Consider the following 72089-nt stretch of genomic DNA (forward strand, 5'->3'; position numbering starts at 1 on the left):
ACGGGGACAAGGAGGAGGGAGCTCGTGCTCCTGCAGTGGAACACGGGGAAAAAGAGAGAGGTTAGAGCAGAGGAAGAAGAAGAACGGGAGGAATGAGAGGAGGACGACGAGCAGTTCCTGCTGGGCTCCGGCGAGGATGGCTCGTGGTCGTCGGCGCTGCACAAAGATGGGGGAGCTCGGTCTCGCTCGAGAGCTCGGGGCTGCTGGTGGCCTCGATCCCCTCCAGGCTCGAGCAGGGAAGTGGCTGGAATCGAGGAGAGGTGGGGATGCACTGGTTGGTTGTAGATGGCGAGCGATGGTTGGGGAGGGATGGATCCCGATGGAGATTTTGTGGAGTGGCGGCGCGGCTGGGAGGATGGGACAGGTCCCTAGATTTTAGGGTTGTCCAAACTTATATTGCAATAAGACTAGGGTAGGGGCTAATCTGGTACGTCCGATCGTAATCGGGCGGTCGAGAAAATATAGGTTAGGAAGTCCAATTAAGAAAACGGGATATTTTGTAGATGTTTGGGGATGATCCGGACACAGCGGTAACGACAACCCGAGTCGGGTCCGGGACAGCTTTCGAGCGCGCGCGAGGAGGGTCGCGGGCTGACGAGAGAGGTTAGGTAGGGCCTGGCGGTGAGTAGTGGGTTGTGTAGACGGTCTCGAGCTGAGATAAGAGAAGAGAGGGAGGCCCGGCGGCTGTTTCCGGAGACCAAAAACGTCCGACGTTAGACCGGCTATACTGCCGCTATAGTTAATTGTTGGGGCGTCAAACAAACTCCGATTGCGATGAAACTTGGCAGGCGGTCTACCTACACTATAACAAGACCGCACGCCAACTCTCATCCCATTCCTAGAACATTTTCCGGCCACTTATAAAATAATATTTCGGACGTGCCGCGGGCGCGTGCAAGTGTGTCTGGGCTCAGAACGGACAACGGAGAGAACGGGGGAACTCGGACGAATGCAAATTTAGAAAACATGATGATGCAACGCACATGATGACATGACAAGATGCAACACACAAGCGAAAAGACATGGCAACGCAGCGAATAATTGGAGGACACCTGGCACATCGGTCTCGGGCGTTACAACACTCCACCACTACGAGAGGATCTCGTCCCGAGATCTAGGATGGCACCGGAGGGAAAACGGAAGAGAAAGAGGAGAGGTAAATCTAAGTTGCTCCTTTGACAAACGAGTGAAAACAAAGAACCTTGAAGAGGTTAATCCATATCGAGAAAAGAATACAACGGAGATAAATGAAGTTGAAAGCACTCCGGTAGGGAAGAGGAAACAAGGAATTACAAATTCGGACAACACTTCGTTTGAAAAGAGATGAAAGACTTGATAAGGTGAAAAGAACTAGAAGAGATGACACAACACTCCGGTTAGATGGATAAACACGAAAAGAGCACGATCCAAGATGATGAGAGAAAAGAGCAACATCGCAATGACTCCGGAACAAAAGAATAGAAGATAGATAGTTGAAATAAAAGAATTGGGAAGAAAATGCCATCTTATGCCACAAAAGAGCTTGAAAAAGGCATCTTTAGGAGAAGGGTCGAACGGAGTTGTTGGAAAACCCACAACGAAAAGAATAAACTTGATATGGTCTTATGGAAAACATCTCAAAACTGAGGTGAAATTCTGCCACTAACGGGAAAAAGAATTGGGTTGATAAGAACGAGGGGACAGAAAGTATATCGCACCGGAAAGGATAAATGAAGAACTTGGATCATTTATAAGCACCATAATAACAACCATCCTTAGGGAAGGCTTAAGGTGAAATATAACCCAAGATAACTCCAATGACGAGATTGATGGATTTGAAATATCTCATTCATGACAACATGTGAATCGAGAAACATGAATTCAAATTATCAAGAATGACATAATACCATCTCTAATGATACGGAAGAAAGAATTGCACTCCGGATTGCAAGATGAGAATGCTTGAGCTCCTTAGAAAAGAATCTTGATGAAAACTTCGAGAAGGGATTAAATCCTCGATGAACCATCAACTAGAGCCTTGATGAAGAACTCCGGTAAACAAAAGATAACGAAAAGAAAGAGAAGTTGAAAACACAAAGTGAAACCTTGTAATGATTTAGATGGATCTCCGTGATAATTAGAGCTTGGAACTCCAGGAAGAAAAAAAAATAAGATGAACAATTGAGATCAAGAATTTTGATGAACCTCCGGAATAGGGAATTAACCACTTGGATAAAACAAGAATTAGAATTACACTATGCTTATCCTTCATCAATTAAATTGATGACAATCAATGGATTCAACATATTACTTATTCTCATAGAAAATATTAAGATAGATATAGCACCAACTTGAGAAGGTCTTCAAAGAACCACCGGTAGAATTTGAAAGAACGGAAGTATGATAACATAAGAAGAGGAATCTTGAACAAGCCACCGTAAGAATTGAAAATGAACGAAGAAAAGATAAAGAAACACCGGAAAGAATTAGCAAATGAACGAAGAAGCTAGAGGGGATTTAGATACATCAGAACGGAGAGATCACGAGCCGATTAAAGATCACTTGAGCGAAACACCGGTAAAATTGGAGAATGATAGCTGAAAGCTGAGAATGAATAATCCCGAAATGATGGCCTCCGGATAATCAAATTTAGCAGAATCTTGAATTGCTCCGGATAGGTGAAAAGAATTCTCAAGATCAAGACAATTACTAGAGGATGGCAACAAGCTAGAATCACGAATCTTGAAGAGAAAAGAGCAAGATTAAAGAGAAACTCTTCTTCGGTCTTCAACATCCGAGAATGACGACGAGTACACCACCAAGAATTATTGAGGCACACCGGAATGAAGAATGGAAAAGTTGAGCCAACAATGAAAGAATCTAACTGATCTTGGAGAAAGGCATTTGACTGATGATAAATCATTCTTACGTCAAACTTTAAAAGAATTTAGGATAGCTCCGAGAAAATAAGAAGAGTCAGGTAAGATCCTGGAAAAAGACCTGTGGGTTAGGGCCCACTCAAAAGAAACACCGTTGAAAAGATTTAAAAGAGAGATTGCACCGGTTGAATTAAAAGGCTTGAATGAGATAACAACCTCGAAATAGGTAGGACTGATCTTGAATGAAAAGACGAGCCTTCTGAGATATCTTTGAGCACTCTGGAACAAATGAATAGCGAGAAATGAATGGTTATGAGGTGCACCGGCACAAGAAAAGCATTTGAAATATAGAAAAAGAATATGATCAAACACCGAAAGCTTGAATTGGATCCACCGGAAAAGCAAAGAATGGAGAATGATGAACTTGAAGCTCCGTTAGGATCTTCATGAGGATCACCGGATAAGAATATTGACGGAAAAGAATGGAGAGGATTCACATCAATAAGATGGATACTCGATTAAGAAATCTGAGTCCTTAAAGAAACACAAGGGAGGGAGGGCGGGAAAAACAAAGGCAACTTGGAGATGGATGAAACAAACAACATTGAGAAGAACTGATACCAGATCTTGCGGATGTTGAAATGTTCGATCCACTTGAAGAGAAAACACGCCGGTTGAAAAGGATTGACATGACAATATCGATGATCATGAAGGATTAGTATTCACATGAGAACACCGCTTAGGAAAGGTATGGAATCAATATTTGACTTTGAAGCAACTCGAATACCACAACTCAAAACAAAAACAAAGGATTGGCTTGCAGAATAAGCCGGAACAAACATATGATAGAGATTTCGTCCGAAGTTTTCATGGTGGGGCCTACACGGGCTCGATCCTACAGCACCATCATGTACAAGGCAGTGCACATGACATACGAAGCGTCCCCGAGTCGGCATAGCCAAGGACTCTTTAAGACACAACGAGACCACTGTAAAACCAACCGTGAATAGGCGGACCACTAGACGTCGAACCCCAATTTCATATCATACATCCATCGGAAAGATATCTTAAGAGCTACTTGATTTCCCACTTATAAACTCCCGAAACTTTCCGGTTATGCAATCAGGTGTTGGGGATACAGGGGAAGCATAATATCTCACCCAAACTAACAAATCCTACATCCAGCTGTATCCATCCTTCAACACATAACCAAGAAACCTTCGGAAATCGTCTACCTCAACCTTCGAAAAGCATCCGTTATACAAGTTATGGCAATACTCCCGAACTCCCTCCCCAGTACTAGGTGGCGTCGAGGTTATCTCACCAACGAACTGCATAAAAGAGATTTTTTATGTCGGCGTACTAAACTCAGGTATTCCAGAACTGCAACGATAAAATTGTGACGACAACACCTCAGAGCTCAACTCCCCGGGACACTTCCACAAAACCCCTGACAGGAGGCACCAAGACAATGTTCTCGTCCCAAAACCATCAGAACGATTCCAAGATACCCGCGTGATCCTAATTTTTTTTAGTGAAATTTGAGAAGAGAATAGTCAAAACTCTACGTCAGGAAGCCTCACCAGAGCGATGAATGGACTGGGGAGTAAAAAGAATTCCTAAACTCTCGATATATAATTCCTAATTGACTCAAAACATTTTTCTAGACTCAACAACGGCTGCTAAAAACGATCAAGCAGTGGGGGCTCCTAAGGTCGGGGAAGGCTCTGATACCAACTTGTCACGCCCTCGATGCGGCTATATCTCCCACGTGTCGAAGCACGACTTAGAGGCATAACCGCATTGAAAGCAATGTCGCAAGTGAGGTAATCTTCACACAAACCCATGTAATACATAAGGGAAAAGAGATACATAGTTGGCTTACAGTCGCCACTTCACACAATACATGAATAAAACATTACATCATCCAGATACAAACAAGGTCTGACTACGGAACCAAAATAAAAGAAGAACCCCAAATGCGACACGGTCCCCGATCGACCCCAACTGGGCTCCACTACTGATCAACTAGAACGAAACAACACAAAGGACAAGATCTTCATCGAGCTCCTCCTTGAGCTTGGTTGTGTCACCTGCACGGACTCATCGGCACCTACAAGCTGGTTTTGGAAGTACCTGTGAGTCACGGGGACTCAGCAATCTCACACCCTCGCGATCAAGACTATTTAAGCTTATGGGTAAGGTAAAAGGTATGAGGTAGAGCTGCAGCAAGCGACTAGCATATATGGTGGCTAACATACGCAAAAGAGAGCGAGAAGAGAAGGCAAAGCACGGTCGAGAAACTATGATCAAGAAGTGATCCTAGAACAACCTACGTCAAGCATAACTCCAACACCGTGTTCACTTCCCGGACTCCGCCGAGAAGAGACCATCACGGTTACACACGCGGTTGATGTATTTTAATTAAGGTCAACTTCAAGTTTTCTACAACCGGACATTAACAAATTCCCATCTGCCCATAACCACGGGTACGGCTTTCGAAAGTTCAAATCCCTGCAGGGGTGTCCCAACTTAGCCCATGACAAGCTCTCACGGTCAACGAAGGAATAGACCTCCTCCCGAGACATTCCGATCAGACTCGGTATCCCGGTTCTACAAGACATCCTCGACAATGGTAAAACAAGTCCAGCAAGACCACCCGATGCGCCGAAATCCTGATAGGAGCTGCACATATCTCGTTCTCAGGGCAACACCGGATAAGCAATCCGTACAACTAAAACCAGCCCTCGAGTTTTCCCGAGGTGGCGCTGCAAGGGGCTCTAGTTTGGACCAACGCTTAGACAAGCACTGGCCCGGGGGGTTAAAATAAAGATGACCCTCGGGATGCGCGACTCCCAAGGGAAAAAAGGCTAGGTGGCAAATTGTAAAACCAAGGTTGGGCCTTGCTGGAGGAGTTTTATTCAAAGCGAACTGTCAAGGGGTTCCCATTATAACCCAACCGCGTAAGGAACGCAAAATCCAGGAACATAACACCGATATGACGGAAACTAGGGCGGCAAGAGTGGAACAAAACACCAGGCATAAGGCCAAGCCTTCCACCCTTTACCAAGTATATAGATGCATTAAATAGATAAGATATATAGTGATATCCCAAGAAGTAAACATGTTCCAACAAGGAACAACATCTCCATGTTCCAACAAGGAACAAACTTCAATCTTCACCTGCAACTAACAACGCTATAAGAGGGGCTGAGCAAAGCGGTAACAAAGCCAAACAACGGTTTGCTAGGACAAGGTGGGTTATAGGCTTGGTTCAACAATATGGGAGGCATGAAAAGCAAGTGGTAGGTATCGCAGCATAGGCATAGCAAAAGAGCGAGCAACTAAGCAAGCAAAAATAGAAGTGATTTCGAGGGTATGGTCATCTTGCCTGAAATCCCGCAAGGAAGAAGAACGAGTCCATGAAGAAGACAAACGGATGTAGACGAACGGGTCCTCACAAACGCGACGTTACCGGAACCAACCCGACGAAGCAAACACCGGAAAGAAGCACACAACATAGTAAACAACCACCACATAAACATGGCATGATGCGCAAACAATTATGATGCATGTCCGGTTTAATACGCATGGCATGGCAAAGTGCACAAGCAATCCTACAAATTATGGAGCTCAATATGCAACGGTGCATATTGATGAAACACCACGATAAGTTATTTAGTTCGATCTCGTTTATGTACCCAACAATATTAAATGTTTATTAACATGGCAAGGGGTGAAGCACAACAAAACTACCTATCTAGGCAAGTTTAAATGAGGCCGGAAACAACGAACAACAATTCCGGTAAAACCCCATATGCACATTTTAAGGTTTGGTACTGTTCTGCCCTAAACCATATTTTAGAGTTATTAAACATGCAAGAAAAGTGCACCATGTTAAACTAGGCATTTTTCCACCCCATTTACATATAAAGTTTATTAAAATCCGAGTTACGGTTATTTAGTTATGAATTAAAACATTTTAACAAGTTATTTGAGAAAATTTAACCAAACAGCATTTTAAATATTTTAAACATGGATGAAAGTGGCATATTATTAAACTAGATGAAAAAATAAGCAAGTTTCATATTAAGTTTGTTTTAATCCGATGCACGGTTGTGAAGTTATTAAATGCATGAAGTCTAGGGACTTTTCTGCAAATCTGCAGTCTCAGGAAAAATAACTAAATTCGCAGAGAGGGAAAAAATAAACATGGGCTGAAACGGAACCGAGCTGGGCTGGGGAAGTTCCTCACATTGGGCCTCGGCCCGGAACTGTGGAGAGGGGAGGCATGCAGGGGCGCGTAACTGGGCCTGGATCTGGAGGCAGCGACACGGTCAACCGGCCTCGCTGGAGCGCTCGCTCGTTCAGAGCTCGAAGCAGAGGATGGAGCGGTGGCTTCACGCGGCTTGGACTCCGGCGATGGCGCGTTGAAGGCCGGGGCGGCATGGATCCAGGCAGGGGACTCGAGGAGGAAGGAGGTAGCAGGCCGGCGACAAGGCAAACGGCGATGGCGGCTCCCTGCTGGTTTGCTGGCGATCGGCGGCACAGCCGCGGTCAGGGGCGAAAGGTGCTGCGGGAGGCCGAACTTGTCCAGGCGGCAGGGGAGGTCGGCGACGAGCCCTGTGGCGTCAAACAGCGGCGGCAAACGGGTCAGCAGCAGCGAAGGAAAACGAGGAAGAAGAGGAGCGCGAGGCAAGGGCGAGGACTTGGCGCGGGCTACAACGACGAAGATCTGCCGGATCCGACGAGGAACCGAACAAGGAGGACGGGGATGGGGGCGTCGGGGCCGGATCCTGCTCTGCTGCTGCGAGCACGGGGACAAGGAGGAGGGAGCTCGTGCTCCTGCAGTGGAACACGGGGAAAAAGAGAGAGGTTAGAGCAGAGGAAGAAGAAGAACGGGAGGAATGAGAGGAGGACGACGAGCAATTCCTGCTGGGCTCCGGCGAGGCTGGCTCGTGGTCGTCGGCGCTGCACAAAGATGGGGGAGCTCGGTCTCGCTCGAGAGCTCGGGGCTGCTGGTGGCCTCGATCCCCTCCAGGCTCGAGCAGGGAAGTGGCTGGAATCGAGGAGAGGTGGGGATGCACTGGTTGGTTGTAGATGGCGAGCGATGGTTGGGGAGGGATGGATCCCGATGGGGATTTTGTGGAGTGGCGGCGCGGCTGGGAGGATGGGACAGGTCCCTAGATTTTAGGGTTGTCCAAACTTATATTGCAATAAGATTAGGGTAGGGGCTAATCTGGTACGTCCGATCGTAATCGGGCGGTCGAGAAAATATAGATTAGGAAGTCCAAATAAGAAAACGGAGATATTTTGTAGATGTTTGGGGATGATCCGGACACAGCGGTAACGACATCCCGAGTCGGGTCCGGGGCAGCTTTCGGGCGCGCGCGAGGAGGGTCGCGGGCTGACGAGAGAGGTTAGGTAGGGCCTGGCGGTGAGTAGTGGGCTGTGTAGACGGTCTCGAGCTGAGAGAAGAGAAGAGAGGGAGGCCCGGCGGCTGTTTCCGGAGACCGAAAACGTCCAAAGTTAGACCGGCTATACTGCCGCTATAGTTAATCGTTGGGGGCGTCAAACGAACTCCGATTGCGATGAAACTTGGCAGACGGTCTACCTACACTATAACAAGACCGCACGCCAACTCTCATCCCATTCCGAGAACATTTTCCGGCCACTTATAAAATAATATTTCGGACGTGCCGCGGGCGCGTGCAAGTGTGTGTGGGCTCAGAACGGACAGCGGAGAGAACGGGGGAACCCGGACGAATGCAAATTTAAAAAACATGATGATGCAATGCACATGATGACATGACAAGATGCAACACACAAGCGAAAAGACATGGCAACGCAGCAAATAATTGAAGGACACCTGGCACATCGGTCTCGGGCGTTACAGCTATGGTCTTTCGACCGTTGTTGAGCCGACTTCTTATCGAGATGCTATTGTTCATCCTGAATGGCAGTTTGCCATGGCAGAGGAGATTGCTGCCCTTGAACGCACCGGCACGTGGGATCTGGTTTCTCTTCCTCCCCGTGTTCGCCCCATCACTTGTAAGTGGGTCTATAAGATTAAGAGTCGCTTTGATGGTTCTCTTGAGCGTTATAAAGCTCGTCTTATGGCTCGTGGCTTTCAGCAAGAGCATGGTCGTGATTACGATGAGACCTTTGCTCCTTTGGCCCATATGACCACAGTTCGCACACTTCTCGTCGTGGCCTCTGTTCGCCACTGGTTCGTGTCTCAGCTTGACGTTAAGAATGCTTTTCTTAATGGTGAGTTGCGTGAGGAAGTTTATATGCAGCCACCACCTGGGTATTCAGTTCCTGATGGCATGGTTTGTCGTCTTCGTCGCTCTCTCTATGGCCTTAAGCAAGCCCCTCGCGCCTGGTTTGAGCGTTTTGCCTCGGTTGTCACTGCAGCTGGTTTTTCACCTAGTGTTCATGATCCAGCGCTTTTTGTCCACCTTTCTGATCGTGGTCGCACTCTTCTTCTTCTATATGTTGATGACATGATTGTCACCGGTGATAATCTTAAGTACATTGCCTTTGTCAAGGCTCGTCTCAATGAGCAGTTTTCTATGTCTGATCTTGGTCCACTTCGTTACTTTCTTGGGATTGAGATTACCTCCATCTCTGATGCCTTTTTTATTTCCCAAGAAAAGTATATCCAGGATCTTCTTGCTCGTGCGGCTCTTAGTGATGAGCGCACTGTTGAGACTCCTATGAAGCTTAATGTTCACTTTCGTGCTACTGATGGTGAGCCCTTGTCCGATCCGACTCGTTATCGTCATCTTGTTGGGAGTCTTGTCTATCTCGCTGTCACTCGTCCGGATATCTCCTATCCTGTCCATATCCTAAGTCAATTTGTTTCTTCTCCCACTTCGGTTCACTATAGTCACCTTCTTCGTGTTCGCCGATATCTTCGTGGCACGATCTCTCACCATCTCTTCTTTCCTCGTTCTAGCTCGTTACAGCTCCAGGCCTATTCGGATGCTACCTGGACTAGTGATCCTTCAGATCGCCGTTCACTTTCTGCTTACCGTGTCTTTTTTGGTGGTTCTCTCATTGCCTGGAAAACGAAGAAACAGACTACAGTTTCTCGTTCGAGTGCAGAGGCTGAGTTGCGAGCTATGGCTCTTCTCACAGCAGATGTGACTTGGTTACGCTGGTTACTTGAGGATTTTGGTGTTACTGTTACTGCACCTACTACACTCTTGTCAGACAGTACAGGTGCTATCAGTATTGCGCGAGACCCAGTGAAGCATGAGCTTACCAAGCATATTGGTATTGATGCTTTCTTTGTGGGCGCTGGTGTGTAGGACCATGTTATTGCTCTTCAGTATGTGCCTTCCGAGTTACAGCTAGCGGACTTCTTCACGAAGGCTCAGACTAGAGCGCAACATGGATTTTATCTCTCCAAACTCAGTGTTGTGGATCCATCATGAGTTTGAGGGGGGTGTTAGAGTTATATTTATGGTGGCCTTTGGCCTTTTGCATTCTAGCCTTTGGCCTCCCCTATACATGTATATATGATGGTGTTTGCCTTCTGATAATACTAAGTTGCATATTTCCCTAACAAAGAAAACGCCCAAGGCTCGACACACGACGATGACTGAGAATGCGCCAAGGATACACTCTTAGTCCACCCGCAAATGAGTTGTGAGACTGTCAGAAGCTCCCACTCGCCTGTAGTAGCGGTGAAGTGGTAGCAAAAGGTTGCTTAATGGGCCGGGCAGGTTGGCTCGCCTGTGCGAACGAGGGTAATTTGACGCAAAGAGCTCTCTTGCACCTCTCGGGTCCATCACCGTCAATCGGCTATCACCGCTTCAAAATTCAGGGGCGGCAAAGAAAATCGCTAAAAGTGAACATGAATGGCCCAATAGAGCTGTGGCCAACGAAAGCTTGCATCGCCTTCTTGCCGACATGCGATATCCATCCGTGGTGGTGGTAGAGCCACCTGCCAGCCTGAGACTGAAAGCGTAGTTCTCCATTCCATCCATCGTTTGCTACCACTTCACCGCTACTACTACAGTACCATTTTTCTATCTGTTAGTAGCATCTGACAGTCAGCACTCGGCACGTGCTCAATCGGCGCCACTTTGATCTGTGCACTTCGTATTTTTGAACGAGGTGACCAGTGAACTGTGATGTAAAAAAAAACTGTGATTCTGCCAGGAAGGCACCGCATCTGGATCTCTCGCAAAGGGAAAAAAAAGTCCGCAACCGCTAGCATCATCCAAAGGGCAACCCTGCGCAGCATATACCCATCCTGTAGCTACAAAACGAACCTTCGATGCAAATCCGCAGAGTGCACTCCTGGAAAGCGGTCCTGCTCTTCGGTCGAGCGGCTCACCGAACTCCGCCGACTGATCGCATCGCCTAGATGCCTCCGTGGCACCGAACGCGACGCCACCAAGACACAGGTGGCGCCGGGCACGGGAGCGGAGGTCAAGGAAGGGCAGCACGTGACGAGCCCTTTCCAACGCGCAGGCGGGCGTCGTGGCCACACGCAGCAGCGCGCGGCCTTTGCGTGTCCCTGGACAAAGCGCGCGTCCACCGTCCCGGCGCCGGACCCGAACGCTGACGGACGACGCCGCCAAAGAAAGAAAGTTGCAGCCGGACTCGGACGACTCTCCCTGAATCAGGCGTACGCCGAGTTTGATTCCAAACTACTGTATTTTCTTCCCGTACATGACGACGATCTATTCATCCACATACGTGGCCTGTCGAACCGTGTTTAATTATCTGTACCATCGGTATTTTGCGGACAAATCGTCGCAATCCTTTTATGCCAGTTGAACAGCTGTTTGAGATGAAGAATACGTATTGCAGTGTCAAGTTTTTTTTTTGAAGCTAGTGTCAAGTTAAACAAGTACTATATTTGTCAATGCGCTGGGCATCCATGAGTGCCACTAGAGGCCTGATCACGCTTCTCCTTGCTCGGCGTGGTTATTCTCGAGCCTACCAACAGAGTGGTTAACAAATCAGCATGTGCCACGCGAAACTCTACCGTGCCGCGTGTCCGGGCGGTTTCCGAATGCTCTTTTTTTTCTTGATTAAATAAAGAATGCGTGCTTTTTCTCTATATCGTGTTTCTCATTTTTTTTGCTATAAGCGGTACTACTGCAAGTAAGAATTATTTTTTTGCGGGGGAATTAGTTTCCCCTTTATTACAAAAAAAGTTAAGCATTGATTATTTGTAAATAAATCAGGTTTGAAGTAAATAAATCCGACATTTTCCTATGAAAATTAAAATAAATCTTACTAACCAATGCTGTGATCTCACAGTTCCAATTTATGCCTCCGAAATAATTTCCCTTTCCACCACAAAAAAAAGGTCATTTGCAAGCTGATAAAACATACTAGTACGCAAACAGCTAGACAAAAAAGAGAATCATAATTCGCATCAATGGCAACAGACCCCACTTAAGATATTTTATTTTCGCAGTGAGGTATCATCCGTTAATAAGCTCAAAATCGAGGGCACAACCGTCATATCCGGCACCACCTTCTTTCTTCTAGCGATCTCCTCCGTGCCTCTTCTTCCCCTCGAGGACAAAAAGAGCCCCGAGAAGAGAAAAAAAAAAGCAGGACTCCACACACCTGTGGGCTTCTACTGCGAGTCCGGCAGTTTCTTCTCCTCCACGCGAAGGCGGAATCGCTCCCACGTCTCGAGAGAGCCCCGAGCCGGACAACTCTCCCACCGCGGTGGCGGCGCCGTCGGCAGTCGCCGACGATCGGCGGCGGCGGCGGAGATGTTGGAGGACCAGGTCGCCTTCCTGCTGCAGAAGTACCTCGGCAACTACGTCCGGGGGCTCAGCAAGGAGGCCCTCAAGATCAGCGTCTGGAGAGGTGAGGAGCCCCCGCCCCCGCCCGCTCCCCTTCCCTCCCTCGCCCCCGCACTCGCTTCAGTCCGCTCTGCTGGTTAGCTGGTTCAGTCCGATTGGTTCCTCGCGGGTGATCAGGGAAGCGCTCGCGGCTGATTTTGGCTCGTTTCTCAGTTCCTCTGCGCGGCTTTGCTTGTTGCTGTGAGTAGTAATGTTTCTAGTAACAGTGGTGGATTGCTGTGGAACGGCTGTTGGGAGGTCGAACCCGAGCTTAGTTTGGTGCGCATACTTCGTTTTGGTAGGCGGCGTCTGGGCACTGTCTGTTGGTGTTGCGTCGTGTTTGTTGTGAATGGTGGCAATGGGGATGGCATTGTAGCGAGCTTGAGCTGGTTACTGTAGGTGGAAGTTGATTTTGGATGCTCCGAAGCAGTCACTCTGTTCCCCCTCATCACAGAACTCTTTATTCTTCATTTATTTCCGCACATCATATTTTGATTGCCGAGAGAATATTCATGCAACAAATACATTCATGTTGCGGTATGCCCAGCTAATTGGGTGTTAGGATTTGATGGGCGTAATGGGTGGGCATTGGTTATATATGTTCGGAGAGGATCCAACATTTTTTTTCATATTCCAAGTGCTTGTACTTGCAGTTGTAGTGTTGAGACATTGGGCGGTGTTGTGATGGCTTACTGTATTTTGTAGAGCTTACTTGGTGGTAATTCACTGGTTGCATCAGCTAGAGCCTAGAGGGCTAGTGTGAGCCTTTACCTGTTGGTAGATAGTGTAAATATGCCACTGATGTTCCTGAGCATATATACTCATCTCACTTGGTCAAATATCTCCATTTAGCCACTCAAGGATACCCCTTGAACTTACATGTTTGCAATAACAATGCATATGGCTGAACCCTGAAACTCTGGATAACATATATCCCTGAGATGCTGCTGTGCAACCAAATATGCTTAGCGTTGTAATCTTAGTACCAAATGTGTCTGTACCACATGGAACAAACTGCGTATGTAAGATGTATTTCATTTTGAAGCCAGGCACTGTATTTTGACCATGCCTGTCCTATTCTGCTGATCCTCAAATCTGATTGTCTGGAACACGGTGATGGGATACACTCATCTGGACTCTGGCCAAAAGAAGAGAAATATGATTTTATGGTGGGTCATCCTATCAATGGCAGAGCTACGGGGTGGGTACGAGAGCTGGCTGCTGACACTGAGCCATGCCATGCCATCTACAGACATCGGCGAGGCCCTGGATCCCATCCTTCAGCACATCGCGTCCCCTTTTACATGCCCATGTCAGATGATTTTTGGGAGGAGAATGTGATATATGCATTTCCTGGTCCCCACTAGTGGAACTTGCTTTCTCAACCAACAATAGAGAGTCAGGAAGACAAATATGAGTCAGGGTATGGTTCACTTAACTGATGTAGGTTGTGTGCATAAAGTCAATGGAATTGATCCTCTATTATCAGTTTTGTTAAAAGTAGCAAAGTTTGTGAAACGGAGTGTACACAGTCAAGTCATACAAAGGACTTACTTATCGCCAATTCATGGAAGAAAATCTTGTGATATTTGGAAGCTGTAGAATTAACTGGTGCTGTAGTGGAATTGGGCAATGGGTGTGTCTGCTGGGCCAAACATTTGCTTCAGTGGTTGCCATGTTGAGATGATTGTGAGCCAATACACATTCTACGCACACACGCGTGCACATGTGTTCTCCTTCTGCTGGCTATAGTTCATTTCTGTTAATGATATTGGCCATCTTCTACTTCATGTGTTCTCTGCAATACTATTTCAGGTGATGTGGAACTCACAAACATGCAGTTGAAGCCTGAGGCGCTCAATTCATTGAAGTTACCTGTGAAAGTCAAAGCTGGTTTCCTTGGTTCAGTTAAGCTCAAGGTCTGTAGTAGTTACTTAGGTTAGCCGCATCATTTTGCCTTAATTGTTGATGTCTTTTTTTGTGTGATATGATCGAGTATGCTAAAGGATGATTGCATAAATTATTATTAGGTCCCTTGGAGCAGACTTGGCCAAGAGCCAGTTTTGGTTTATCTTGATCGTATTTTTATATTAGCTGAACCAGCAACAGATGTTGAAGGTTGCAGTGAGGATGCTGTCCAAGAGGTCAAACGAACTAGAGTTAGGGTGAGCAATTTGTGACACTAGTTGAGTTATTCTGGCAGTTGTTGCCTGAACTGTGTATTAGTGATCTACTGTTTATTGAAACAGGAGATGGAAATGAAATTATTGGAGAGCCAGCAACAACTGAACTCCGAACTGGTACGTGTTGGTACTTGGCCTTTTTGTAGTTGTGTGTATATTTGTGTACTGTGATGATGAACTACCTACATGGCTTGGATATTCAATCTAACCATGTTTTGCCTGCTGTTGTATGGGTTGGGACTTGGGAACCGACCATGTTAACATGATTATGCTTTATTAAATTTTTGACTCAAACTTTTCATCATCCCTGAAGAACTCGTCATGGCTTGGGTCTTTCATTAGCACTGTGATCGGAAACATCAAGTTATCCATTGGCAATATTCACATCAGATACGAAGACATAGAGAGGTACTTCAATTTCTGTTTAGTGGATGTATCTTTCAGGGTGCATATAAGAATACCATGAATTTTTTCTGTAGCAATCCAGGCCACCCTTTCGCAGCAGGTTTGGTACTTTCGAAGCTGTCAGCAGTTACTGTGGATGACCATGGGAAGGAAACTTTTGCCACTGGTGGAGATTTGGACCGAGTGAAGAAGGTATATATTCTCCTAACTTCACAACATTTTGGTTCAGTCATTAATACTGGTATACAAAGTAATACACAAGGTCTACTGGTTGCTTCTGCGAATCCAGACTTCCATTTACCCATGGATTATTCTTTCCTAAAGGGAGGTGAGGACTGGAAACCACTTTCTATGGCTTCTGAATTGCAGAATAGACAGCTATTATGGACAATACTAGGTGTTAAAGACGAGCAATTCAAACTACTTATTTTCTCATACTGCGTTGATTCTTTACACACATTATTCTGCACGTCTAGAAGGGATAATGTGTTGATGTTAACAGAGAATGCATCCTTCAAGTTACAGAAAGATTGCATATTCCTCCCTCAGATTCATTTACTGGGCCTTCTGTTTTGCTTCTGATAGTCGTATTTATGATTCTTGCATTTTGATAGCGCCTATATGATGGTCTTGCAGTCTGTTGAACTTGAGAGTCTGGCGCTGTATTTTGATTCTGATAGCAGTCCTTGGAGCGTGGATAAACCCTGGGAAGATTTACTGCCTTCAGAATGGAGTCAGGTAGCTTACAATTGTATTTGCTAATAAATAAATGTAGGGCTTGAGGGTAAAATTCTGCATGTAGGCAGTTGTCTATTTTACAATATCTAACTGGAAAGCTACATGGTGAACCTTGAGGGCCAGATACTGTGCTGTACTGAGGCATTGGAGGACTTGTGCAATCTCATTGTTTTGTCTAATATAATTTTATTTTCGCTTGATGAATATTTACTGGTTCACAAAATGTGTTTCAGGTTTTTGAGTTCAGAAAGCAAGATAGTTCTAGTACTGCTTCAAAAACTCACACTTACATATTAAGACCTATATCTGGCAAAGCAAAATATACAAAGGTACACATTGATGAAGCGAAGAGAAGCGGACAGGCATTGCAAAATGCTGCTGTTGATTTGGATGATGTTACTTTGTCTTTGTCGAAGGTTTCTACTCTTGGCCAACCACCCCCGTCTTCTTTTAAGTGACAAAGCAGCAATGCTAATGGTAGACTGGTTTCTTCAATTCAGGATGGCTACAGGGACATCTTGAAGATGGCTGATAACTTTTCTTCTTTTAATCAACGGCTGAGATATGCTCATTATCGGCCATCTTTACCAGTGAAATCTGATCCGAAGGCTTGGTGGAAGTACGCATACAAAGTAGTGACTCATGAAATGAAGAAGGCAAGGTATATGGGCTCTACACACCTTCTGCGTGGCTTCCACTTTGTGTATGGATTATGTGTTATTGTTTATCATGTATAGGTATTTTGTTTATCAGTTTATAGTTATGATATTCTCCTACATAACAAAGGATTGTGTCTGCATTGTGGAGGAATGGTCATTTATGTTTGGGTTGACTTAACAGGAATCCCTACATGCCTACTGAAATTTTGTTTTAATCGTGATGAGACTAGCATTCAGTGTGAGCCGATCAACGTACTGATAAAACTGCACTTCCGTGCACACAGTGAAACATATATGTGGAAATAAATTGAGCATTAACAAAGGAACCAAGCCACATCAGTTGCCAAATTTCCAATCGAACCTTATAATATTTTTAGAAAATCAGGGATCCTTCCCTGCCTTCGTTCTATTTAAGTGAAAAGTCCCAGTATTACAATTGATTTTAGGTATTACGACATTATAGTATTATCCTTTAGAATACTCATTGGATAATTCTGTTTCGTGAAGCACCCTTCATAATTAATTATATATATTCGGTGTTGAGTTCGGCCTATTGACTATATGATGTAATGTTACATGGTGTACTTTTTTTGTGCCTGATTTTCTCATTGGGTTTGTGTTGATATATCTCGTTAATGCAGTGGAAGTCTATCTTGGGAGCAACTACTGAGAAACGCAAGACTTCGAAAGACATATGTATCTTTATATGCGTCCCTTCTGAAGTCTGACATGAGCCGTCCGGTTGTTGAAGATAATGAGGAGATTAATAGTCTGGATCGTGAACTAGATATGGAAGTTATTCTGCAATGGAGGTAGTACGTTTGTTCTTTGAGACATGCTCTATGAAGATTATCTTGTAGATATTCACCGTTAAGGATTTGTTTCAGAAGTTCATAATAATGTGGAAGGAGGTCTATCTGAATACTGATATGTTCCATTGGTCCTTCTTAAAATTACTTCATGTCTGACATGTAAAACCTCATGTCACATGATATTGCTACTATCTTGCATGTAACTGTTGCATAATATCTCTTTTCAAATGCGCTGTTCATTCCTTCCGAAGTTGTTCTTTCTTTAAAGACATATCTGAACCGTTGAACAATGCATGCACGGTTCTGATGTACAATGAATAAGTTTCGAACCACTGAGGAGAACGAACCATAGAATCATCTAATGAACATTGCGCAATATGGCTTTTTTTTTTCATTGAATTTGAGCCAATGTAGTTTCACTCCAATTGTTTCAACTGCATGATCCTCTATGACTTGCTCATTGGTTAATATTTATCTTTTTTTCCTTTGTGAAGGATGCTGGCCCACAAGTTTGTAGAACAGTCAGCAGAAAGACAGCATGCTCAACAAAACAAGAAGCAGTCCTGGTGGTCATTTGGATGGTCTGTCTGATCTATACAAACTCACATTCGCTGTATTGTACAATTGTGTACTAATTACTTCTTCTGCATATAGGACTGGCTCTTCGAAGGATGATGGAGACTCGAAGAGTTTTAGTGATGAAGATTGGGAAAGGTTAAATAGGATAATCGGGTACAAAGAAAATACGGAGTATATTCCTGCTCAACAAGATATGAAATTGATGCAGTTTTATTTTGAAATACGCATGAAACATAATGCATCAAGGCTTATCATTGATGGTTCAGAGTGCCTTGCTGATCTTTCATGTGAAGATTTCCGCTGTAACTTGAAAATGTATCCAGAGGCAAAAGTTTTTGACCTGAAGCTTGGTTCCTACAAACTTTTATCTCCATATGGCCTGCTTGCTGAGGTTTTACCACTTTGTTCTTCTAATTTTACCTTTTAGATATTATTCAAATCATTTATGACTGAACGATATCATTATATGTCTTACCAGAGTGCAAGTGTTGTTGATTCTCTTGTTGGTGTCTTCTCCTACAAACCTTTCGATGAGCAACTGGACTGGAGTTTTACAGCCAGGGCTTCTCCTTGTTATATAACTGTGAGTTATAGTTATCCTTTAAAAACCTCTGGTGTGCACATGCTTGTTTTACCCTTTGATGATCATTGTTGTTGTTCCGGCAGTATTTGAAAGATTCCATTGACCAAATCGTTGCCTTCTTCAAGAGTAGCCCTACAGTTAGCCAGACCCTTGCACTGGAGACTGCTGCTGCTGTACAGGTATATACTCATAATTCACTTGAAGCACGATTTGTTTATATGATAATATGATTGATTCTTCTGCATCTCTTCTATTGAGTAACCATATCTTTTGATTTGTGAAGATGACATTAGATGAAGTGAAACGCACCGCTCAACAGCAAATGACACGTGTTCTAAAAGATCAGTCCAGGTTGGTATGAATTATTTTACTACTGAAAGAACTATTCTTTGGTGGGCACCAGAACGATACTATAGGATACCAATTTTTAAGGGATTGTGGGCTAAACAAGATCTTAGCGGTCTTCTCGGTAGGTGTCTATTACATGGATCCTGCATAGGAGGGTATGCATATTGAAAGTAGGGTGAGCAAGCGACGCTAGGACCAAAAGTCTTATGTCCTGGCTTCTTCTCTTTATTCTCTCGAGGGATTTTAATGGTAGGTGGAAGATCCAAATCTAGATGGGATTTAAACTAGTAATGACGATGATGCTCCTCGAGTTCGATGTATCAGTCGTGCGTCTTGAGCGGTAGGGTTGGTTGTTGTGGCTTCAGCATAGCTAGTGTTTCACAGCGCTCTCTGGGTCTTTAAATATGCACCTTGTCTTGGACGTTAAGGCAAGATCTCCAAGTGCAGCTCATAGACGACTCTGACCTAGGGATTGAGATCCTTAGTTGGTTGAACTTTGGATTCCTCGCGGTGCCTTCCTCATCCAATATGAGTCCTAGCCCTGTAAAATGGGGTACTGTTGTTCTAGAAGATCCCCTTGTACTCGTATACAGATATGTTTTCATATCTTATACAGAAACGTTTTTTTAGATGTATTCTTGTATATTCGTGGACTGGTCTCTCAGAATCCTATTTTTCATAGAGATATCTCTTTATTTGCTCTGCCGGTAATCGTTGTTGTGAGTAATGACAAATGATTATTAGTAGCCATAACCTAGCAATTAAATTTGGAGTTGTCTCTTTATTTGGTCCATACAGCTAACCATTTTCATAGAGATGTCTCTTTATTCAGCCTATGAAGCATATTCAATTGCAACAAGGGGAGAGTGTCTTAACTACCTTACTTCAGCCTGAAAGACAAGAATACCCAAAACGAGATTATATTATATTTTTCAATACTATCAACTAAGCCGATTTAGGTTATCAAGGCATTGTTGATATACATTTCAATTACTTCTCACATTTATATCTTTTTTTACCATGCTAAGTACTCCCTCCGTCCCAAAATGTAAGATCATTTTTGACACTATGATAGTGTAAAAAATGGTCTTACATTTTGGTACGGATGGAGTATTATTCTAAAATGGTTAGCTGTATGTTCTTTGTATTGGTTTTTCTGAATGGCTATTGAATCCACATATAATCTCCGCTAGGTTTTCACTGAATCTGGATATCGCTGCTCCTAAAATTACTGTTCCTACCAAGTTCCGCCCGGATGATGTACATGAGACTAAGCTTTTGCTTGATCTTGGAAACTTAATTCTTCGGACAGAGGTCATGTTTACTCTTTGAAGTAAGACTTTCATATCTACAAGTGGTTGAATTTATCTGATGCTGATGTTTCTTGTCACTTCAGGAGATATGGGATTCATATTCTTCAGAAGAGCAGGATATGTATTTGAATTTCAATTTGGTGCTCAATGATGTATCTGCATTTCTGGTGGATGGTGATTACCACTGGAATGACACATCTAAAGAAGTCAATTTATTGCCAGTCATCGACAAGTGTGGAATTGCTTTAAAGCTTCAGCAGGTGCGCACTAGTCCGCCACCCGCCCCCCCTCCCCCCAAAAGAAAGAATAAATAACAGTGGGTATAACTCATCCTTCTGTTACGCAGATCCAGGTAGAAAGTTCACTATATCCTTCCACAAGACTGGCAGTACGGGTGCCTTCCTTGGGGTTTCATTTCTCTCCGGCACGCTATCATCGATTGATGGAGATTTTAAAGATTTTTCAAGACACCAATAGTGAGAATAACAGTTCAGACCTTGCACATTTGTGGGATCAGGCTGACTTTGAGGGATGGTCTTCTCTTCTTACATGGAAGGTTTGCCTTCTATTCTACAGAATTGTATACTCCCTCTATCGCTAAGAGATTAAAATAGAGTCCATCTGTCACCAATTGGTAGCTTTCTATATCTAATTGATAATTGCCACCACCCCTTCGGCGTACTGTGCACCCTACCGCCAGTGACCTGTGTTTAATGTTCAAAATTTTCCCTAACATAATAACTAAAGCTGCAAACCCTCATTGTGCACATTATCTTTGCTCAGAATTTTAATCCTGTGTAATCCCAAATTTTAAATAATGGCGCCCACAGGGCAATTTTAAAGTAGACCTCTTAATGAATTTGATATTACTATTTCTAACAGTTCTCTATGACCTGTTATTAGGGTGTTGGAAACCGAGAAGCTGTTTGGCAACGAAGATACTTGCGGCTAGTGGGGCCATTTCTCTATGTATTTGAAAATCCAGAGTCTACAACATATAAGCAATGGTCCAGGTTGTGCACTTCCCCACACTTACTTTGTATGCAAATTGTGATTTAGAGCTACTGTTAAAGTTGAGTTTTCTAGCTCGTAAGTGATTTTTGTTTTTGTTGAGATTTTTATGTCAGTAATAGGTGCCTTGATTCTTAGATATTTTTATTTCAATGTTGGTTGCTTCAAGACTTCGTGGTGATTCAGCCTTGTGACATCACATGGCTTAGTTTCTTCAATGTTTCCATGAAGGAGCTCAATCCATTTTTGTCTATGCCTATGATAGTGATAGTGATGTAATCATGTAATTGACTTGCGATATTTTTTATTTGTGTTATGTGCCTGGATATTTGTCTCGAGTTTAACTTTTCATCTATTTGTGTTGCGGTGCAGTTTAAGTGGGAAGCAAGTTCATCAGGTTCCTACTGAGCTTACAAATGGTGTGCAGAATATTGTGGCACTGCACGACTCTGGTCAAGTCAATCCCAAGGAACGGTGTAGTAGCTGAGCTTATTATATTCAGTTCATTAGCTTCTAAAAGATTGTAATCGGGCATGTTACGAATGGTTTTCTGCATTAGCAATGGCATGTCAGAATTAATACAACGAACAACTATAGCAATGAAGAGTCGTAGGCTCTCCTTGCAATCCCTTTGACATAATTGATGATTTCAATTGATTTTCTTGTACAGATTCTGGAAGATACTGGTGCTTTGATACTGTTGTTTGACAGCGAGGAAACAAGAAAAATATGGCAGAACCGCTTGCAGGGTGCTATATATCGTGCATCGGTACTCCCATTCCCTTTACCTTTTTTTGCGTAGGTTTCCATTTTGTCTTCTATTGTTATCCAGATAATAACTAGCATACTTGCAGGGCTCTGCCACAGTTTCCAATTTTCCTGAAGCTGCTTTCACATCAGAAGCTCGCTCTTTCAAAGGCAGTCTTCCTGATGTTGTCAACATAGAAAAATTGTTTCTTGCTGGTATTCTTGATGAACTAAAGATCTGTTTTTCGTGTGGCTATGAGGTATTTCTTTCTTACCCAATGTTCTTTGTAATCTTGAATCTATTGTTAATGATGTAACTTTTACTGTTTGTAGAGTAACCACAGGCTAAAAAAAGTACTACTGGCTAAGGAGAGCAGCTTGTTTGAATTTCGAGCAGTTGGTGGTCAGGTATACCTGTCTCTTATGTACATACAGTCCTTGATACGTGGTTCATTTTACTTACCCAATTTTTTGTGTGCAAACAAATAGGTTGAACTCTCAATGAAAGGTGGCAACCTACTGATTGGAACTATTTTGCGGTCACTGGAAATTGAAGATCAGTATTTTTACCCAGGGAGTCCTGTACCAAGGTACTTGGCAAGGTCCTTCATCAACAGTATGCAAACCAAAGAAATCCCCACTCCTGCTCGAAAGAGTAGTTCAGAAACTAAAGGCGCCCCGCTAAAGAAAAGTGACAGCGAGGAAAGGTTTTTTGAAGCATCAGATGATTTTGACGAATTTGGAACACCTATGCTAAAAGAGAGGAGTATATCAGATTATTTTAGTTCCCAAGATGTTTTACCTACTGGCCTCCCTTCCTTGCAACCACCTGCATTTAGTCGAATTCCTGGTTTGTTACCAGACAGTGAAATTAAAATGGTTGGATTCACTTCCGCAGGAAGTGGTACTTCCGATAGTTTTGTGAAAGCTCAGATTGTTATATATGATCAGCAGTCTCTCCAGTACAACAACTTGGACACCAGGGTAATTATCTCAATATCTAAAAATTATTCAGTACTTAAGGCTTCAAGTGTGTATATAAACTTGCGGGTTCCCAATGGCAGTTGTGATATCTGACTTTTCCTTTTGTTACCAGGTGGTTGTAAGTGTTGCTACTCTAACCTTCTTTTGTCATCGGCCAACTGTCCTTGCAATCATGGAATTTATGAATGCTATCAATCTTGCAAACGACCCTGATAGCGATAAAGATAGAAACACAGATGATATTAAGTCTGATAATGTGGTTGAGGAGCCTAAATCTGATCTGGAGTCAGAACCTGTCATAAAAAGGTTGCTGTCTAAAGGTAAAAGCAGAGTAGTTTTTCATCTTACATCAAGCATGGCAGAGGCACAAGTATTACTGATGAATGAAAATGGTGATCTACTTGCTACTTTGTCACAAAATAACCTCTCAACTGATATCAAGGTATGAGCATGTCTAGCTTATATGATTGATTTTGGTTTAGTTGACCTTGCATAACTGACTATCTTTGGTGTTATTTAAGGTGTTCACATCCTCATTCAGTATAAAGGCTGCACTTGGAAACCTCAAAATAAGTGATGATAGTCTTCGTAGCAACCATCCTTACTTTTGGGTCTGTGATATGCGAAATCCAGGAGGATCTTTTGTGGAGGTACTACCATGTTACTTGTTGTATTATTTGAGTCACTACTTGACTAGATGTAGCTCTTAACTTCTATAAGTCTTCCTATTCTTGAATAAGCATTTTTTCTGACTTGAGAAAGTAAGGTAATTCTTTAAAACTTTGTGCAGATTGATTTCTGTTCATACAGTGTTGGTGATGAAGACTACTGTGGGTATGACTACAGTCTTGTAGGGAAGCTCTCCGAAGTTAGAATTGTTTATCTTAACCGTTTTGTTCAAGAGGTATGCTATTTAAAGCTCATCTATGTTCTCCTTTTTGTCAATGACCTAAGGGTTCTCTCTTCTTTTCTTTATGTGTGCAGCTTACTGGTTATTTCATGGGTCTTGTCCCTAAAAGTTCTGATGGTGTCGTAAAGCTAAAAGACAATGTAACTAACTCAGAGAAGTGGGTTAGCAAAACTGATATGGAAGGATCGCCTGCCCTCAAGCTGGATGTTTCTTTCAGTAGACCTATAATTGTTATGCCTCATGATACTAATAGTAATGAGTAAGTATATGAATGTTTTATATTCACCTATCTTTGTTGCATTTAATAAATGGTCATTTATGGTTGCAGCTTCTTGGAGCTTGATGTCCTGTACATAACAATCCAAAATGAGTTCCAATGGATAGGTGGTGACAAGAATGAGATGGGTGCTGTCCACTTGGAAATTTTAACAGTTACAGTAAGTCCACTGCACCTACATGTTTTTATTTGGACGGCCACCATAGGGGACCAACCTACTAAAACATTTTATAATATCAGAAAAAAACATATACAAACAGGGATTAGCCTAGCCATTGCCCATTGAGAATCTTGGATCAGAAACTTTTACATGTATGCTAATTTGGGGTTGCTCCATCAAATACAACTGTTCAGCAATATTTCATACTTGTTCCTTCAAGTTTAAAGTAACGGACAAAGAATAAAATGGAAGGGTGAAAATGAGACCACACGTTAAAGGTTATGCTGTCTTCTCTTTAATCTGATGAGAACAAATTGTTTTCAAGCAAAACCCCTGTTTTGGGAGTTTCCGCTCACAATTTGGAAGGTGTTTACAATAAAGTAAATGTGGAATGGAAGGAATACTTTAGGGAATAGAGTACGATTTCCATCAGACTATTTGTTTATATTTCTGAGGTCTAGATTAAAGTGGAGGAAGCTATGTTGTGGTATATATTGTGTTTGGGTGATCATCTTATAAAAATAAGATTTGTATAAGTTGAGGACAATCCTGTAAATCTCATTGAAGCTGTCTTCTTCACTACCAAAATTCGACAACCTTTTGACGATTGCCATTAAACCACAATTGATCGTGCCTATTATGATTTATCTCGGAGGCATGATGATACCCTGCGCCTATACCTTGTAGTAACCTTCACTGATTCTATACTATATTCTTCTGTTTTGATGTATTGATGAATTATATGTACAATATCTTTCATGTTGCACTTCTCGTTCAGCAGTGTCAGTTAGACAGTTGAACACTGCTATTGCAAGTCTGATTACTGTTCTTGTTACTGTTGATTTTATAATTATTCATATAGCTGTCGTTGCACACTTTGTAGGTAAAAGACATAAATTTAACCATTGGTATGGATATGGTGCGGGGTGAAACTATAATACAGGATGTGAAAGGTCTCTCCGTTGAGATTCATCTATCATTGCGTGATCTGATGCACCAGTTGCCAGTGGTGGAGGCAGCAATTAAGGTAGCATACTTTCTCAGAATGAATCTTTACTTAAAATTCCATGGTTAGATTCCTTGATCATAAGAAAAGTTACTATTTGCTTCTTCTTTTAATTGGAATGCCGTTGTGATAGTCATTTTTCATCCATGATGTGTCAGGTGGATGTCCTGAAAGCAGCATTATCCAATCGGGAATATGAAGTTATATCTGAATGTGCGGCGTCAAACTTTGCTGAGGCACCACATATTGTGCCTGCTCTGGATGGCCCTCGAGATGGAACTTCCACATCGGAATCTCATGTTTCTGCATCTTCTGTTTCTTCTGAAAGTATTCAGGACCTGTCCCAAGATACAGAAACATGGATAGCAAATAAATTTTCTGTTTCAATAAATCTGGTCGAGCTTTCTCTGCATTCAGGATCAACAAGGGATTCCCCTCTGGCTAGCGTTCAGGTACACATATTTAGCACTTCATTTCCATGTGCAGTCCCTCACTTTAAATTGTCTCATAAGTCATAACCATATTGAGTCCTGGTTTGAACAAACTTGTATAATATAGTACCACCTGTAATATTATCACTGAAACTGATTTTTTACTTAATTGAACTAGTATACATGATAATATAATATTCTGTTCTCAGGCAAGTGGTGCTTGGCTTCTCTATAAATCAAATACACGGGAGGAGACTTTCCTTTTCGCGACACTCAAAGGCTTTTCTGTTTTTGATGACCGTGAAGGAACAAAAGATGAGTTAAGGCTTGCCATTGGGAAATCAGCAACAGTCAGAGACACATCATCTGCTGATGGGTATGATAACCCTAATGAACTTGATTCAGGTGAACGAAGGATACAAAAGGATCTAGGCCTCGAGCCAATCCCCTCAATGCTCATTTTTGATGCTATCTTGCGAAAATCCTCGTCTTCTGTCTCCGTATGCGTTCAGCGACCCAAGTTTCTTGTGGCTCTTGACTTCTTACTAGCAATAGTCGAGTTCTTTGTGCCATCTGCTCGCAGCCTGTTATCCAATGACGAAGACAAGGACCTTCTACACATGATATCTCCAGTGGTGTTCACTGATAAAGTTTATTACCAGGAGGATTCAACTTTTAGTCTTTCACCTCAGAAACCTCTGATTGTTGATAATGAAAAGTTTGAGCACTTTATCTATGACGGAAATGGTGGTAAATTATATTTGCGGGATAGAGAGGGGGAGATTCTTTCAAGCCCTAGTGCTGAAAGTTTCATTCATGTGCTCGGTGGTAAGACATTGCAATTTCGAAATGTCAAGATAGTGGTAACGTTCTATGCTTCAATCTTTTTTGTTTCTACTTTCTTCTTTGCAATATACTTTTTGTCTCATTTTAAAATGCAATATGTTGCTGCAGAATGGTGAGTATCTGGACTCCTGTGTATCTCTTGGCAGTGATTGCTGGTACTCAGCATCAGAAGATGACCATGTCTACCTAGTAAGAGAAAATGCGCCCGAAAAGGAGGGCCTCCAGTCAATTCTTAATGAGGAAATTCCGGAAGGCATTGCTGAAAATGAAAGTTCTGACAGATCAACAGAATTCATAATTGAACTACAGGTATTGTTTTTCATATCTAGCCATGGCTGAGATAAACTTGGATTTTATGTTGTAGGCTTGAATCAGGGATTCCTCGAATCAGATGCTTTGATTCTTCAAAATCGTTTGTGAATGGTTTTGCTATTTTGTACTCCCTCTGTAAACTAATATAAGAGTGTTTAGATTACTATATTAGTGATCTAAATGCTCTTATATTAGTTTACAGAGGGAGTACATATCATCATCAAGATCCTGGATCTTGTTACAACAGTGCTTCCTTCTGGTAGTTCAGTAGCGGTTCCAGGTGGTTACTGGTGATAATAAAAAAAAATGTTGTCCAAACAGGATATTTGGAGTTTTGAATTGGTATCTTGCTTCATTTTTGTTTAAGGTCGAACTTCTATGCCCCACTAGGCACATATTTTTCCACTTGTTTTGCAATGGATTGCCAGGTGTTTAATGAGGCCTGCCAAAGCCGTTTGTGCCTTATTGTGGCAGTTCCACATTCTTTGCATGGAAATTTCTCTAAGCTATCAATCCTGCAGTCTGTCAACATGTTAATGTAACTGGATAGCTCAAATACCTAATTTTAAACAAATATAGCCATTGCTGAATCTGCAATCTTTTAACCTTGTGTGGCTAGGCCAGTAACTGGTGTCGAGTGGTACTCAGTTGGTTATAATTGGGTGTGAATTTTGAAGCATTCATACATGATTCTGTTTATTGATTGTAAGCTCACTTGAGCTCCATCTTCTCAGGCTATTGGACCAGAGCTTACATTCTACAGCACATCAAGGAATGCTGGTGAAAATGTGGCGCTATCGACAAAGGTTATTCATGCCCGTACAGATGCATTTTGCAGGTTAAGTTTTTAATGCCCCTAGGATAAATGTAGATCTTTTTTTTTTAATCTTAGAACTGACCTAAACCACTCAGTAAAAATAGACTGAGATTAAGACCATGTTATGTCATTTTAGTGGCCATTGGGAATGCATGTCTTTGCTTCCAGAGAGTGCATAATGCATTTCCAAATGCATGAAAGAAATAGCCATGAACACTGCATACAATATTATGCACAGCTGCAAAATTTCAATATCAAAATTTTCCATGATGTCGAGGACCAATGAAATTAATACATGGTTTTAATGTAGATGCACTGTTCTTTTTTGGGCACTGCACAATATGGACTTCTTTTATACTGAAATCTTGTCAATAAAATAACAGTTGTCACAAATTAGCAATGGATGTCCGTTCTCAACAGCTGCACATTGCCTCCTTTCTTTTATAAATGAGAAATTTGAATATACAACTGCAAATTGGATGGAATGGATTATGCTGTTGCTCATAGCCAGATTGTGCACTTTATATAGATATCATATTTTCATCCTAGCAGAAAATAAATTGATAGTCAATTTCCAGAAAATTACTATATCACACCTTTTTATGGAGATTTCCCCCCGCAATCCGGCATATGCCAAGGATTGTTACCTAACTCCTCAGCATCTTAACAATTTGAACTGCAACACATATTTATTCTAACTATTTGTTATGCTGCAGGCTTGTAATGAAGGGCGACAGTATGGATATGAGTGGACACATACTTGGTTTAAAGATGGAGAGTAATGGCATCAGAGTTATAGAACCCTTTGACATGTCCATGAAATACTCAAATGCATCTGGAAAAACAAATTTGCATCTGCTGGTTTCTGAAATATATATGAATTTTTCCTTCAGTATTCTGAGACTATTTTTAGCTGTTCAGGAAGAAATTTCAGCATTTCTCAGGATGTCATCAAAGAAAATGTCAATGATGTGTTCTCAGTTCGATAAAGTTACAACTATGCAGGGTAAGACAGGAGCTGATAGTCTTGTTATTGGATACTCCTAGTGTTTAGTCCACAGGCATCAAGTCTTATGGAATTTGACTTCGTTTTTAGGCAATGTGAAGGATGAAGTTTACTCTTTTTGGCGACCACGTGCTCCATCTGGATATGCCATTTTTGGCGATTTCCTCACCCCAATGTCTGTGATTACGTTTAGTACTTCTGTTTCTCTTATATTTCTCATTTGATGGGACGACTTTATTGAAATTGATCATTTGTTTCATCTTAGGAATGACCCCCCAACTAAAGGAGTCCTTGCTTTGAACACAAACGTTGCAAGAGTGAAAAGGCCTTTATCATATAAGCTAATCTGGCAATCTGGTTCTGCAACAAATGAACTTCATCATGACAACAAAGATACAAAAAATAGTCTCTCTATGATTGACCAGCTATGCTCTGTTTGGTTACCTGTAGCGCCTGCTGGCTATGTTGCCTTGGGTTGTGTAGTTTCAGCTGGAACTGCTGAACCACCTTTGTCTGCAGTTTTTTGTTTAACTGCTTCCTTGATTTCTTCATGTGGTCTAAGGGATTGTATTGCACTGAGGTAAGATGAACAATACCTTATTTTTATATTTGTTGTGCGTCTATAGAAGATGCTAATCACAAATTATATTTTTGTAGGGGTAATACTAATACGTCATTTTGGCGCGTTGATAATGCTTTTGGTACCTTTTTACCGGGGGATCCTGCTAATGTCAGTGTGCATCCAAATGCTTACGATCTTCGCCACATGCTATTCAATAGTGCGGATTCATCTTCGAAGAATAGCTCTAAAGGGAAAGATAGTCGGAATGACGATGCCTCTCAGATAGAGAGATCAGCGTTGACTTCAGGTCGGCTGTTTGAAGCAGTAGCAAGCTTCAAACTTGTTTGGTCAAACGATGGAATGTCTGCGCCAAAAAAGCTCTCAGTATGGCGTCCAATGATGTCGGAAGGAATGTTTTACTTTGGGGACATCGCTCTTAACGGGTATAATTGATATGACACACTTTTCATCTTCCAATGTTCTTTTTTGTGATATGCAATTTAAACATAACTCTTAATTTAGGTATGAACCTCCGAATTCAGCTGTTGTCCTTCGTGATACTGGTGAAGATACCTTCCTAAGAGCCCCAGAAAGTTATAAGATTGTTGGTCAAATTAAGAAGCACAGGGGTAGAGATGGTATATCATTTTATTATCCTCAAGCTCCACCTGGTTTTGTTGCTTTAGGATGTGTTGCATCTAAAGGTCCACCAACAAAAGAGGATTTCAGTATGCTAAGATGTATTAGAAGTGATATGGTGACGGGAGGTCAATTTTCTGAGGAAAGTGTATGGGACTCACGTGGCTCTAAAACATCTGAAAATTTTAGTTTATGGACTGTGGATGAGGATTCTGGTACATTTCTTGTTAGAAGTGAATTTCGTAAACCTCCAAGAAGACTCGCTGTGAAGCTTGCTGGCCCCCCTATATCTAGCAGTTCAGATAACATCATTATTGATGCTGTAATAAAAACGTTCTCTGCTGTTTCCTTTGATGATTATGGAGGAATGGTGAGTCTTGTCCAAGTTCACTTCAGCAACAACTGGTATCAAATTTTGAGATGTTTAACTGTATGCAACGATCAGTGGCTTGTTCCTTTGTCTAAAGTTTTAGCTAGCTGTTTGTCTGGCGCTGATTTCACACCAGTTGTTGGTTACTCTTTGTTCTCATATCAATTAACCTTTTCTTTTCAGATGGTGCCATTATTTGGCATATCTTTTGATGGTGTTGGATTTAGTTATCATGGGGGTCCTCACCATCTAAATGCAACTGTGAGTTTGTCGTTTGTGGCCAGATCTTATAATGACAAGTGTAATTCGTGGGAGCCCTTCATTGAACCAACAGATGGATTTCTTAGGTAACTCCTCCAGGAATTAAATCTTGCAAGATACACATAATCCTTGTCGGTATCTTTCTTCTTTGCAACATACTTGTTTTCTGTAGTATATTCTCAGCGTTTCAAGCTCAAGGCAAACTGTAGACCTTTTCTTTGTTGTGAAGTTTTATTACTCCCTCTGTAAACTGCAAAAACGTCTTATATTAGTGTACAGAGGTAGTATTAGGTAACTGTTTGAGCCTGGGCAAGAACAGGTTTGGTCTGGTTTACCTTCCATCAGGCCATAGCACATGTACCGTATTAGAAAGTAGACACAGAAATCACAGACTAAATGCAGAACTGTTATGCTGCTAGCTGGCCCACGCCAACAGCAGGTAAGATGCACAGTAGGATCGGTGCATGGAAAGGATAAATGGTATTTGTTTCTTTTTGGTTCCATGAGTCAAATTTGATAAGATTATACTGATTGCGTTATATCTTCAGTTCAAGTTGTTACGGTCTCTGTCGCCTATAGAAGGGGAGGCCAAACATTAGACTAGATTGTTCTAGCTGCCTTGCCCTACCTTATAACAAGAGCGGATTGCTTCCGTTATGGTGTTTTTGATTTTGTAATTGGTATTCATTTTTCTCGCGTTTTTAGGTACCAGTATGATGTGAATACACCAGGTTCTCCTGCGCAACTCCGTATTACCTCGACACGGGATCTGAATTTGAATGTGTCAGCTTCAAATACAAACATGTTATCACAAGCTTATCTTAGCTGGAGCAATATTACCCTTGGTGATGAATTATACAGGAAGGTAAATCGTTTCTGTTTTCTTCTGATTATGTAGCCGTTTCTCTTTTTTGTGCTATCTTAGGCTAAGGCTATAATATTCTGCTATTTTGCCATCTGTTATGTTATAAGAACTTTTCTCACTTCTCTTATCTGTCCATCTGTCCACTCATTAAGTGTTGTTTAATTCCATGACCAGGAAACATCTTCCCCTACCCAGGGATCAATTCTTGATGTGCATCAGCGAAGGAACTATTATGTTATTCCACAAAACAAGCTTGGTCAAGACATATACGTAAGAACAACTGAATATAGGAGCTCAGATATTACTCTGTTGCCATCTGGGGATGATAGATCTATAAAAGTTCCAGCATCAAGGGATCTACTGGATTCTCATTTGAAAGGGAAATCTGCTAGGTTATATCGTCTGATGATAACTGCTATTATCGCAGATGCTGAGGCAAGTCTTTTCTTTTGCATCCCATTATGTACTATTTGATGTTGTAGCTGAACATTCAAGCATTCCTGTTACATTTGCATGTTTGTGTGATGCCTGTCTGTTGGCAAAATGGTACTTTAGATGTAAACTCTTCATCTACTTAAATTTTTTTCTCATTACATTTGGCCGTTAGCACCTGAATATATTATGCTAGTATCTCACACTTAGAGAACAGTATGGCAGGACATACTTGCTAACAAAATGTTGTGTAAACTTTACAAGGTTCTGCAGGAACCAAAGCACATCCGAAAATCCTAAACATCACAAGTAAATTGAAAGATGAAGGAAATACAATCAAAGTATGTAAGTAACGCGCAACTAAAGCTGCAAGCAAAATGAGAATTTGGTATATTAGGTACGGAGGGAGAATATCTATTAACAACACCTCCTCCCATTAGCAATATAGTGTTACTGTTACACAAGAGTTATGACTTATGACCCTCATGGGCCAACACTTGGCCAGATGGGCCACATTGGTCAATTCATCCTATGCACATGTCATGCTCAATTCATATGCTAGACCTGTCCAAACACCGGGCTGTGCCAGAAAAACTCGGTCTTGTATGGCAAGAATCAAGTCTGCCCTCCCTGAAAAAGGTCAATCTTAAATGCTGAAAAGTTATTATTCTTTGAATAGATAGCATTGTATTACCATTTCCTGAATTGAATATCAGTTGTAATTTTTTCTGTATATGAAATCGTTGTTTTATTTGGGTTCATGGGTGAACATCTAGCCTGAGTTGAAAATTTGGCCAGGCAGGGTTCCTTGAACAGCTCTAACATATGCTCATGTGGTGCAATGTTAGTGCCAACCCAGTTACACTAAGTGGTTCCACCAGTCCCGACTGGTTACTGACCGTAAACTAAGTGGGCATAACTTGAAACTGATATCGGTTGTACTTAGCAATGTGACTGGCGATGACCAGTTTGCAGGAAAAAATGTCGGAAGCTGTACCATTTCATACATGTTCTAGCCCACATTGTCTGGCAAAAAAGTGAAGTCGAGTCTCCAGGTGCTGATAGCCAACTTGGGGAAACCTGAAAAGTCAGCTAGAAGCACTCACAACCTGGAGACACTATGTAGAGATTTGGATTGCATTCAGTGTCCAGACTTTCAGAAGACCAGCCAGCTACGGAGTTGCATGCGTTTATCAGCCAGTGATTGCAGGTTTAGATATGCTGATGATGGTTCCGTAGCATCTTATATTACCATATGAAGATTGAACGGAAAATTCCCAGCATCACATTAGATCGTAGCGTCTTATATTACCATATGAAGATTGATTGGAAATTGCCCAGCATCACATTAGATGAGGAGATGCAGCCAACAAACATTATATAGGCTTAATTTCAGTACGTTAGCATTTCAGGGCTCATCTGAAACGCCAGGATTTGGTTGAAATTTAGCTTGGCTAATGTGTTCACTTATTGTTCTGTTGGTGAAACTCATCTGAATGAGTACCATGTTTGTGGAGCATCGCATAAGATTTCTCTTCCTATATTGAATACCTCTTATGCTTCTCTTCTTTCAGTATATACTTATTTTATGCTTAAAAGTGTCTAAACTTTCTTAATGGAATCATTTATTTCTTCTGTCAAATGATGAAATTTGAATTAACTATCTGCTAAATAAAATTTAGCAAACAGGCAAATTTCTACTCATTCTAGACATGTTTTAACTTCACAGATCAATGCTGGTAAAGGGTTAGCAACTGGTGAGTATATGACAGCAGTGCGGCTCTATTCAGAAGGTAGTTCTATATCTGGTGTTCAGCAACAGAGTGCCCGTACTTGTGCTGCTGCTGGAGAAAGTTCTTCGCAAATCACAAGAAAAGTGACTTGGAATGAAATGTTTTTCTTCAAAGTCGATTCTGAGGTATGTGAACTGGGCACTCTTTCTTTGAGTATCCATGTCATTTATTCTCTTACTGTGGTCATTGCTTTAACATCCATATCTTCTGTTGATTACATACCAGGAGAATTATGTTCTGGAACTTGTTGTCCTTGATGCTGGTAGAGGTTTGTGGCTTTATTAACTGCTATCTTTTTTCGTGTTGCCTGCACTTGTTTATATTTTATCATGTCTTACCGACAGGTCAACCCGTTGGTATTTACTCCGCTCCACTGAAGCAAGTAGTGCAAAAACTCCCTTCTGCCTCAAGTTCTGACTATGCAAAATTTGAACTGACTTTAGGAGATCTTATGACAACCAAGGTAGTGGTGAGAACTGATATTCAAGGCTGTAGATTAGTCATTTGTTTTTTTTGGAATAGAGTGCACAAATAATATGCTTCTTTTTGTATTTAAATAAGGTTGATTAGCGTTAATATAATTATGCAGGAACATGAAATTCTTAAACCAAGTGGAAAAATAAGATTTGCGGTGCTTGTTTCTGGTAGGGCTACTGCTAAACAAGGAAGCAGAGCCAGTCCTAACAGAAGCAGGAGTGGGTATATACAAATTAGTCCTTCCAAAGATGGCCCTTGGACAAACATGAAGTTGAACTATGCTGTGCCAGCAGCATGTTGGAGGTTTGGGGATTGTGTGATTGCTAGTGAAGCAACAGTCAAGGAGGGAAACAGATACGTTGGCATACGTTCCCTTGTGTCAATCACCAATACAACGGATTTTGCTATTGATTTGCGTCTAAAAGGAAGAGACTCTCAAAGTGCGGGGTCAGACGGCCAGTTAGAGAATTCTGATAAAGATGATCAAATAGAAGTTGGTGTGTTGGAGCCTGGTTCCACTATTCCAGTTCCATTGTCAGGTCTCTCACATCCTGGTGTGCTTTATACATTGCAACTAAGACCGACCATTCATCATGAACTTGTGCAGCATTCCTGGAGTGATGTCCAGGAGAGGCGCAGTCAAACTGAGTTCCGGAATGAGCAGGTCCTAGATATATGTGTATCAGATCTGTATGAATCTGAAAACTTACTGTTCTGCTCACAGATAGATGGGTCTTCTAGTACTTGTCAAGGATTATGGTTTTGCTTGAGTATAGAAGCCAAGGAGATAGGCAAAGATGTCCGAACTGACCCAATATACGATTGGAGTATAATTATCAAATCCCCATTATCGTTGACATATTATCTTCCCATTCCTGCACATTACACTGTTAGTGCCAGCCACCTTGACGAGGAAGAGACGAGTTGCTCCCGGGGCGAGCTAAACCCTGGTGAGGTTGTGAAGGTTCAAAATGTTGATCCAAGAAATCCTTTGTATCTGTCCCTTGTTCCACATGGGGGATGGGAATCAGTACATGTATGTATAATTTTGTTTTTGTTCCTAGCTGATATCTTAGCTTTTTATAAGTGTAGTGTTGACATGTTTTTTCTCCAACCCCAAGGAGCCTGTTCCAATATCACATCCCACCGAAGTTCCTTCAAAATTCATTAATCTAAGTTCTTTGTCAGGAAGGTGAGGATTCAAACATGGAAATATTTTGTGGATAATTTCATAGAACACTTTACATCTTTCTTTCTCTTGTAGAGTTGTGCAGATTATGCTTGAACAAAGCAGTGATAAGGACTATCTGATGGCAAGGGTTATCAGAATATATGTTCCGTATTGGATATCATTTGCAAGATTGCCTCCACTCACCTTGCAATTCGTTGATATCACTGGAAGAAGAGACAAGAGACGCTACCTTGCGCGCCCACGTGCAGAAAAAAGTGATAAACTGCTCTATGGTATAGGACATGAAGAATTGGTCGACGGATACACCATAGCATCTGGGTTGAATTTTAAGGGTTTAGGTCTCTCAGCATGTGTCTCCAGAAATGGACAACAGTTAGGAGCTCTCAAAGAACTATCACCTCTTGCTGACATGGTTAGCTTGGATGCATTCATATTCATATATATTCTTTTTTACATCTTCGGTTCCTAAGATGATCTGTTTGTTTTTTAGGATGGTACAGTTGATGTTTCTGCCCATGATAATGATGGAAAGTGCACACATGTATTTCTTTGCTCAAAGCTATGCTCGTACCAAGCTGTTCCAACAAAGGTAACTGAATGTTAGCCTTTAACTTCATATGAAAATTGTTAATCAGTTAACCTCATGTCATAGTACAACAGGTTATCTATGTACGACCATACACAACTTTTACAAACAGGGTTGGCCAAGATATGTTCATAAAACTTAGTGCTGGAGATGATCCGAAGGTCCTACATGCGTACGACAGGAGAGTCTCCTTTTTGTACTCTGAAGTGGGACCTGACAAACTGCAGGTACTACTTATCGATTGTAATGCTAGCTCTAGATAGAGTAATTTTAACATGAATTGCTCACGAAGCTTTATTCAGAACTAAACAAATCTTTTGTGGCAGTTCTCTATATGCTCTCTGGCTGTTCACGCAACATTTGAATTAACAGATGCTTACAACTTCCATTGGTCATTTTCATTTGCATCTCAGCGTCGTTTATATTGTTATGAAGAAAATACTTGCATTAAAAGTATTATGAAAGGTGGAGAGTATCTCGTACAATAATAACTAGAAAATATTTACATTAAAAGTTTTATGAAAGGTGGAGAGCATCTCGTACAATAATAACTAGCACAACAGACTGTGCATATCTTATTCAAGGTGTTGCTCATCTAAGGGGACTAAGGAAAGTACAGTGGACCTGCTGGCCTTGTGCATCCTATTCTCCTTAGTCTTAGAATCCCATTTTATGGATCTTTCTTACTTCACTTGTGTAAACATTAGTTGTACTAAAAATGCAAATAGTATTATATATACACCTGCATTACCTTCAGAAAGAAAGTAACTGTAAAAAGCTCTGGATGTTCTCATTAGCTCTACTTTCCTCCAGATATGGCAATTTCCTTTCATTTTATAATTTCCTGGTAGAATTGTTATAAGGTGTATTTACAGTCATGAGCTATCTTATCTGAAGGTCCGATTGGAAGATACTGACTGGTGTCAGCCTCTGGATATAGTAAAAGAAGATACTATCGTAATAGCAATGAGAAAGCAGGACCGTACTCAGAAATTTGTGAAAGCTGAGATACGTGGTTATGAGGAGGGTTCAAGATTCTTGGTCGTATTCCGTTTGGAGCCCACAGATGGGCCGATCAGGTATGAAGTGATTTTACAGTAGTTTGCAGGTATGAAACCACCATCTCTCTAACTATGACAATGATATGACTGGTTTCAGGATCGAGAACAGGACAAGTAATGCAACTATTGGTACTCGCCAGTCTGGTTTAGGTGAAGATACTTGGATCCAAGTGAAACCACTTTCGACCAGAAAATATTCTTGGGATGATCCATATGGACAGAAAGCCGTTGATGTTAGCATACAGAAAGGAGATGTTACTAGTTTCCAGTATGTTGACCTTGAAAACCCTGTTGCAAGTTCCACCAGTTTTGGGGAGCACGGCGTCAAGTTCAATATAGTTGAGACTGCCGATGTCACAATATTGAAGTTCACCGATTACCATAGAAGACAGGAGGGATCACCTGAATCTGAACTGGTTGCATCTACGTTGACACAAAATGAGACAGAGACAGGAGCTGGACCCTTGGAGCTTATTATTGAACTGGGAGTTGTTGGAGTCTCTTTGATTGATCATAAGCCAAGAGAGCTTTTGTACCTAAATCTGCAGAAGGTTTTCATCTCATACATGACTGGTTATGACTCTGGGACCACTAGCAGGTATACCTTCACATGCATATACTATTCGATCAAATTTTTGTTCATACACACATTTTTGCTGAAAATCTACATTGTTTTCTGAGCAAGAGTAACCATTTCCGTTTTGTGGGGATCCTGAGATACATTTCTTTCTTCCTTGTCTTGTATGTTATATAAGTCTGTTAGTTGAAGCTGCTCTTTTGTCTTTTGGCAAAAAGAAATGACAAACACAGTTACACTATGTTGAGCCTGAAGTAGCATGTTTGAAATCTTGTTAAAAAGGTGCATATATTGCTTCATACTCCCTCCGTCCCAAAATAAGTGTCTTAATTTTGTACTAACTCTAATACAAAGTTATACTAAGATTGAGACACTTATTTTGGGACGGAGGGAGTAGAAAATTAGAAATGTTGGGCATCTAGGAGGTTTATTTGGTTTGTTGCCAATTTCTTATTTGTACTAGACCAGCTGCTTGATTTAGGCAAATCACAGCCCCTTTCAGCATTTGCAATGGTGAGTGGTTAGAGATAATGTTGCTTTGAAGCTAGCTCTACATATGCCTTCTTTTATCCTAGCATTGCTTGTGCCACTGTTTTTTTCTGCTGATGAATAACATTTCTTTCAGATTTAAGTTGATCATAGGCCAGTTGCAACTCGATAATCAATTGCCATTGTCCATAATGCCTGTTGTTTTGGCAACTGAGAGCATGCCTGATTCAAATCATCCTGTTTTCAAAGCGAACATTGCTGTAAGCAATGTAACTTCGAATGGTATTCAAGTCTACCCACATGTCTATATACGGGTAATATTTGTTGCTGCGCAGTTTTCGACAAACAAATCTATAAAGTACCAGCAATGCTAAAAGTGGACAATTTTCTCTCTTCTAGGTAACTGACCAAACATGGAGGTTGAATATTCATGAACCTATTGTTTGGGCACTGGTTGATTTCTACAACAATCTTCGCTTTACCGGCACCTCCAGCAGCTCAACTGTCACTGAAGTGGATCCTGAGATACGAATAGAGTAAGCACCTATGTTGAAACTCAATTTGCCACATAATTACGGCAGTAGCTGTCAAGAATATTTCACTTATTTCTGAGATGGATACATCTGTATTTGAGTTGTTTCTGTTACTAATGTTTTACGGTTTTACGTACCGAGTTGTTCACCAGTATAATCGCTGAAACTTCAAAGTTGTGGACTAGCACTACATTTGTTATCTTGCCCAATTTCTAATTGCGGGATTGGTTTCCGCGTATCATGTAGTTGTTAGGAAAGCAACTTATCTTTATTGAAGGCTCAAGGGGCATATATATATATTACACATGACTTGAGGTGTAAGGAAACTAAACATAGACTAATAAGGACTCCTAGACCTATACTAATACTCCCTCCGTCCCAAAATTCTTGTCTTAAATTTGTCTAAATACGGATGTATGAAGTCATGTTTTAGTATTAGATACATCCGTATCTAGATAAATCTAAGACAAGAATTTTGGGACGGAGGGAGTACCTCCTAACACCCCTGCTCAAATGCAAAGCGTATGCAATAGCATTACATTTGAAGTGTAATACTAGAAAAAAAATGATAATCCAATTCCGCGTCTTGAGAGTGTCATCGTAGCATGAAGAGTCTTCAAAACCCGTCGAGTCGCCAAAGGGGATAACGAAGAGATGGCACATCAGAGGAAGACACCGCATCGATAGAAGATACTCCCTCCGTTCCTAAATATTTGTCTTTTTGAGATTTCAAATGGATTACCACATACGGATGTATGTAGACATATTTTAGAGTGTAGATTCACTCATTTTGCTCCGTATGTAGTCACTTGTTGAAATCTCTAAAAAGACAAATATTTAGGAACGGAGGAAGTACAAGAGAATAGGAAGAGATGGCACATCAGAAAAAGAATGAAACACTGCTTAAAGAATCATGGCCCATGAAAACTGACGGCGAAAGAAGCTCGGCGGCAAGAGGATAGGCTTAGATCAACAATGCAAAGAGAGGCCACATAAATCCTATAGAGAGGACAATGACCAGAAAAAAGGCTGACGGACAAAAGTTTGGTGGACTCGCATGACATGAGAAACACAAAATATCAACGGATTTGGTGGACGCAGCGGAAATTATAGAAAACGAGAAAGCACACACGAGACAAAGATGTAAGAGACATTGGACTTCTTTTTAGAAGGAACAAACTTGCAATGACGTAGCACGCATCACCAAAACACACCAAAAACTAGGCTGCACGCAGGGCGTAACAGCAAGCAGTAGCACCTAGCATCAGCAATGAGAGAGCAGCGTCAACGCAGGCAAGCATGCAGCAGCCAGTGTAGCAAGAGATAGCAGCAGCCACGCACACGGAAGCAAAAGCAGGAGAGGAACACGCCTGCACAGCTGCATGAGCGGACGCACGCGAGTGAGAAGCGGCTGCACACGGGAACACGCGTGCAGAAAGCAGCTGCTGATGAATCGGGATGGTGGTCGTCATGCGGTGGCGACGGTCTTCGCGGAAGGGCCGATCGTCCCAGCGGCAGACTTGGAGAGCAGCCAGTGGGAAGCGCAGCGGGCGTGGGAGACCTGCACGAGCGGCGCGGAAGACCTGCACGGGGGCGCCGTTGACCGGGGCGGTGGCGATCTTCAGGGCGATGGGATCCAGACTCCAGAATGACGGCATTGACCGAGCTCTAATACCATGTTAGGAAAGCAACTTATCTGTATTGAAGGCCCAAGGGGCATATATATATTGCACATGACTTGAGGTGTAAGCAAACTAAACATAGACTAATAAGGACTCCTAGACCTATACTAATACTTCCTAACAGTAGTTATAGCAGGCAATACATTACATATTACATTATTAGGACTCTAAAACTTTATTATTTTGAGTATAACTAGTTAAATAGTGACCATGGAAGTTAAATGCTCATGCATTGCTATAGGAACTGTTCTTATTGCATAATTTGTTTAAACTCTTGTGTTATCATAGTTCCTAACTTTGTGCAAATAAAAAAAATCTCAAATTATATGTCAATCAAATTGACTAATCAGAATGGCGTGATACATCTATCTACTACATAGAATGTATGATAATTGTGGTAATTAGTTGCTTGGCAACTTAAGTACTCCCTCCGTCCGGAAAAGCTTGTCCCAGGCTTGTCTTTCAAATGGACACGTTTTTTCGGACGGAGGGAGTAGTTGTTTGGATATAAAGAATTAGAGGTGAGATTTTGGCAAACCAGTTTTTGGAGGATTTTTGGGAAAAACCAGTTTTTGTTAGTTTTTCTGTTAAGGTAGGTTTATACTATTCCTTGTTTGGATGTGAAAATAAGAGGGCCACCATCTATAACTTCTGCTGGACACACACACTATGACACTAATTTGATGGCTCGAATTCTATTCTATCAACCTTCTTCTGTTCATCATCCTCAGCCGTGGGACTAGCCCTAAAATCCAGTATGATGCTGCGTTATGATTGGGGTCCTGGAAGCCAGAGGTCAAAGTGAACATATAGATGATGATAAGCCGCAGGTACAGGTGGTGACCCTGTGGGAGGTAATCTGCATGGTCCCGGTGGCACAAGGAGCCAACTGCAACAAGGTGGTGGCCCAGTTCGGCTCTCAGCGCAGACGCAACGCTTGTGGACCGCATTGCACGGCTCACCTCCCGCCCGCCACATCGCTTCCTCCGCCGCGACATCTTCGTCAAGCTCTATGTCACTCCAGCTGAGGTGCCCATGGTGGTCTTGTTTTTGCCGCCGGCAGAGATCTGTACCAAGAGGTGCCCGTGGTGGCCTTGTCGAGCTCTTGTGGCTGCCGGCAGAGCTCACCATGTAGTAATCGTCGCCATGCGCGCCCTGCCTGCCGTGGTCACTCCCACCTCTCCATCCCATGCGGCGACGGTCATGTCCGAGCACCAGCAGCGAGCTTGTGCATGGAGAGGATGTCACGGCGCGACGGGCTCAACACGTCTCTCTCCAACGACTTCGTGGCAGCCGTATGTAGAAAACCAGATTATGCAAAAACGCCAATTAGTCATTTTTTTAAAAGCTGGGTTGTTAGGCTTCTGTAAAACTTGGTTTGCTATATCCATGAAGCAGCTAGACAATTCAAACAGGATTTTAGGTTGTTACACCAGAATCGAGGTTAACGAGAACTAGTTTCCTACAGTCCTGGTATCCAAACAAACCCTAAGAGTTAATCTCTGAGGGTGAACGGACCGCCACCAACCCAGATATGTACAAGAGCAAAGATAAAGAACCATGTGAACATCATCATGTTCTAGTATCAAACTAATGCAGAATAAACATCATGAGCATAATATGTGCATACATTTTGAGTTTCTAATAAATTTATGACAACAACTTTTTAGATGGCAAATTAATTTGAATTCGCAAAATAGAAATAATGCATGTATGCTAAACTGGTTCAAATTAGATCACATGTTTGGCATTGCTGAAGCAATCAAAGTATCACTCATATGGTGGCCTGTCAAGTGCTATAGAGCCCACTTTGTTCTAATGTGCTATTATTACCCTGCTACTGCTATTGCATCCGCTACAAGTGATATTTTAGCACTTCCATCCAGATAGATGCAGCCCCTTTTTTTAAGTACTAGAGCACAATTTAGATGGTATTTCAAAGAATGATTGTACATTAGCTTTTTTCAGCTTAATATACTATATCCGCTTTTCAGATATTGTTGGTCATGTGATACTTGGAAATGTATGATATGGGGTATTTAAGATGAGCAAATAATCCAGTGTCCTGCAAAAAAGTTGCTTAGCTTCCATATATGATTTTTTGGTAGGAATCTCCATACATGGTATTAAACATTCCATGTGTTGCGACCTATATTTAAGCTATTTTATTTTATGTATTTCTGATGGGATATCATTGTATAGGCAAAAAAAAGAATATAAGACGTTTTTTGGTCTAGAAACGTCTTATATTGTGATAGAGGGAGTATGACGTATTTTGCGCATCCTACAAAGATTTGCAGGAATTTTCATGTAACCATGTTGGATTCTTTCACATCTCATTTGGCTTAACAGTGTATTGTTGTCCTATTGATTTCCGTTTCTCTTGTTCGTTTTTATTCTAGCCTTGTTATTTTGGTTTCTCTCAGTAGAAAGTGTTCTGAAATTCGGTAATTTTGTTGTTGTGCTAAGTAAACACTGCTGTATTATGTGTGTTCGTTCAAGTTTCCACTAGTACCACAAAAGTCAAAACATATATGATAACAATTTGTGTTTAGATAAGTTACACGGGTTAAGTTGAGCATGTTTCATTTTTTGTGTTAAATTTATGAAAGCGTTGACTTTTGCTACTAACATTTTTGAACAGAAGTTAGCTGGGTATGACATAATATTTTATAATTTCAGGCTTGTTGATATTTCAGAGATAAGGCTTAAAATATCTCTAGAAACTGCACCTACTCAAAGGCCACGTGGTGTCCTTGGTATTTGGAGTCCTGTCCTATCGGCTGTGGGCAATGCACTCAAGATTCAGGTAGCTGAACATTATTTATTGGCAAATCATGTCGGGACCAGATCAAAATTAACTTATATACTCAAGTTCATGTTTCTTGTCCAATGCTCACCTAACTTAGTTGATATGTACGGTGGTCCACATCAGGGTGACTACTGTTCAGATGAAAGCTAGACATACTTCAGTACTACTATTTTAATTTTATTCGAACTCTTCCCTAACTAATAAATCTCTAGGTGCATGGAAAAGAGCTCAAACCAATAAGCGATCATTTCTATCTTGAATTGATTCATAACTTAATCAGACTACTGGAGTAGTTCTATGCACATTACTATTGGAAACTGTTGAGCATGTTTTGTTTCTGAATTATGAACTGTGAGATATATTTCGGTCTTATTAACAGTAATTTTATACTGTGTTGTTTGCTTTAGGTGCATCTTAGGAAGGTAATGCACAAAAGCCGGTTTATGCGGAAGAGCGCAATTGTCCCTGCTATCGTTAACCGAATCAAAAGAGACCTCATCCACAATCCTCTGCACCTTATATTTTCTGTGGATTTTCTTGGAGTGACAAAATCAACTTTGTCATCACTCAGTAAAGGATTTGCGGAGCTCTCTACCGATGGGCAATTTCTTCAACTGAGATCAAAGCAGGTAAAATTGCGTGTTTTAGTATATTCTTGCTTATGAACTCCACCAGGCATTTCAAGTTGAGTATGATTCAGGGTTGGTCAAGGAGAATCACTGGCGTTGGTGATGGACTAGTTCAAGGGACTGAAGCATTTGCTCAGGGTTTGGCTTTTGGGGTTTCGGGTGTTTTAAGAAAGCCAGTTGAGAGTGCCAGGCAGTATGGTGTTATTGGCATTGCACATGGTCTTGGTCGTGCCTTTGTGGGATGCATTGTTCAACCTTTGAGTGGTGCCCTGGATTTTTTCTCCTTGACAGTTGATGGAATTAGTGCCAGCTTTATAAAGTGTGTGAATATTCTGAATAACAAGTTTGTTCCTCAGCGGATTAGAGATCCTCGTGCTATTCATCGAGATGGTGTGATAAGAGAGTATGACAGTTTAGAAGCTTCTGGCCAGGTGCATTGCTTTTTCATATTTGTTCGTCATTTTTACTTTGGTGATTTATTTTAATAGAAGAGAGCTTGAGTTATGTAAAGAGCGAAATATAATCAATGGACTACAATTTTGTCATAACATACTACTATCTCCAGTAAAAAGGTGATGTCCTTTAATCCAAGCAATCAAAGTACGTTAACTCAAACCATAAAGTATTTTCATAATATTAAAAATGGATGGTCAAAGTTGTGTTTGGTGGTATGTGTCAATTAAAAACAAGACATGAATTTAATATAACAGTGTCAATCATTATAGATCTGGTTTCACTGAGATAAAAGGCCCCCTTTCTTTGATTTTTGCACTCACATTAAGTTCCTAACCAAGCCAGCATGCATGGCTTTGTGACGATGCTATTAATATGTTGTACGCTAATGTTTTATTACTCCATTCTTCAGATGGCCCTTTACCTGGCAGAAGCTAGCAGATATTTTGCATGCACAGACTTATTTCGAGAACCTTCTAAGTATGCATGGTCTGATTACTACGAAGATCATTTTATTGTGCCAAACCAGAGGATTGCTTTAGTAACCAACAAGAGGGTGATACTCCTTCAGGTAATGCTTCTTTTTATCTGATTCTCTTAGTACATTCCTCTAAATTTTGACTAAACTTGTCCTTTTATTAGTGCTTGGATCTAGATAAAATGGACAGGAAACCTTCCAAAATACTTTGGGATGTCCCTTGGGAAGAAGTACTTGCATTGGAACTTGCAAAAGCTGGGTATCAGAGGCCTTCACATGTAATCGTACATCTGAAGAATTTTAGGAGGTCTGAGAACTTTGTAAGGCTTATAAAGTGCAGTGTTGATGAAGAACGGGAAGCTCAGGCTGTTTTACTTTGTTCTTCAATACGAAAAATGTGGAGATCTCACCAGACAGGCACGAAAGTTGTACCCTTGAAGGTTCCTTCTGGCCAGCGCCCTGTATATTTTGCATCAGATGATGATAGAAGGGAATCTCAGAGTCCTGCTAGGCCTTTGCTAAGCTCAAGAGGAGCGTCCAGTAATGTTGAGCATCGACTTATAAACCACACAGTTAACTTCCAGAAAATGTGGAGTAGTGAACAAGAAGTTCGGAGCCGGTGTAAACTTCTTGGGAAGCAGGTAAGTTGGCTGAATTCTTCATAGAGATCAAAAGAAGTTCGGAGCCGGTGTACTAAGGTAACCACAATCATGAGTTTGTATTCCAGGTTGCAGACGATGGAAGGATTTTTAGCATCTGGAGACCCCTATGCCCTAGTGGGTATGAAACTATACTGTATCCATCTAATATACCTATTTTCTGCTCTGATGCTCAAAGTATAGTACCGCTTATTTGTAGGTATGTCTCAATTGGAGATGTCGCTCATGTTGGCATCCATCCACCACATTTTGCTGCTATCTACAAGAATGTTAATGACAATTTTGTGCTACCTCTTGGCTATGACCTGGTAAGTGTTCAGTGAAACATTTTCTATTACATTCTGTAAGGTTGACAGGACATCAATTAAATGCCCTAGACCTGTCTCCTTGATACTTTTAGTCAGCTTTGCGTTTGCACTGTAGTATATAATGTTTTGGCTATGCAAAACTGATTTCAGTTTCTGTTTTATCGTGCACGCAGGTTTGGAGAAATTGCGCCGAGGATTACAGGAGCCATGTATCATTATGGCAACCAAGGCCACCTGAGGGATACGTGGCTCTGGGATGTGTGGCTGTTTCTGCTTTCGAAGAGCCCCCTCTTGATTGCGCCTTTTGCGTGAATGAGAGATTTGCGGAGGATGCAGTGTTTGAGGATCAGATAGTATGGGCTTCCTCAGATGCTTACCCATGGGGATGCTACATTTACCAAGTTCAGAGCAGTTCGCTGCAATTCATGGCACTCCGTCTTCCAAAAGAGCAGTCTGAGCAGAAGCCTAAGAAGATCTTGGAGGCGTATCTCCAGCGAGCATCAGATTAATGATCCTATGAGGCGAAGCAGACATGTCATGCATCAGAGACATCAGGAGCGGTATAATACTCCCTCCATCCCGACACTATGATAGTGTAAAAAATGATCTCACATTTTGGGACGGAGGGAGTATGATATAGGGAAATGAGAAACTTTGCTATGCAAAAGAGAAGACTCAGCAATCTTGCGCAAGATAGTTTGTCTTTGATATGAAATATTTTTGTACAGTTTTGGGCGGCATTATGTTATTGAGCATGGCATTTTTGCGGGGAGAGATAATGTGCTAGCCTGGCTTTGTTTTTCGGCTGTTGCTGGGATTTGTATCTCTGCTTGATGCTTGTCAATAGTGTAAACTAGTAGGTGGGAATGGCTGTAAGTGTACATTTTGTAACGCGTTGTTATAGTGCTCTTTCTGCTGTGGTGCTGTTGCTAAGATTTGAAGTTTTGCTTGATGCTGTCAAAATTAGCCAACTGAACACCGTTCAAACACAAATCGGAAGGTCACAGGCTTACGGCCCATTTTGTCGCTCGAGTCGTGACACAAAGTCTTAACGAATGCAGAGGACCAACCCATATCACGCAGCCAAGTAAGTGCAAAAACGCATAGACAAGTATGCCGAGCTCCAAAGGGGATCTTGTTCCTAAAGACCATCCAGCACGCGAATTGATTGGCCGAACAAGGGCATTCTCCAAGCGGATATAACGACGTCGAACGACACAGCAATGCCAAGTCAATTTAAAAACAACCAATAAGGGCACTACGAAACAGTAATACATCATAATCTTACATACAAACTCTACTCTGCAGGACTGTCGGGCTTGGGCGCCTCTACCTCCTCCAGGAATTGTTGCGGATTAGGACTCCCCGACGAAGGCCTCACCATCGCATTATAAAGTGGGTGGTCCTCATCTTCTTAGCCACCGCCGCGACGTCTTGGCGCCAGCCCTCTGCATCATCGTTCTAGATCTTTGGCAGCGGAGCTGTAAAAGGCAAAGAGAGAGTACACTTAGCAGCAACCTCCAAGTTGCAACAGTTTTGCTGTGTTTCAGCAAGCTGCTTAGGCGTCGCCGTCTCCTCGCTTTCTGATGTAGGATGGAAACTCTAAGGCCGATTTTTCACGAAATGGAGAGAATTCTACGAAGAACACGAAGGACACAAGGGGAAACACTCAAATCAGCGGAAACGATCACACATGTGCTAGATCCACGAACATAGAGTGATACAAGATCCAAACGCAACAAAGGACGATACAAGAGGCGATAGTCTTCTCCGTGAGGAGGTCTTGAGGGGTCTTCCCGTGAGGGGTCTTGAATCCACTTGGGGGATCTTCTCCGTAGAGGTTGCGGTCTCCGAAGGAGAAAGTATCGAGTGGATGAGCAAAGCACTGTCTCCAAAATGAGCTATCACATTGCTAACCCTAAAACGTAGGTGGGGGTGTAGTATATAGTCTAGGGTGCCAAGGGATACATGGGCTTCGGCCCTTTACATTGTGCGTAGACAGGGGGAGCTGGATGTCCAGGCGTCGGGCCGGATGTTCGGGCCTTCCCGAGGTGCCGGATGTCCCGACTGGCAGGGTCCGGTTCCTGAGCTCTCTGGATAGGCGTGGTCTGGATTTCTGGGGTGGGGTCCACATGTCCGGTGGCTCACGTCGGGCCGGATGTCCGGTGCCTGAGCCGGATGTCCGGGATGGTGGGGGCCGGCTTCGGTGAGTTCCTGTGAAGAACACCGGATTTCCGGCTGAGGCCGGATGTCCGGGCTCGTGTCGGGCCGGATGTCCGGGTCCTGGGCTGGATGTCCGGGCCCTGTAGCTTCGGCTGTTGGGCAGCGACTGCGGTTGATGCTCTAGGGGCCGGATGTCCGGGTCCTGGGGACTTCTTCGGTTCCTTCCGTCTTTCCTCTTCATCCTTGTACTTATGGACTTGTCCGTCTTCACATGCATCTTCAAGAGGGTCTTCTTGATACCTGATCATGCACAACATTTCGGATTTAGGTAGTAGCCATGTCTCGAGCAGGTCCTATGGAATATCATTGAGGAGATATGTCACCTCGGTCTCGAGAACTCTAGCTCGTGCTCGTGTCATTGGTCCTCTTGGCACTTGATGAGACAACGGTAGGTCCATGGGGATGACCATAGGATGCTCCGCATCATCTCCCCCCTTGGGAAATATCCGACCTCGGATCAAAAGCCTCATCACCATGGTAGGGAGAGAGATCTTTGACGTTGAAGATGTCGCTAACGGAGTACTTGTCGCGTGGTATGTCGATCTTGTAAGCGTTGTTGTTGTAGCGTTCAAGCACCTTGAAGGGTCCATCGACTCGTGGTAGAAGCTTGGATTTGCGTTCGTTGGGGAAACAATAACCTTGAAGGGTCCATCGACTCGTGGTAGAGCTTGGATTTGCGTTCGTTGGGGAAACAATCACCTTGAAGGGTCCATCGACTTGTGGTAGAAGCTTGGATTTGCGTTCGTTGGGGAAACAATCCTTGCGAAGGTGTAGCCACACAAGATCTCCAATGTCGAATATCATGGGGTGCTTGTTGAAGTTGATCCTGGTCGCGAGGCGTTGTACTTGGCGCTCGATGGTGTGCCTTGTATCTTCATGCATCTTCTTGAGGTAGCTCACTCTAGCGCTCACGTCCATGTTGATGCGCTCTTGTAGTGGTAGGGGTAGAATGTCCAATGGGGACAACGGGTTGAAGCCGTAGATGACCTCGAAGAGGGACTTGCCGGTAGTCGAATGTCTTGCACGATTGTAGGCGTACTCGACGATGGGTAGACACTCCTCCCACTCCTTGATGTTCTTTTTGATCAACACGCGTAAGAGAGTAGATAGCGTCCGGTTTGTGATCTCCATTTGGCCGTCGGTTTGTGGGTGGTATGCCGAAGAGAACAAGAGCTTGATTCCGAGCTTGGCCCATAGTGTCTTCCAAAAGTAACTAAGGAGCTTGACATCACGGTCCGATACGATAGTCTTGGGCACTCCATGTAGGCGCAAGATTTCCCTACAAAAAAGATTTGCAACATGTGAAGCATCGTCTATCTTGTTACATGGGATGAAATGAGCGATTTTAGAGAATCGGTCCACAACAACAAACACAGAATCTTTGCCATTCCTAGTTCTAGGCAAATCAAGCACAAAGTCCATACTAATATCTTCCCATGGGTGATACGGTATAGGAAGTGGCATATAGAGACTTAGCTTTGCAACATGTAGAGCATCGGTTGGTGAAGCGTGGGATGTCGTGAAACATCTTTGGCCAAAAGTAGTTCTTTGAGAGCGTAGCGAATGTCTTGTCGCGTCCAAAGTGTCCCATAAGTCCTCCATGAGCTTCTTGCAAAAGTAACAAATGAAGAGAAGACTCGGGAATACATAGTTTGTTAGCTCTCATAAGATAATCATCCTTGATGTAATAGCGTTCCCAAGACGTATGCGTCAAACATTTGGCATAAGGGATAACAAAAGTAGGATCATGCGCATATAAGTCTTTTATGTGCTCAAAGCCAATACCATTCAATTCAAGTTTAGTTACAAGCATGCATCGGGAAAGCGCATCCGCCACAACATTCTATTTGCCTTTGAATGCCTTAATGAATTCACTCCACTTAGCATGAAGCTTGTTCAACTTAGTTTGACCCTTAAGATACTTAAGTGTTTCATGATCCGTGTGAAGAATGAACTCATGAGGGCGGAGATAATGCTTCCAAACATGCAAGACTCTCACTAAAGCACAAAGCTCTTTGTCATAGATGGGGTAGTTAAGTTGCGCTCCGGAAAGTTTTTCACTAAATAAGCTATTGGGCGCTTCTCTTGCATCAATACACCTCCTATGCCATAACCACTAGTGTCACAATGGATCTCAAATGGTTTATAAAAGTTGGGTAATGCAAGCAAAGGGGCATGCGTAAGCATATTCTTAAGCTCATTGAATGCGGTATCTTGAGATGGTCCCCAAACAAATGGTGCATTTTTCTTACTCAAGGCATGTAAAAGTAAAGCGATGGTGCTAAAATCCTTCACAAATCTATGATAGAAACCGGCTAAGCCAAGAAAACTACGCACTTGTTGCAAGTTGGTTGGTTGTGGACAAGTTTTAATAGCATCTATTTTAGCTTCATCTACATGCACACCCTTAGAAGAGACAATGAAACCCAAGAAAACAAGCTTATAAACACCAAAAAGGAATTTGTCCATATTAGCATAAAAGCGCTCTTTTCTAAGAGTTTGTAAAATGGTTCTAAGATGGGTGACATGATCTTTGAGAGATTTGCTAAATACAAGAATATCGTCAAAGTAGACCACAACAAATACGCCAATGTAGGGACGGAGAACAAAATGCATCACACGCATAAAGGCGTCGGGTGCTTCAGATAAGCCCATAGGCATGACCAAGCATTCATATAAGCCAAACTTGGTTTTGAAAGAGGTTTTCCATTCATCACCCTCTTGGATGCGAATTTGGTAATAGCAACTCTTAAGGTCAATCTTAGAGAAAATGGTGGCTCCGCTAAGCTCATCTAGCATATCATCAATGCGTGGAATGGGCTAATGATAATGAACGTGGATAGCATTGATAGGACAACAATCGGAACACATGCGATATGTACCGTCTCTCTTGGGGACAAGGGTTACCGGGATGGCACATGGGCTCAAGCTTTCTCGTACGTGGCCGTTGTTGATGAGTTGTTGTACTTGCCGTTGGATCTCCTTGGTTTCCTCGGGGTTGACGCGATATGGTGCCTTGTTAGGAAGAGGTGCTCCGGGGATGAGGTCAACACGGTGTTCGATGCCTCGAAGGGGAGGTAGACCCGGAGGTAGCTCGTCGGGGAATACATCTTGGAATTCCTGCAATAGAGAAGACAACACTAAAGGTAGATTGTGAGTGGTGTTAGTCCTTGTCACTTCATCCTTGCACAAAAGGGCATAGTGCATAACACTTGATGGGTTCTCACACACTTCTCTCATCTCACTTTTGGTGGCGAATAACACTAAGTTTTGTTGTCGCTCATCGTGGAGGCACTCAATTTTGGCTTGTGGCACTCACTCTCCTTTTGGTGGTTCACTCTCTCACTTTTCTCTCCATGATGGTTGGTTGCTTGATTGTCAGCGATCACTTGGTTTGGTGACATAGGTCATAACACGTACTCCTTTCCTTTCATCTTGAAGCTATAGTGATTGGTTCGCTCGTTGTTGATGATGCCACGGTCAAATTGCCAAGGTCATCCAAGTAGGAGGTGGCAAACGGACATAGGAACGACATCATACTCCAAAGTGTCTCCATATGCTCCGATCTTGAAGGAAACTTGAACCATGTGCTCCACTTGAATAGTGCCATAGTCGCTAAGCCATTGGACCTTGTAGGGGCGAGGGTGCTTCATCTTGACCAATTGTAGCTTGGAACATAGCTCTCACTTGCCAAGTTGTGGTAACTTCCTCCATCGATGATGACCTTCATGAACCTTCCATTGATGCCCGCCTTGGTGTGGAAGATATGGCATCTTTGGTCTTCGTCTTGTTGATGTTGAAGGGTCAAGACCTTGGAGACAATGAGAGCGGGGCTCGAATCATTGTCACAAAAGACTTGGTCATCTTCATCCTCATTCACTTGCCGGTGCATAGCCACATGCTCAAGGGCTTCCATTTTGTCTTCACTCATGGAGTCATAGGTGTTGTCATCATTGAGGATCATGGTACGCTTATTGGTACACTCGAACGACTTGTGGCCTCGGCCACCGCATGTGAAGCATATGATGGAACTTGTCTTGATGGTCTCATCCGGTGGAGTTGTAGATGATGAAACTCTCGGCTTGAAGTTTCTTGTAGTAGGAGGACGACTTGAAGATGTCAAAGTTTTCTTGTAACTTGACTTGTCGCTGTTGCTTGGAGAAGGTTTGCTTGAGGCAGAATGTGGTTGAGTCATTGAAGCTTGGTTGGAGGAGTCGTAGTTCTTGGAAGAGTATTTGGCATATTTGAAGTCATCTTGCACTTGTCGCTCCGCCTTGATGGCTTGATGCACTAGCTCGATGAGGTTGGAGTAAGGTTGGAAGTCGGCGATCTTCTTGATAGGGTGATTGAGGCCATTCAAAAACGTGCCATAGTTTGCTCATCATCTCCTGTGACATTTTCTCGAATCATGGCCATCTCCATTTCCTTGTAGTATTCTTTAACACTCTTTGTTCCTTGCTTGAGGAGTTGTAGTCGCTTGAAAAGGTCGCAGTTATAGTATGTTGGCACAAAATGCGCTCTCATGACATCCTTCATTTGATCCCAAGTGGTGATGGGTGGTTCACCTCTTGCCTCTTGGCGCTCAATTATTTGCTCCCACCAAATGAGGACATAGTCTTGGAACTCAAGGGATGCCATGGCGATCTTCTTCTCTTCCTCATAGTTGTGCAAACAAAAGATCATGTCGACCTTCAATGCCCATGAAAGATACTCTTCCGGGTCGTTTCTTCCGAAGAACTTGGGCATGGTGAACTTGAGCTTGCCGTAGAGTTGTTCTTCATTGTGTTGGGGTCGAGGGTGATGACGACCTTGTCGTGGAGAATTGTCGCTCTCAAGTTGCTCTTGGCGTGGACGATCCCGATTGTCTTTTTGCTCTTGGCGAACTTGTGGTTCTTGTCGGGATTGTTGTGCTTGTCTATCTTGTGGATGATCTTGTGGAACTTGTTGGTGCAATCGTGCTTGATGGTTCCTCTCTTGAACTTCTTCACGAAGTGCTTCTTCTTGCTCACGCGTATGTCGGTTGCGTGCAGCGACAACGTAACTTGTGCCTCGGAGGGAACGTTGCGCCTCAAGTGCTTGAGCTTCACGCCATTGTTGTTCTTGACGTTGTGCCTCAGCATCTTGTTCGTCTTGGTGTTGGCGCGCTCGCTCTTCCTCTTGTTGACGTAGGCGTTGTCTTTCTTGTGCTTGCGCAAGGGTATCTTGATTTTGACGATGTCAATTTTCTTTCTCATCAAATTGCTCTTGTCATCTATCATTGCCATGTAGTGGATTGCGGTTTGCTTGACAGTCTTGGCGCGTGGCTCGTCGAAGAGTGTTTGATGTCGGTGTACTTGAGCCGGAGATGGTGTCGGAAGAATGTCGACTCAAGTGACTCCGCCTTGAATAGGACGAAGTGGTAGAAGAGCGGTTGACCAACAAGGCACGAATCTCATCCATTTTTGCATTGCTCTCTTGTTTTTGTTCGTCGAGCTTGTTGTCGAAGTAGTCTCTTGTACGTTGCTTGGTTATCGCAATTCGGTGGCGAGATTGTCGATGCGGTCGCTCAATGCTTGTTGTTCTTGATGCAATGCTCGTTGTGCGCCGAAGAGGTGGTTCTTGATGACGATGTTCGGGTCCTCATCTTGCTCGATGAAGAGTGGGTTGGTAGAAGTAGTTGGCCTATCCATCATTCCAAGTAAATATGTGAGTGGGATAAAGAGAAGAACTATATCAAATGTACCTTGACCGATGTTGAGAAAGGATCAACGATCACTCAATGATGTAACAAGGAAATAGCACAATTGGTACCGGTTCCCGTCAATTTCTCACACCTACACAAATAAGCCTTTAGTGGAGCTTGGTTAGGATGGTGGACAAAAATTTAAGAAATTGGTAGTGAGACTCAATAATGTTGGAAAAGATTCACAAATTTGCAAAACGAGTAGACCAATAGCAAAAGGAGGTACACGGAAACACACATGGGAAGATAAATGGGGTCGTGCAACCAAGGAATGAGCCAAAATGTGGAATCAACGAAAATGCTCTTGTTGCACAACACTGGAGAGATGCTAGTTTGATTGCACAATAAGCGGATACGAGACTTGTGCACAACCTACTAAGCAGAATGCAACAACTTCTATCCCAAGTATGCTATATGTATGGTGTTCCGAAGATATGATCCAAGATGATCGAGTATGACAATCTTAATGTAGTATGATGCTATGGTTCTTGATTAAAAGCTATTTGCTTATCTTTTCCGTTTGCTTAAAAGCTTGTTTGGCTCTTTCTCTTTTGAGCTCTTTCTCGTGCAAAACTTCATGAACCAAGATAGCAATGGTGTATATGCGATGACAACCTTGTGACAGTACCAAGATATGTATACCAATATGATGGGATATATGCAATGACGACTAATGTGCACAAGTAACATTGCTGGCAATACTCAAAGGCTAGTCTCGATAGGAAGGGTATGTAAAATGGGCTATGGTGGTTATCAATGCAATGGCAAGGAAGTACACAAATGTGTTGTCGAAATTACCGTCCTTGCTTATGGTTGGGGGTGTCAAAATGGTGGAGTGGTCGGTGTCGATGACGAGTCCATGGCGAAGATGATCGACGGTGATGTCGATGTCGAACCGTCCCTAAGTTGACGAAACGCATTAGGAAACGGAAACCGCAACTCAAATTCTCAAAACAAAGCGTGTCAAAAATGTCGGAGTTGGACACCGATTAGGCTGTGGTGGTTGTGGAAAGCGGTGGTGGTATGCGGGAAGTAATGGTGTAGGCCCGGTCAAAATTGGCGAGATTTAGGCGGGAAACAGAGCGGTGGATGGAGCGGTGTTGCGGGAGGCCGGATGTCCGGGCTGTTGGGAGGATGTCCGGGGGCACGGGGCGGATGTCCAGGCCTCCAAATCTGAGACGAACTCGATGAACTCGTGGGGAAAAAAGGAAATTTCGGGGCAAAATTCGAGAGATTTCGAGGATGGAAATAGGGGAAATGATGGGGGAAAGCTAGATCTACCTGTTACACACGAAATCCACGGATCAAATCCAACAAAACATCATCACACCAACAAGTCACAAAAAAATTTGGGAGGGCTATTTTTATGGGGATTTTCAAAACTGGGACAAAAATCAACAAAACAAGGGTAGGGGCTCCAAATTCGTGATCAACCAAGGCTCATGATACCAAGATGATGTAGGGTGGAAACCCTAAGGCCGATCTTTCATGAAATGGAGGGAATCCTATGAAGAACACGAAGAACACGGTGGGAACACGAGGGGAAACACTCAAATCAATGGAAACAATCACGCATGTGCTAGATCCACGAACATAAAGAATGATACAAGATCCAAACGCAACAAAGGACGATACAAGAGGCGATAGTTCTTCTCCGTGAGGAGGTCTTGAGGAGTCTTCCCATGAGGGGTCTTGAATCCACTTGGGAGATCTACTCCGTAGAGGCCGCGACCTCCGAAGGAGAAAGTATCAATTGGATGAGCAAAGCTCTATCTCCAAAATGAGCTATCACATTGCTAACCCTAAAACGTAGGTGGGGGTGGAGTATATATAGTCTAGGGGCAAAGGGATACATGGGCTTCGGCCCTTTACACTATGCGTAGATAGGGGGTCTGGATGTCCGGGCCTTCCCGAGGTGTCGGATGTCCGGGAGCGGGGGGCGGATGTCCGGGCTGGCAGGGTCCAGTTCTTGAGCTCTCTAGATAAGCGTGGTCCAGATTTCCGGGCTAGGGTCCAGATGTCCGGTGGCTCACGTCGGGCCGGATGTCCGGGATGGCGGGGGCGGCTTCGGGTGAGGTTCTGTGAAGAACGCCGGATTTCCTGGCTGAGGCCAGATGTCCGGACTCGCGTCGGGCCAGATGTCCGGGTCCTAGGCCGAATGTCCGGGCCCTGTAGCTTCGGCTGTTGGGCAACGACTGTGGTTGATGCTCTAGGGGCCAGATGTCCGGGGCTTGGGGCCGGATGTTCGGGTCCTGGGGGCTTCTTCGGTTCCTTCCATCATCCCGCTTCATCCTTGTACTTGTCAACTTGTCCGTCTTCACATGCATCTTCGAGAGGGTCTTCTTGATACCTGATCATGCACAACATTCCGGACTTAGGTAGTATCCATGTCTTGAGCGAGTCATATGGAATGTCACTAAGGAGAGATGTCACCTCGGTCTCAAGAACTCTAGCTCATGCTCCTGTCATTGGTCCTCTTGGCACTTGATGAGAAGACGGTAGGTCCATGGGGATGACCATAGGATGCTTCGCATCACCTTCCCTACGAAGTTGGGCAACCTTTTGTTTGGCCTCCAGGGCCACGCAAGCCTGCTGCATTAGTTTCTTCTCCACTGCCTCCAAATCACGCTAAATCAAACCCCGGTGATCCTTGTTCTCCTCCGAGTCATTACGAAGGGTGCGACAGACATCCTGTTCTCGCTGAAGGGAGGTCTCCAAATCATGTTTGGAGGACAATGTTATCTCCATCTCCTTCGTGGCGTTTTGCTCCGCCTGCTTACGGGCCTAGGAGGCCTTAGCCAATTCCTAGCGGAGGGCTGCAACATCCCCGGGGGCTACACAAGGAAGATATTACAAGCAGGACCACGCTGGGTACAATTCATTCAAAGTGGTCACTTACAGAAGGCACCATCCCTGGCACATTGCAAGACACCGGTCTTCATCAGGCTACGATTCTCCCGAACGAGCATGTAAACAAAAACACAAGGTAAGACAATCATCCAGGTTGTCTACTAAAGACATATGTGGAACCAAGCATGACTCTCGGACTAGTGGACATTCACTCCATTATCTCTATCCATTTTTACACTTTTTGCATACGCCATTGAGTTGATCAGTTGTTGTCTTAACTTCAAGATTTATTTGTAAAAAGTATGTTAGGGGCAAAGGTTGTTGCGTTGCAGTAAAAGAACACCTCAAGCTAAGAGCTCCCTCCCCCTCCCGTGAGCCAACGGGGGGAGGTAGGAACCCTAGCCGCTTCCCCTTGGCCCCCTCCGTTGGGGATCGTAGCAGAAATTTAAAATTTTCAACGCATCACCAAGATCAATCTATGGAGTAATCTAGCAACGAGGGGAAGGGGAGTGCATCTACATACCCTTGTAGATCACTAAGCGGAAGCGTTGCAAGAACGCGGATGAAGGAGTCGTACTCGTAGCCATTCAGATCGCGGTTGATTCCAATCTAAGCGCCGAACAACGGCGCCTCCGCGTTCAACACACGTGCAGCCCGGTGACGTCTCATACGCCTTGATCCAGCAAGGGGAGAAGGAGAGGTTGGGGAAGACTCCATCCAGCAGCAGCACGACGGCGTGGTGGTGAAGGAGGAGCGTGGTAATCCTGCAGGGCTTCGCAAAGCACCGCGGGAGAAGAGGAGGACTTGGGAGAGGGGGAGGGCTGCGCCAAAACTTGGGTACGACTGCCCTCCCACCCCCCACATATATATAGGGGCAAGGGAGAGAGGGGCCGGCCCCCTCAGATCCAATCTGAGTAGGGGGCGGCGGCCAGGGGGGGTTGCCTTGCCCCCCAAGGCAAGGGGGGCGCCCCCTTTAGGGTTCCCCCAAACCCTAGGCGCATGGGCCCTAGGGGGGAGGCGCCCAGCCCACTAAGGGGCTGGTCCCTCTCCACACACAGCCCATAGGGCCCTCCGGGGCAAGTGGACCCTCCCGGTGGACCCCCGGAACCCCTTCGGTGGTCCCGGTACAATACCGGTAACCCCCCCGAATTATTCCAGTGACCGTATGATGACTTCCCATATATAAATCTTTACCTCCGGACCATTCCGGAACTCCTCGTGACGTCCGGGATCTCATCCGGGACTCCGAACAACATTCGGTGACCACGTACATCTATTCCCTATAACCCTAGCGTCATCGAACCTTAAGTGTGTAGACCCTACGAGCTCGGGAGTCATGCAGACATGGCCGAGACAACTCTCCGGTCAATAACTAACATCGGGATCTGGATACCCATGTTGGCTCCCACATGCTCCACGATGATCTCATCGGATGAACCACGATGTCAAGGATTCAATCAATCCCGTATACAATTCCCTTTGTCTATCGGTACGATACTTGCCCGAGATTCGATCGTCGGTATCCCGATACCTTGTTCAATCTCGTTACCGGAAAGTCTCTTTACTCGTTCCGTAACACATCATCCCGTGATCAACTCCTTGATCACATTGTGCACATTATGATGATGTCCTACCGAGTGGGCCCAGACATACCTCTCCGTTACACGGAGTGACAAATCCCAGTCTCGATTCGTGCCAACCCAACAGACACTTTCGGAGATACCCGTAGTGTACCTTTATAGCCACCCAGTTACACTGTGACGTTTGGCACACCCAAAGCACTCCTACGGTATCCGGGAGTTGCACAATCTCATGGTCTAAGGAAATGATACTTGACATTAGAAAAGCTTTAGCATACGAACTACATGATCTTGTGCTAGGCTTAGGATTGGGTCTTGTCCATCACATCATTCTCCTAATGATGTGATCCCATTATCAACGACATCCAATGTCCATGGTCAGGAAACCGTAACCATCTATTGATCAACGAGCTAGTCAACTAGAGGCTTACTAGTGACATGGTGTTGTCTATGTATCCACACATGTATCTGAGTTTCCTATCAATACAACTCTAGCATGGATAATAAACGATTATCATGAACAATGAAATATAATATAATAATAATAACTAATTTATTATTGCCTCTAGGGCATATTTCCAACAGTCTCCCACTTGCACTAGAGTCAATAATCTAGTTCACATCGCCATGTGATTAACACTCACAGGTCACATCGCCATGTGACCAACATCCAAAGAGTTTACTAGACTCAATAATCTAGTTCACATCACTATGTGATTAACACTCAATGAGTTCTGGGTTTGATCATGTTATGCTTGTGAGAGAGGTTGTAGTCAACGGGTCTGCATATTCAGATCCCTATGTATTTCGCAAAACTTTATGTCATATCGTAGATGCTGCTACCATGTTCCACTCGGAGCTATTCCAAATTGTTGCTCCATTATACGTATCCGGTATCTCTACTCAGAGCTATCCAGATAGGTGTTAAGCTTGCATCGACGTAACTCTTTACGTCGAACTCTTTATCACCTCCATAACCGAGAAACATTTCCTTATTCCTCTAAGGATAATTTTGACCGCTATCTGGTGATCCACTCCGAGATCACGTTTGTACCCTCTTGCCAGACATGTGGCAAGGCACACATCTGGTGCGGTACTTAGCATGGCATACCGTATAGAGCCTATGACAAAAGCATAGGGGACGACCTTCGTCCTTCCTCTTTCTTCTGCCGTGGTAAAGCTTTGAGTCTTACTCAACTTCACACCTTACAACACAGGTAAGAACCCCTTCTTTGACTGATCTATTTTGAACTCCTTCAAAAACATGTCAAGGTGTGCATTCTTTGAAAGTATCATCAGGCGTCTTGATCTATTTCTATAGATCTTGATGCCCAATATGTAAGCAGCTTTATCTAGGTCTTCCTTTGAAAATCACTCTTCAAACAACCGTTTATGCTTTCCAGAAATTCTACATTATTTCGAATCAGCAATATGTCATCCACATATACTTATCAGAAATTTTGTAGTGCTCCCACTCACTTTCTTGTAAATACAAGTTTCTAGCAAACATTGTATAAACCTAAAAGCTTTGATCACTCCATCAAAGCATATATTCCGACTCCGAGATGCTTGCTCTAGTCCATAGAAGGATTGCTGGAGCCAGCATACCTTTTAGCATCCTTAGGATCGACAAAACCTTTTATTGTATCACATACAACTTTTTCTTATGAAAACTGGTAAGAAAACTTGTTTTGACATCCATCTGTCAGATTTCATAATCGAAAAATACAGCTAATGCTAACATGATTCTGACGGACTTAAGCATCGCTACGGGTGAGAAATTCTCATCGTAGTCAACTCCTTGAACTTGTGAAAAGACTCTTTCCCACAAGTCGAGCTTCATAGACGGTAACATTACCGCCCACGTCCGTCTTCTTCTTAAAGATCCATTTATCTCAATGGCTTGCCGATCATCGGGCAAGTCCACCAAAGTCCATACTTTGTTCTGATACATGGATCCTCTCTCGGATTTCATGGCTTCTAACCATTTGTCGGAATACGGGCCCACCATCGCTTCTCCATAGCTCGCAGGTTCATTGTTGTCTAACAACATGATATCTAAGACAGGATTACCGTACCACTCAGGAGTAGTACATATCCTTGTCGACCTACGAGGTTCGATAGCAACTTGATCCAAAGCTTCATGATCACTATCATTAACTTCCTATTCAACAGACGTAGGCGCCACAGAAAAATCCTTCTGTGTTGCATCACTCTCTGGTTGAAGTAAAGGTTCGACAACCTCATCAAGTTCTATCTTCCTCCCACTCAATTATTTTGAGAGAAACTCCTTCTCGAGAAAGGACCCGTTCTTAGCGACAAACAATTTGCCCTCGGATCTGAGATAGAAGGTGTACCCAACTGTCACCTTTGGGTATCCTATGAAGATGTGTTTGACCACTTTGGGTTTGAGCTTCTCTGGCTGAAGCCTTAAGCATCACAGCCCCAAACATTAAGAAACGACAGCTTTGGTTTCTTGCCAAACCAATGTTCACACGACGTCGTCCCAACGGACTTAGATGGTGTCCTATCTAAAGTGAATGCAGATGTCTCTAACGCATAACCTCAAAATGAAAACGGTAGATCAGTAAGAGACATCATAGTTCGCACCCTATCTCATAAGGTTTGATTACGACGTCCGGACACACCATTACCCCGTGGTGTTCCAGGTGGCTTCAATTGTGTAACAATTCCACAATGTCTTAAGTGATTGCCAAACTCATAACTCAAAAATTCTCATCGATCAGATCATAGGAATTTGATCCTCTTGTTATGATGATTCTTAACTTCACTCAGAAATTGCTTGAACTTTTCAAATGTTTCAGACTTGTGCTTCATTAAGTAAATATACCTATATCTACCCAAATCGTCAGTGAAGATGAGAAAATAGCGATATCCACCGCACGCTTCAATTCTCATTGGATCGCACGCATCAGCATGTATGATTTCCAACAAGTCACTTGCCCGTTTCATTGTACCTGAAAACGGGGTCTTAGTCATCCTGCCCATGAGGCATGGCTCGCATGTGTCAAGTGATTCAGAATCAAGTGACTCCAAACATCCATCGACATGGAGTTTCTTCCTTCATCTTACGCCAATATGACCTAAGCGGCAGTGCCACAAGAAAGTGGTACTATCATTATTAACTCTACATCTTTTGGCGTGAACATGTGTATTACCACGACCGAGATTCACTGAACCATTCACATAGGGTGCATGACCATGAAAGGTATTATTCATGTAAACAGAATAACCATTATTCTCTAACTTAAATGAATAACCGTATTGCAATGAACATGATCTAATCATATTCATGCTCAACGTAGACACCTGATAACATTTATCTAGGTTCAATACTGATCCCGAAGGCAGATGTGCGATGGTGATCTCATCAACTTTGGAAACACTTCCAACACACATTGTCACCTCGCCCTTAGCCAGTCTCCATTTAGTCCGTAGCTTTTGCTTCAAGTCACCAATAATAGCAACTAAACCGGTATCCAATACCCAGGTGCTACCAGGAGTACTAGTGAGGTACACATTGATAACACGTATATACTTTGTTGAAGTTGCCAGCCTTCTTATGTACCATGCATTTGGGGTAATTCCGCTACCAGTGACCGTTCCCCTTACAATAGAAGCACTTAGTCTCGGGTTTGGGTTCAACCTTGGGTTCCTTCACTAGAGCGGCAACTGGCTTGCCATCCATGAAGTTTCCCTTCTAGCCCTTGCCCTTCTTGAAACCAGTGGTCTTGTTAAACCATCAACACTTGATGCTCCTTCTTGATTTCTACCTTTTGCGGTCTTAAGCACCGCGAACAGCTCCGGGATCAACTCCATCCCTTGCATGTCATAGTTCATCACGAAGATCTAGTAGCTTAGTGATAGTGACTAGAGAACTCTATCAGTCACTATCTTATCTGGAAGTTTAACTCCCACTTGATTTAAGTGATTGTAGCACCCAGACATTCTGAGCACATGCTCACTAGCTGAGCTATTCTCCTCCATCTTGTTGGCAAAAGAACTTGTCAGAGGTCCCATACCTCTCAACACGGGCATGAGCCTGAAATCCCAATTTCAGCTCTTGGAACATCGCATATGTCTTATGGCGTTCAAAACGTCATTGGATTCCCGATTCTAAGCCGTAAAGTATGGTGCACCAAACTATCAAGTAGTCATCAGGATGTGTCTGTCAGGTGTTCACAACTTCCACAGACGACGTTGTAGGGGTTTGCACATCGAGCGGTGCATCAAAGACGTAAGCCTTCTGTGTAGCAGTGAGGACACTCCTCGGACTACGGACCCAGTCCGCATCATTGCTTACAATATCTTTCAACTTGGTCTTTCTCTAGGAACGTATTGAAACAGGGAGATACAAAGTGAGCCATTTATCTACAACATATTTGCAAAGACAATTTAGACTATGTTCATGATAACTAAGTTCATCTAATCAAATTATTCAATGAACTCCCACTCAGATAGACATCCCTCTAGTCATCTAAGTGAAACATGATCCAAGTCAACTAGGCCGTGTCCATCATCACGTGAGACGGACTAGTCAACATCAGTGAACATCTTCATGTTGATCGTATCTTCTATACGACTCATGCTCGATCTTTCGGTCTTCCGTGTTCCGAGGCCATGTCTGTACATGCTAGGCTCGTCAAGTCAACCTAAGTGTATTGCGTGTGTAAATCTGGCTTACACCCGTTGTATTCGAAGTTTCGAATGTTAGAATCTATCACACCCGATCATCACGTGGTGCTTCAAAACAACGAACCTTCGCAACGGTGAACAGTTAGGGGGAACACTTTCTTGAAATTATTGCGAGAGATCATCTTATTTAAGCTACCGTTGTTCTAAGCAAATAAGATGTAAAACATGATAAACATCACATGCAATCAAATAGTGACATGATATGGCCAATATCATCTGCTCCTTTTGATCTCCATCTTCGGGGCTCCATGATCATTGTTGTCACCAGCATGACACCATGATCTCCATCATCGTGTCTTCTTGAAGTTGTCTCGTCATCTATTACTTCTACTACTATGGCTAACACTTTAGCAATAAAGTAAAGTAATTACATGACGTTTATGTTGACACGCAGGTCATAAATAAATTAAGACAACTCCTATGGCTCCTGCCGGTTGTCATACTCATCGACATGCAATTCATGATTCCTATTACAAGAACATGATCAATCTCATACATCACATATATCATTCATCACATCCTTTTGGCCATATCACATCACAAGGCATATGCTGCAAAAACAAGTTAGACGTCATCTAATTGTTGTTGCAAGTTTTTACGTGACTGCTATAGGTTTCTAGCAAGAATGTTTCTTACCTACGCAAAAACCACAACGTGATATGCCAATTTCTATTTACCCTTCATAAGGACCCTTTTCATCGAATCCGATCCGACTAAAGTGGGAGAGACAGACACCCGCTAGCCACCTTATGCAACTAGTGCATGTCAGTCGGTGGAACCAGTCCCAAGTAAGAGTACGTGTAAGGTCGGTCCGGGCCGCTTCATCCCACGATGCCGCCGAATCAAGATAAGACTAGTAACGGCAAGTAAATTGACAAAATCGACGCCCACAACAACTTGTGTTCTACTCGTGCATAGAAACTGCACATAGACCTAGCTCATGATGCCACTGTTGGGGATCGTAGCAAAAATTTAAGATTTTCTACGCATCACCAAGATCAATCTATGGAGTAATCTAGCAACGAGGGGAAGGGGAGTGCATCTACATACCCTTGTAGATCGCCAAGCAGAAGCGTTGCAAGAACGCGAATGAAGGAGTCGTACTCGTAGCGATTCAGATCGCGGTTGATTCCGATCTAAGCGCTGAACAACGGCGCCTCCGCGTTCAACACACGTGCAGCCCGGTGACGTCTACTACGCCTTGATCCAGCAAGGGGAGAAGGAGAGGTTGGGGAAGACTCCGTCCAGCAGCAGCACGACGGCGTGGTGGTGAAGGAGGAGCGTGGTAATCCTGCAGGGCTTCGCCAAGCACCGCGGGAGAAGAGGAGGACTTGGGAGAGGGGGAGGGCTGTGCCAGAACTTGGGTACGGCTGCCCTCCCACCCCCACATATATATAGGGGCAAGGGAGAGGGGGGCCGGCCCCCTCAGATCCAATCTGAGGAGGGGGCGGCGGCCAGGGGGGTTGCCTTGCCCCCCAAGGCAAGGGGGGCGCCCCCCTTTAGGGTTCCCCCAAACCCTAGGCGCAAGGGCCCTAGGGGGGAGGCGCCCAGCCCACTAAGGGGCTGGTCCCTCTCCACACACAGCCCATAGGGCCCTCCGGGGCAGGTGGACCCTCCCGGTGGACCCCCGGAACCCCTTCGATGGTCCCAGTACAATACCGGTAACCCCTTGAATTATTCCGGTGACTGTATGATGACTTCCCATATGTAAATCTTTACCTCCGGACCATTCCAAAACTCCTCATGACGTCCGGGATCTCATCCGGGACTCGGAACAACATTCGGTGACCACGTACATCTATTCCCTATAACCCTAGCGTCATCGAACCTTAAGTGTGTAGACCATACGGGCTCGGGAGTCATGCAGACATGGCCGAGACAACTCTCCGGTCAATAACCAACATCGGGATCTGGATACCCATGTTGGCTCCCACATGCTCCACGATGATCTCATCGGATGAACCACGATGTCAAGGATTCAATCAATCCCGTATACAATTCCCTTTGTCTATCGGTACGATACTTGCCCGAGATTCGATCGTCGGTATCCCGATACCTTGTTCAATCTCGTTACCGGCAAGTCTCTTTACTCGTTCCGTAACACATCATCCCGCGATCAACTCCTTGATCACATTGTGCACATTGTGATGATGTCCTACCGAGTGGGCCCAGAGATACCTCTCCGTTACACGGAGTGACAAATCCCAGTCCCGATTCATGCCAACCCAACAGACACTTTCGGAGATACTCATAGTGTACCTTTATAGCCACCCAGTTACGTTGTGACGTTTGGCACACCCAAAGCACTCCCATGGTATCCGGGAGTTGCACAATCTCATGGTCTAAGGAAATGATACTTGACATTAGAAAAGCTTTAGCATACGAACTACATGATCTTGTGCTAGGCTTAGGATTGGGTCTTGTCCATCACATAATTCTCCTAATGATGTGATCCCGTTATCAACGACATCCAATGTCCATGGTCAGGAAACCATAACCATCTATTGATCAACGAGCTAGTCAACTAGAGGCTTACTAGGGACATGGTGTTGTCTATGTATCCACACATGTATCTGAGTTTCCTATCAATACAATTCTAGCATGGATAATAAACGATTATCATGAACAATGAAATATAATATAATAATAATAACTAATTTATTATTGCCTCTAGGGCATATTTCCAACACCCTCCTCACCGTCGCCAGGGCGCGATGGCGCGCAAAGCCCGCTGGCATTGGCGGCGGCGGAGCCCCTTCATCCTTTCGTCCGGCGGCGACGGGCGTTGCATCACGTTGGCGAGGGGCGTGACGATGTAGCAACGGCATGGTGGATTTTGTGGGCGTGCGAGCGTCTTGGGAAGGGGCGGCGACTAGGCCTGGCTCGGCCAGATCCGTGGCTTGGTGGCCTCGGACGGCTTGGGTTGTCTCGCCGATGGGGCGCGGGTGCATCTGATGCGGCTTGCGCAGCTGTCGGTGGCCGGTGTGCAAGGCCCGGCGTGGCATCTCATGTGGTCATCTCAAAGATGGATCTAACCATCTGGGCATCCTCGTCGTTGGTCGGGTGTCTGACGTGCTCCTCACTGATCTGTCCTAGAGGTCATGGTGGTGCGTTGCAGGGGGCAACGCGAGGAGGCTGGCTGGAGGGATGGGTGGTATGCCCACCTGTCATAGGCGCGGGGGTGTGCCGGTCGAGGTCTCGCACCGCTCCACCCCCTCCTCTTTCCCCTGGCCTGGTTGCCTACTGCTCCATCTATTGAGGCGATGGCGACTCCAATGATGGTAGGGATTTGCTGGTGGTGGAGATTCGTTCCTTTGGGCAGTTGATGGGGGTGTAAGGTGGAAGGGTGGTGGCCCTGTGGTGAGAGTTGAGGTGTTCGTGAGCGGAGCTCACAGCTCGGGCGTGGTCTGGCGACCTGGGTCATGTGGGTGGTGGGGTGGCTCGGGCTCAACGAGCCGTGGTGGTGGTGCGGCAGGTCTCTTCGACCGGACGCACCCTGATCGGAGATGGAGAGGTATATCGGGGTAAAATCCTTGTCTGACCATCAGACTGACGGTGGCGGTGTCCGCGGGAGTCGTCCCCATCTTGTAGGCTCCGTCGCAGTCTCTCTTCATTCTCTGTGTTGCTCCGGATGAAAATCTTAATCTTGGATCGGGTGGTGGCGGCGCTTCGGTGTTGTGTCCTTCCAGAAGGCACTAACTTGGAGCTCACGGTTCGTCGGCGGTCAGCTATGTTCTTCATGGTGGCTTGTTCTCAGTGGAGGGCTTCGTCATCTTCATAGAGATGCTTCTTGTACGTTCGTTGTCCGCTTCAAGTTGGCTTAGTTGATCTCCGACACCTTTGTATCTTGCTTTGTGTGTGTGTGTATGTTAGTGGAAAAGCCATTAAAAGATGAAACCATGTACTATTAAGATTTTGAGTTTTCCTGCGGGTTATTCAAAGAAAGAACAACATTTTATTATCTTTGGATCTGTCTGTTTGCAAAAACATGCATATAAATAAGAATATGTGCTTATATATATTTTGAAATGTCATATTGTATAGTAACAACAATGTTTCATTTTTGCTTTGTAGGTTTCCTAAAGATAGACAATAAAAATGTTCAAAGAAGTTGATGGTGGAAGTCTCAGTAGAGTAACTATTTCAACATCAAAACAATTTGCTATGGATCTGTCACATATGAGCAATTTTAATGGAACTAAATGCTTATTCTTGCTGGATTACTAACCATAGTTAGTATTTAAGAAAACATGATTAGCACACCAAATTTATCCTCAGTAGTGTTTTGTAATTTTCTCGACTCGACTGTATAACCTATAGTTAGCGTCTAATTGGATTGAAGTGTTATTTTGCTGATTATGTGTGTATTTCTTCATTTTTTCGAAAAAGTCCAGAATTATTCTCTTATCTTCCTAAGTACTTGTGTCCTTGCTGAATTTCCTGGACCTTTCAAGGAAATATGCAGAAATTTTAATTACCTCCGAGTTGATATGATGTTTTTGTAAAGAAACAGGAGTATATTTTTATGACTTTTGAATATGAGATTTTTTCCAAAGAATTTTGACAATTTTCTGGACGTGATCTCCTCCCCTCTACCCTATCGTCCAAACTGGAGAGGTTTTCTCCCCGTGGTGGGAGGGGATCCGTGATCAGCATGGGAATTCCCTTGAGGGTGATTAGAGCCCAAGGGTACTTTCCCATTGTGACCAAATAAGGCCTAATGGTGTCCCGACCTCCCAGGGGACCTCCGACACGAAGCCCCCATGCAGAACTGAAGGGACCTCCGGCGCAATTAGCGGAGAACGAACTCCCTCTCCTCCGGATAGGCTGTTGGAGACCCCAGCGATGTGTCGGCCAAGGGTGTGGCCGATTGGTCATTGCCACCAGCTACGGCCTTCGCAACCGTAGGTGTGGTTGTCACGGTTGCCAAAGGAAAGACAAAAGTCCAGAGAGTGTGATCCTTTCGCACGGACATGCGATGGACACCTGGGCCTCGCGGCCGAAGACAAGTCCACATCCCCACCGTCCTTGGTGGTGCTCTCCGTGTCTGTGGTCCTCATAGGCTCCACGGAGGGCCCTCCTACAAACATGTGGATTCATTAAGGGCTCTACCGCACCTATTAAAGGCATATGGAGTCCGGGTAAAATACTTACCTGTGGACTGGTGTCCGGCCTCCGGAGAAGGGGGCTCCGAAGATAAGGGCGTGCCGGGCAAACTCGCCAGCGATGTGGCCGCAGTCTGAGTATCCATAGAGGACCTCACAACATAGGAGGTCCCTGCTCCAAGAGAGGCGGCCCTGAGAAAAGCGAACCAAAGATCAAAAACCCTGGAAATTGGCAGAGGTCAGACCAAGATATGGTAAGACACGACTTATGGGATGGTCGCTGGAGTATGCCGCCTCCATGGCGTCATCGGGGCATGCAAGGGGATCTGCAAGCCTCGGGATTTTTGGGAGATCCCTCGAAGCTCGCGACCACTGCTGCGGGCTGGGGACTCCTAAATTAGACCTTAGCGGAGTTTCTTGAGGGGCTAACGCGGCGTCTCAGCCCCAACCTTTCCTAGTTCATCTTCATCGACCTCGTCCTCCTTGCTTTCCTTGTCACCATCGGCCTCATCTCCATCGTCACCTTCCACGTCATCGTCATCATCATCATCATCTTCATCACCTTCGTCGTTGCCGTTACTGCTATCGCGGGCCTCGGGTGAAGATGTTGCAGCTTCGCTACCCTCCTGCTTGACAAGGTCTTCCCTATCCACATCATTTGAGGCCTCAATGTCGGAGCCTCTTCTTCCTCCTCATCAGAAGCCTCCTTGGAAGCCCTCTTCCACCTCTTCGCGGACTCACCCTTCCCCAGGGGAGGGCAGTTATCATCAAGGCAGTCAAGTTGGGTCTCATATTTTGCCCTGGCAGCGGGGGCTCAGAATGATACGTCGCGAAGACGGCGAACCCTGTGGAACAACAACATAGGGAATTAGAAGAAGAGGCCCCGACCTCCAACAAAGATGGGACAGCAAAAAACACTTACGGTGCTCGTCGGGAGGTTAGCCTAAAAAGGCTTGATGACTTTCCTCTAGGAACTTGTGATCACTACAAAAAAACCACTTCTGTGATGATACGTGTTTGTCAAAGTAGGTCACGTTTTCTGTCATGCATGTACATCCATGACGATTTTATGACAGAATCAAGATAGTCATACATGTGCTGTCGTAGAAGTGTTCCATGACATTAACAAAACTATCATCACGGAAATGTCCACTTCCATGAAGATAAATGGCGCGTCATGTAAGTGCTTTCATCAAGGGTAACTGACACATGGCATCCACCATAACGGGTTGCTGTTAAGCTATCGGATCCAGTTTTGGATCCGATAACCCGTTAACAGCCCGGACCAATGGGGATTTTCCACGTGTAAAATTCTCAATGGCCAGAGGAACCACGTGTCGGCTCACCGTTGGGACAGATGTCATCCACTCATTGGACCGGAGGCGTCTACGATACATCGACATGTGGCATGGCCCAACAGAGGCCCATTCCGGTGAAAAGGCCGACCCGTTTGACTTGGTCAAAAGGTAGTAGGGCGGCCCACAGAAAGCCTATTAACGGCTTGTTCGCATATAACCCATTTACAGCCCGCTAACTCACGACCCGTTACGGCCTATCCGAATTAGGCCCAGTAGCATCATCTGGGCCATCCAATATGATTCCAACCCGTTGTAACTTCCGGCCCATGACGTCTTTCGGCCCATATGAGGCCCTTCATAACTCTTCGCCCATTATCTGCCCGTGGTGAAACTGACCCGTAATGAATAGTGTATCTCTTTATACCCATTAACGGCCCATTATTCCATTGGGCCATTTCCAGCCCGTGTTATCTTCTGGCCTTCTCAGGGCCCATTTATTCTTGGGCTCATTTCCAGGATTCGGTTACTTACGGCCCGTTACTGGCCTTTTCTGCTTGTGGGCCAAATTCAGCACGTGGTTACAGTCGTCCCGTTTGTGGCCCATTAATCCGTTGGGCCATTTTCATAGTGTCATCAAATACGACCGATTAATGACGGCCCATTATGGTCGGCCCATGAACGGACGATTCCAACTCTAGCTTGTTTACGGCCCATAATGCGGTCCGTTATTGGCCCATGTTTGGCCAATCTATCATATGACCTGTAGAAGGCCCTAGAAGGCCCATTGTTTCTACGGCCCGTAGAAGGCCCATTGTTTCTAAGCCTCGTAGGAGGCCCATGGTCACTATAGTAAATATGTAGCTCATGGTTATTGTGGCCTAGTTTTAAAAAATAGGTTTATTGTGGCCACTAGCAAACCGCGGAAAAAGAACTGCACTGACTACAAGCAAACAAATAAACGAGACAAAAAGGAAATAAATAAGCAAGCAACTTACGCTAGGCTATCACGACTATTACATATATTACATCCAGTGGACATCAAAGTTCGCCACCAGTGCAAATATAGGGAACAAAGCAGCAAATCACATACACTAATTATCAAAGTTGGCGACCAGTGCAAATAAACGCCACAACAAAACAAGTCCAGAACTGAAACCACTTCAGAAGAGCTAAATAAAAAATATCCTGGGTAACCATAATGCTGGGATGATACTTAGCAAGCTTATTAACTTTCTCTTGTTTGGCGCTTAAATCCTCAAGCGTTTGCTGTTGCACTAGAAAGTATGCATCTGAATTCTGCAGGGACTTCCTCAGTCGTTCGGCTTCCTGTCACAGAACATCTGATCGATGTCTTTCAACTTAAAGTTGAGACTCAAGAACCCGAACTGATTCAAGCAGCGAGTTCGAAGAGCTGGTGCCAGCAGTAGTGGTCAGTAACTTGAACACTACATCAAGACATGACTTTGGGGTTGTCTCAATGTCTTAAATATAGTTTTTATCAGCTTTCTTGGAGACCAATAGAGATGTCTCACTATCTTGAACCTTATCTACATTACTTCCTTTACCATTGCATAACGGGGTACTCCTCTCCAATATTTTATCCGCATTCTAAAAGAGAAACAAATAGACACATCACAGGTTTACCATGTTGTATATGAAACTCATTTTGGTAAACCAGTTCAGTAGTAAGGTGGACAGGATAACAACATGAAACAAACATATATCTACGTAGTATGGTCACTGTATGGTCTATATCATTCTAATTTATGTTGCCAAATCAAGATAGAGACAGTTTAAATCATATCTATTTAAGACAAAGCAGCATAGACAGAATATAAGTGTGGGAAACTACACGACAGTAACAACACATGTAATGTGCATGGCATGAGAACATATTTGTTTATTCAATTGAAACTAAAATCAACATAGAGAAAGTTACAACAGCAAACACGTTGAAGAAACAGATTAAAAACATACCTGTTGCGCCATTGGAGTTTCAGTTGCATCCTTCAAATTTGAAATTAGTTGGTGTGAGTAAATATAGTGATGCAAGAGCAAAGGAGTATGAACCATAGCTATGGAACCTGACCTGAGAACAATTCTTCTTTTGCTTTAAGCATTGACTTGGGGTTCGGCGTGGCGGTCCTCGTGCTTTGGGCACTGCAGTTGCCTTACTAACTGCTCGTGTTTGGGTGCTCTGTGATGGAGACGGTGTTGTGTCAACTTGAACTAGGTTACTATCTGCTGGGGTTGGGGTTAGAAGGGGAGTAGCTGGTTCTCTGTCCAACTGAGTAGGGGGACAATCTGCGTGAGTCTGGGTTATGTGTGGTGGGGTTGGTTCTTGGGCAAGTACAACCGTGGTACTATCTGCATCGACAGTTAGCACGATCTTTTCTGAAGACCATGTTTTTACTCCCATAGATACTGCCATCACCCCCTCCAATTCAAATGGCTGATAAACAAGAAAAGTAACTGAATGTACAAACATTGTAAGATAGACAGGTGCAATGGATAGTAGGGAAGAAAACATGGCATGAAATAATTCACATTTATGTTGTCTAACCAGACAGAATAGCATGACATAATTTCACATATATGATGGCTAATTAAACAGGATAGCATGACACAATTTCACATGTATGATGGCTAACTAAACATGATAGAATGACATACTTCAAAATATGATGACTATGTAAACATGATGACATGATATAACTATACAATGTGTCTATTAAAGTGGTTGGCATGCCATAATTCACAAACATGTCGTCGATGGAAACATGATGGCATGATATAATTCATGGATAGAATGACATAATTCAAAATATGATGACTATATAAACAGGATGAGATGATATAACTATATTATGTCTTTAGAAAATGGGTTGGCATGCCATAATTCAGATACATGCTATCTATGTAAACATC

General features: G+C 43.6%; 1 protein-coding gene across 2 annotated transcripts; it reads left to right on the forward strand.

Moving 5' to 3' along the window:
- Positions 1-12426: 12426 nt before the first annotated feature.
- Positions 12427-46608, forward strand: LOC119275503. 2 transcript variants are annotated; one of them, XM_037556372.1, is made up of 62 exons: positions 12427-12707; positions 14498-14601; positions 14713-14847; positions 14932-14982; positions 15179-15273; positions 15345-15462; positions 15907-16008; positions 16242-16424; positions 16509-16669; positions 17309-17479; positions 17974-18060; positions 18134-18449; positions 18537-18641; positions 18725-18820; positions 18925-18992; positions 20183-20303; positions 20386-20562; positions 20649-20858; positions 21206-21315; positions 21686-21782; positions 21984-22082; positions 22168-22320; positions 22394-22468; positions 22550-23044; positions 23157-23486; positions 23566-23694; positions 23835-23948; positions 24029-24213; positions 24283-24391; positions 25275-25418; positions 25556-25849; positions 26038-26691; positions 26783-26983; positions 27721-27824; positions 28520-28809; positions 28900-28984; positions 29075-29389; positions 29467-29814; positions 29894-30380; positions 30564-30727; positions 31347-31506; positions 31681-31941; positions 33668-33856; positions 33957-33999; positions 34076-34194; positions 34321-35244; positions 35330-35400; positions 35473-35812; positions 35891-35989; positions 36061-36213; positions 36884-37065; positions 37145-37645; positions 38250-38427; positions 38513-38649; positions 43011-43137; positions 43548-43769; positions 43841-44200; positions 44635-44793; positions 44865-45341; positions 45428-45480; positions 45559-45667; positions 45841-46608. In XM_037556372.1, the coding sequence occupies exons 1-62, from the start codon at positions 12611-12613 to the stop codon at positions 46174-46176; spliced, it is 12579 nt and encodes a 4192-aa protein (XP_037412269.1). In that variant the 5' UTR covers positions 12427-12610; the 3' UTR covers positions 46177-46608. The 2 variants fall into 2 exon arrangements, with proteins under 2 accessions (XP_037412269.1, XP_037412261.1); XM_037556364.1 differs by having other exon boundaries at positions 45428-45667.
- The last annotated feature ends 25481 nt before the right edge of the window (positions 46609-72089 follow it).

The sequence above is a fragment of the Triticum dicoccoides genome, chromosome 1A, assembly GCF_002162155.2.
Source record: "Triticum dicoccoides isolate Atlit2015 ecotype Zavitan chromosome 1A, WEW_v2.0, whole genome shotgun sequence".
Classification (NCBI taxonomy): domain Eukaryota; kingdom Viridiplantae; phylum Streptophyta; class Magnoliopsida; order Poales; family Poaceae; genus Triticum; species Triticum dicoccoides.

What these genes read in the sequence shown, in the direction of transcription:
- LOC119275503 (XM_037556364.1), top strand. Translation starts at nt 12,611, where the DNA reads ATGTTGGAGGACCAGGTCGCCTTCCTGCTGCAGAAGTACCTCGGCAAC. An exon ending in CTAAGTTCTTTGTCAGGAAG is followed by an intron (nt 35,401 to 35,472) that starts GTGAGGATTCAA and finishes TTTCTCTTGTAG; the next exon opens with AGTTGTGCAGATTATGCTTG. An exon ending in ACCCACATGTCTATATACGG is followed by an intron (nt 38,428 to 38,512) that starts GTAATATTTGTT and finishes TCTCTCTTCTAG; the next exon opens with GTAACTGACCAAACATGGAG.